General features: G+C 45.9%; 1 long non-coding RNA gene across 4 annotated transcripts; it reads right to left on the reverse strand.

Annotated features, from left to right (window-relative positions):
• Positions 1–29,600: 29,600 nt before the first annotated feature.
• On the reverse strand, positions 29,601–47,954 carry LOC140695727 (uncharacterized). 4 transcript variants are annotated; one of them, XR_012071576.1, is made up of 6 exons: positions 47,902–47,954; positions 46,904–46,977; positions 46,568–46,686; positions 46,385–46,460; positions 43,636–43,840; positions 29,601–29,815 (listed from the first exon to the last, which is right to left on the reverse strand). It is a non-coding gene; the product is annotated as an uncharacterized lncRNA (long non-coding RNA). The 4 variants fall into 4 exon arrangements; XR_012071573.1 differs by lacking the exon at positions 29,601–29,815 and adding an exon at positions 35,964–36,954; XR_012071574.1 differs by lacking the exon at positions 29,601–29,815 and adding an exon at positions 37,129–38,084.
• Between the last annotated feature and the right edge of the window lie 24,135 nt (positions 47,955–72,089).

Genomic DNA, 72,089 nt, shown 5'->3' on the forward strand with positions numbered 1-72,089 from the left:
GGGAGGAGGCCTTGAGGGTGGGGCCCCTGTTCTTATAAGAATAGAAAGCAGAGAGCTTGCTTCTCTCTCCGCGCCTTGTGGAAACACAGCGAGATGGTGGTGGCCTACAAGCCAGGAAGAGAAGCCTCACGCTGAGACACGAACCTGCCAGCACCTTTATCTCAGACATCCAGCCACTGGAACCATGAGAAAAGAATTCCTGTTATTTAAGCCACGCAGTCCAGGGCAGTTTGTTACGGCACCTGGGGCTGAGGAGTACACCATCCCTCTCCTCTACGGCTCATTCTGTCTTCCTTTATTCTGAGCTGGTACCTCCAGTCGTCTGGGTGGCTTTCTGATACTATGGCCCAAGCCCTTGTGTTTGAAGTCGAGTGACTGGCCCCACAGCATCCTGAAGCTACTGCTGCTGTGGTCGTCCGTCTACCGTGAAAACTGGACGTGGAAATTTGCCTGCGGAAATGGCAAAAAAGTGAAGCTGGTCATGTGAATCCTGAGCAGATATCAGTTATCAAAGCTTGATAAAGTAAATAAAACCATCATTTAATACACTAGGACTCACCCAAAAGTAACTGGGAATGGTAGAGTGGCAAGTGTATGGCTCCCTGGCCAGGGTCACTGCCCAATCCGCTCTGCCATGACTGTGGAAACTGGGGCGGGGGTGCAGGGGCAAAGCTGCAGCTGTGTTAGTCAAAGACAATGAGAGCTCAGAGCTGGGGAAGCAGCTGCAAACACAAAAGGAAGTTCCGCCAGCACAGGAATCATAGGAGCGAGACCAAAACTCAGAGCAAAACTTTCCCAGATCCCCAGCTGACGGCTAAACTGTGCACGCAAGAGACCCTCCGTGGATTCAGCAGGAAGATCAGGCAGTAAGGAGGAACCTACTGTTGCAAGACAGCGGGAGGCAGGACCCAAGTCGTGAGTCTGATGGGTTCCTTAGCTAAGCTCACCCTCTAGCTCAGGGGGCAGGCGGCCTGAGGCATCAGAGCACAGTTCAGACCCAGCAGGGCAGCTGAGAACGATGGGCATTCCGGAAGCAAGGAACTCGCAGAGACAGGGAGCCCCATCTCTGCCCAGATCCCAGATGCACAATGAAGTTTCATGGCAGAAAGGAGGCAAAAACTTTGCAAAAGGGCACAGCTGAAATGGTGACATCAGAAAGGCCTAAATCTGTTCCACGCCGTGTTACACAGTCGTTTGGACCCCTAAAGTGCATCTCTTTCGCTGGTCAAAATAGATTGTCATTTTCCCCGTAACTATTAATCACTCCTCAATCGTGTATCTTATACTCAGCTCTATATTACAAAATAGAAAGACTCTAGTTGTTGGTCTGGTGTCTGTAGATGATCCACTCTGCTAGACCAGTGTCTCCAATAGAAATACGATGCTAACGAAGAAACAAGTGAAGTTACTTTTAATAGATTTATTTAACCCAGTATATCCAAAATATGGTCATTTCCGCACGCAAGAACGGACACGACGCACATCTCACACACCTCCTTCTGTTCTGGGTCTTCAGAATTCTGTGCGTATTTCGCATTTACTCCGTGTTTCAGCTCAGGTGAAAATGCAGTTCCTCGGTCACACCAGCCGTATTTCAAGCACTCCGCAGCCACACCCCACTCATGTCCTATGCCCCTGACAACACAGAGCTCTGCTGTGGTTAATATGGAAATAAAGGGAGCCAGTCCTGCCCCAGAAAACGTACCAAATAATGGATCACGACGAAGAAGTCAAAAGGGGTGAAAATGAGCGAGACCAGGGCTGCCCATGCACTGTAGGAACACGTAGGATGTCTCACCTGAGTTTCCAGGGGTCAGTGACCGGCTGCCCAGAGGATGTGGCGTTGAGGCTGGGCTGTTCATGGCAGGCAGAGGTGGGAGGTAAGCGTGTTCCAGATAGAGGAAACAGCACGTTTGACAACCTACAGAGAGCATGTGGGGTTTCAACCAATGGCAGTGGCTTTATACAAGCCTGTGACTGTGTTGATCGAGGCCAGTGGAGCTCCCCATCACAGTGTTCACACTGCAGAGTAGGAGGCCTCTGTCAAATGTTGTCAAAAACCACATCTTGCAGGTGTCTCCACAACCCCTGTGGGAGAGGACAAGTGAGGCTGGTCGTCTGGATCAGTGAGATGCCATCATGCTGGGTTTGGCCACGCAGTTGGCCAAGAACAGTGAAGACGAAGATTTTAGCACATATCTTCTTTAGTACTTCTCAGGAATAGGAGATACACAGGTGTTGAAAACAATTGTTTTATCTGCTTGGAAAATATTGTGTGTAATGTTGTAAATACCAATAAGCAGTAAATATTGATGTGGATCAAATTGCAGTGTGATTTTCCAAGTCACATTTTATTTATCCCTTGATTAGCAGTGATTCCAGCTGGAGTGTCAGGACCTCTGGATCCTGGTCCAAACCAAGGAAGGTCTGGTGCACTGACTGGAAAGCCATTCTAGCTCATTATTTTAACATATTTTTTAAATGTGCAGTGACTAAGAAAAGTGGAAATCACTTTGGAATTTGCAGTGGGATGAACAGTGGAGGGGAAATAATCCACTTAGGTCTAAGGGGCTCTCAACCTTGAAGGTGACTTAAACCCTTTCATATGCTAAACCCCTCAGCTCTTCTTATTTCCTGGAAGATCTTAATACTATTTGACTGCAAAATCCTATTAAAAGCCCGTTCTATTTACTTGTGAATTTCTCCCATTCCCTCCATATGCTTTATTGGTTTAAAGATGTCAAAGAATTATTGTTATTTTTATAATAATCAAGTGAAAAAGCCTAGTAATTCCATAATGCTAAATAAAACCTTAAACTGCCTTGTGTCTTTCTCAGTTACGTGATATTCATTAAATCCACCATTGATAAAAGGTTTTGCTCAAGATTGGCTTTAAAAATCCGTATAAGCATTTTAAGAGTGGTTAGTATCTCTGTACGTTATGTCTTGTCTCAGCTAAAAACCCTTTTGAAACTAAAATCCTTGCCAGGGGCAAGGGCAGAGGAAAAGCCCCAGCTAACAAGCTGGAGGGAAGAGGGAGGCTCCGGCTGTTAGGCTGATGCTGGTGGGGATACAAAGGCATGAAGACGAAAGGGCTGGGGCAGCAGATGCCATGAAGTGAGTAGAAAATGGCGGGTCTGTATCATCCCTTCCCGCTGGGCTCCTTACTCAGTCTCTATTCTATTTTCTGTGAAATTCTATCTTGCGGTAAAACATGGAAACTGATAAATTAGAGGCTCCAAAAAAAAGTATTATTTTGACGTGGACATACTCACAAGTCATCCAGGACCATGTGGCTCTTAGACCAGAAGTAAGACCCACAGCCCAAGCCCTGGGCTGAGCAGTGCCAGGCAGATTGCCCCTGCAGCTCACTGAAGTCTTGGATCAGGCTCACCAGGGGCAACCCTCAAAAAACGTCTGCCATCTGGTTCCAAGTGTCCTGTGCTAAGGAGTAACATTGCACAGCCCTCATCTTTAATGTGTAAGGAGTGGCTTGTCGTTCAGCCTTTAACTGTACGACTGCAAATCGCAGTCCTCAGGAAGTTGTAGTAAGACTCTATCCACCTATTATTTTCTATCTAGTCTGTCTATCTATCTATCTATCTACCTATCTATCTATCTCTCTATCCATCCATCTATCCATCCATCTACCTGTCTGTCTGTGTCTTCGGAACTGCTTTGTAGGATTGAATCATGTCCTCAGAAACATTGCACATCTATGTTGTAAAAATTATGAACCAAATGATTGACTCATAAGCCTTGTGTCAGTCGTGTTCTTTAAGCACCAGGTTTACGAGGAGTTCAGCAATGTATGAAGATTGTTACTACATTGCTCCTTTGCTCTTTGTTTTCTGACTTCAGTAATTCTAGCTCTACCCTGTAATTTCCTGTGTGGCTCATTGTCATGTCATACTCAGTGTAATGCTTGTATTTACAAGAAAACTGTGTTCTTTTTTTTATTTTTTAAACAATTTTTTTATTGAGTTATAGTCATTTTACAATGTTGTGTCAAATTCCAGTGTAGAGCACAATTTTTCAGTTATACATGAACATACATACATTCATTGTCACATTCTCTTTCTCTGTGAGCCACCACAAGATCCTGTACATACTTCCCTGTGCTACACAGTACAATCCTGTTTATCTATTCTACGTTTTGAAATCCCAGTCTGTCCCTTCCCACCCCCATCCCCTTGGAAACCACAAGTTTGTATTCTATGTCTGAGTGTGTTTCTGTTTTGTATTTATTTATTTATTTATTTTAGATTCCACATATGAGTGATCTCATATGGTATTTTTCTTTGTCTTTCTGACTTACTTCACTTAGAATGACATTCTCCAGGAGCATCCATGTTGCTGCAAATGGCATTATGTTCTATGATCTACAACTTAAAGAATTCAACTCTGGAGACATGTGTTCAGGAGGTGCCAAGCGTTGTGAGAACATGGAATGACACTCTGGGAGACAGCAATCCACACGCAGGAGCAGAGAAGGAGATCAAGCACAAGCAATACATGCAGCGGTGAAGGGAGCCCCACGGCCACAGGGCAAAGGGTGCTGGCCAGGGGGCTCTATGAAGCTTAGGCCTTTGGGAGGTGAACTGGCTCATGGGAGGTGCTGACCGGAAGCTCAGGAGAGGCCACGACAAGCAGGAGCCAGAGCATCACTGTGATGGTGAGCATTCCAAAAACAGGGAAGCAGGCGTCTGAGGAGGAGGCGGAGGACAATGTGAGGGTGGGCTTGTTACAAAGGGAGAAGGAGGATAGAAAAAAAAAGTAAGGCATTTTCTGTATCAATTGCTGCATAACAATCCACCTCCAAAAACTTAGTGACTTAAAATGCAACAACCTAAACAAATAGACACTTAACCATGTCTTGTGATTTTATAACTGACTGGGCTCAGCTAGGAGGCCCATCTGCTGCATGTGGCTTCGGCTGGAGCTGCAGCGTCTGGGGGCTTGCACCGGGGGGTAGCATTCACGAGGGCTCACTGACGTGGGGGGCCGTTGTTGCTGCCTGACTGCTGGGAGCTCGCCGTGTTGCTGTGGGGCCTGTGTGTTCCTTCCCATGGGTCCTTTTTTGTGAATGCTTGGGCTTCCTCACAGCATGGCAGCCAAATTCCAAGGAGAGTTCCAAAGGGCAGGTCCCAGTGGGTAAGTGCTCACCAGCCTCCTCTTGCGTCCACCTTGATGCAGTCCCACTGGCCGTATCTAGTCCCCCAGCAATACCCAGGCGTGTGGGAGGAGACTGCACGTGAAAGGGATACTGGAAGGTATGTACTGATGGTTAAAGGTGTGAATTGAAGGATGCAAAGCAAGGATTCTTTAGGATCCCAAACAGGTGAAGAAAATAGGAAGGGGAAAAGTGAACACAATAATCTGTATGCTACACAAGGGACTGTGTGCAGGGGAAAAGGAGTGTTGGTTCCCACTTGGGTGACGGGTGTTGGCCGCCAGCTCTGAAGGTTTCCTGCACAATGAGAAAACTGTTGATATTAGCTTTTGTCTGAAACTCTAGTGGGCCAAAACAATCTCAAGAAACATCCCACTGGCTGAGGACCCACCAGACTCTTCCCCTTGGGTAATTAACTGTAACATGTGATCCAGTTACGAGATCCAGTGAACTCACTTCAAAGGACGTTTCCAGCGCAGCATACCTAGCTGGTTAGGACAAAAATAAACCCTTAGTTCACCTTGAAGATCAGCTTAAGTTCAGGATGATAACCCATCAGATTTTCATCCTATTTTGGCTGTCAGACAATCTGAAACCATCCAACCATTTACACACAATTTTCAGAATTCTAAAATGTGAGGGTCTGGGTATATGAGCATCATGACTTTCTTTCATGGCAGGGGTCTACTGGAAAACATGGGATGGAACGTCACGATGCTGTGGTCCTTCTGCTGGCTTGTCATTACCTGGACTCCTTTGGCAAGTCACATCATCCCCCCAGTTCTTGTCATTCCTGCGCCTACCATCCCACAGAGTGTAGATCAAAATACAGGCTGGACAAAATTGGCCAAGGGAATCAAAATATATTTTGTTTGAACGCTGTCTTACGCTCTTGAGCTAAGTAAGGTAAGGTACTGATGAGTCACAAAAGTGAGACTTGGAATGTCATATTCTGCCATTGCCACTGAGAATTTTAAGGGAAAAAGAATTTTCAATACATATTCAGCTGCCGGTTATTTGAAGCATGAAAAATACCTGTAGGTCTTTAGTTCTGACTCAGTAGCTGACTTTTGAAATGACAACAGTGCCTTTACACTGATTAAATGGTTAACTGTAACTTTAGCAATAAATCCAATACCTTTTACTTGAACTGCTTATTTTCTTATTCTTGAGTTTGAGAGTTCTTTATGTACACTGGATATGAGTTTTTTATCAGACGTAACATCTGCAAATAATCCTCCCAGTTTGTGGTTTTTATTTTCATTCTCTTGATTACTTTTCAAAAAGCAAAGTTTTGTTTTGTTTTCAATTTTATAAAGTACAATTTGTCAATTTGTCCTTTTGGGGATTATGACTTTGTTGTTTAAGAAATCTTTGCCAAATCCATCATCACAAGTTTTTCTCCCATGTTTTCCTCTAGGAGGTTTGATATAAACTTAGATTTAAGTTTACAACCGATTTTGAATTATTTGTTGTGCATGATGGAAGATCTAGAAGGAAGATTTTTCTATTATTATTTTTTATGCACAGCTTTAACAACGTGTTTAAGGGTGCCCTGTCTACACTGAATCACTTTTGCACCTTTGTTGGAGTTCAGTTCTCCACATATGTGTGGATCTATTTCTGGACTCTGTACCATTAATCTACTTATCTTTACACCAACACCACACTGTCTTGATTATTGTAGCTTTATAATGAGTCCTGAAATAAGATAGCCTAGCCCTCCAACTTTGTTCTCTCAAAATTTGTATTTTCTATTCTAGATCCTTTGAATTTCCATGTGAAGTTTAGAATCAGTCGGTTTCTACAAACTAAAAAGGATGCTTGGAGTTTTACTGGAATTAAGTAGAATCTATAGAAATTAGGGATGATCAATTTCTTAATAATTTCTGATCCAAGTATATGGTTTATCTATCTATTTATTTAAAATTTCTACCAAACATGTTTTGTGGGTTTTAGTATAAAGTCTTTCACATCTTTTGTAAGATTTTTTCCCTAAGTGTTTCATATTTTCAGTGTTATTGTAAGTAGTGGGGTTTTAAAATTCAAAATCTGATTGCTCAATGCTAGTATTTAGAAATATAATGGATTTTTATATATCATTTTTTTTTTATCCTGCAACATTATTAAACTCATTTGTTAGTTCTAGATTCTGGTAGAGTCCATTGAACTTTTGATGTAGACAGTTGTGTCAGTCAAGAATAAAGGCAGTTTACATCTTCCTTTCCAACCAGATTGCATTTTTCCCCTTGCACTGTTGCACTGGTTGGCACCTCCAGTGCCACGCTGAGCAGAAGTGGCAGAAGTCCTCCTGCTGTTGCTCCTCAGTGTAGGAAGAAAGCATCCAGTCTCCCCCAGTGAGTAAGATGCTATATGTAGTTTTTTCATAGATACATTTTATCACGTTGAAGAAATTCCTTCTATTTCTAGTCTGCTGAAAGTTTTTAGCAGGAACAGATGTTAGATTGTGCTAAACAAAAGTTCTTTATCTACTGGGACTATCGTATATCCTTTTTTTCTTAGTCGGTTAGCAAGACGGATATTAAACAACAGTTGCATCCTGAAATGAACCTACTTAGTCGTGATGTATTATTCTTTTTTATGTATTGATGTATCAGATTTGCTAAAATTTTGCATGGAATGTTTACACCTATGGCCATGAGTGATGCTTAGTTTTCTCTTCTTCTAATATCTTTGTCTGGCTTTGGCATTAGGATAATGCTGGCCTCATGGAATGATTTGAGAAACAGTCCATCCTTAAAATATTGAATAGATGCTTCCCCAGAAAGGTATATAGAGAGTAAATGAGCACATAAAGTGATGCTAAGCATCATTCGTTATCAGGGAAATACAAAGAAAGTGAAAGCCAATGCAGTACCACTACACTTACACTAGAGTGGTGGAAATTTTGAAAGCTGGGCCTCGCCAAGTGTTGGCTGGGATGTGGAACATCTGGAATTCTCATTCACTGCTGTTAGGAATGTAAAATGTCACAACCATTTTGGGAATAAATGTGGCAGTTTCTTCAAAGCTGTAACATAACTACCGTATGACCCAGCCATTATTCACCCAAGAGAGCTGAAAGTCTATATTCCTACAAAGCTTCATACACAAGTCCTGATACTAGCTCCTTTTGAATTAACTCGTCAACAGGTGAAAGGGTGAACAAACAGGTGCATCCATATAATGAGAAGCTACTGAGCAATAAAAAAGAATGACCTCTTGACACAAACCACAACTTGCAATAATCTCAAAATAGTATGCTGAGTGAAAGAAACAAACCAAAGAAATGCACATGTCACATATGATTCCATTTATATAAAATTGTTACAAGCACAAACTAATCTAAAGTGACAGAAGGACAGAAAACAGATGATTGGTTGCCTAGATACAAGGGGCGAGGTGGGGCTGGGAGGGTCAGAGGGGACGGATTGCCAAAGGGCATGAGGAAATTTAACAGTGATGGATATGTTCGTTATCTTGATTATGGCCATGATTTTACAAGTGTATCCATATGTCAAAACTTTATCAAGTTGTACACTTTAAATAGATGCAGTATAATGAATATCAGTAATATCCTATAAAGCTGTTAAACATAAATAAATACTGTGCATAAAGAAACTTAATTTTTGTATAATTCTTATTATTTTTTGCTGGCCAAACATAATGTGTATTTATCATAGACTTGGGGAAACTGAAGAAAGTGAAGAGATGAAAAGTGAAAATAATCAATTATTAAAACACTCCAAAATAACCACCTTTTCAAAAATTCTGTATACTTTCTTTTCTATGGTGTATATACATTTTTCCTGCAAATTTTGTATTGTAAGATGAATACTATTATGTAACCTGCTGTTTTAGTAAAATAAGCTAAGTACCTGACCACGTCATTGAGCCTTTTTAATGAGTTCCTAATGTGCTGCTGGTTATTAAACCATTGTCTTGGTAAGTCTATAAATTGTTTCTAATTTTTGCTTTTTAAAAGTACTATAGCAAATATATTTTTATATACAGTTTGGAATATCCCTAATTACTTCCTAGCACAAACTTTTAAAACCTTATTTTACATTTAGAAAAAAATTGCTTAGTCAAAATATGTCTCAGGTTTTAAGTCTTTTTGCCTATGTTCCAAAATTCAGGATAGTTTTTTAAAACAAAATAGCGCTTTCTTTATTAAAAATTAATGCATGCCCATCATTTATACATTCAGTGACACCCACACATATTCAGGAAAAAATACAGAAATTTACTTTTTAAAGAAATAAATAATTGATTTAGGCTCAGTTGGATCATCTTATTATCTAGTGAATATCAGAGATGTTAGAAAAAGCAACTGTTTTTTAAGAGCCGCTTAACATAGACCCAAATCCTAAGAATCAATTTTAATACTGAGTTGTTCTTATTGCTTTTTTAGAATAATGCTGTGAAACACTCAAAAGGCTTTTCCACGACTGTCATTAAAATTGTCTACTGACCATTGGCCAGGGACAGTGACTCCATTTTCTTTAGTCAGCAGCGATTTTCTTAGGAACAAGAGGAAGTGATAATTGATCGTCCTGGGAGCACAGACAGACAGCAGTGGGGCACACAGATCAATTAACAACAAGGCCACGGGCCGGGGTGCTCATTGGCTCAGGGGCTGTTTCTTCTAAACTGGACCCACAGAGCTGACTTTACCTGGCCAGACACTCAGATTTCCTCAAGCAGAGCCCCTGCCTCCAGAGACGTCACCTGGTCCCTCACTTCTCCCGAGTCCTCGCTAATTTAGTGCCTTTTTTTGACCTATCGAGAGGCAGAAGGAGGGAGGAGATGCTGGAGGCAGGAAGAGCGAATAAGCCTGGTCTGACATACCACCTTTCCCACCTGCTGCCGTTGCCCTGGTCTTCCAGAAGATGCCATGAACACCGTGGAGGAGCCTGCAAGGATCACTCCTCCAGTGGCCTCCTGGAGGCAGCTGCACTGTGGGTCCTCCTAGTGCCTCCGCCTCCTTGACTGCCCCCCCCGTCCCAGTAAGATGCCCACCGGGGCTCCCAACAACCCGAGAGCCTTCACCGCCCTCCTCTACTGTCCTTGGACACACTGGCCAGAGCCTGGGCTGTACGCAGTGTTTAGTACGCAGTGTCTAGTGTGCTTGGGTGCATCTGAATCATCAGAGCAGTGGCCAGAAATGATTTTCGTGACTATTTGTGCATGCAACACAATCCAGTTTGCACCTGATCCCTGCAACTGACTATTTACGATAGAAGGCAGGAGGCACTGAGGAGGGGAAGGTGCCAAGGTCCTTTATGGGATAAAGTAAAAGTAAGTGTCCAAAGCTAGCCCAAGGTGACAGGAGCTGTCTGCTTTGCTTCTGCCGCCTTGGAGCGGGGAGTGAAGTTTAGTATCGGTCTCGGGAGGGTCTGAGGTGGGATCCTGCAGGGACTCCAGGTGGGTGCTCCTTGAGAGAGTCCACGCACCAGACAGGGAGACTGTCCCTGGTCCCATGCAGGGAATGCAGCACCATCTCTTAGGGCCGTCTCAGTGGCCAGACAGTCTCTTGCTTTGCAGTCAATACAGGAAGGGGAAAGCAGAACTTCTCCGTTCTCCTGGCGAGGCTCAGGGTGTCTGCAGAGGGCAGCCTCAAGACACAGACGTTAGGCTCATGGTGTGTGTAGATCTCCCCCAGAAATGCCCACTTCACCAGTGTCGGCACAGGGATGTGTGTTTACACTTCCCTGTCTCTGCAGCCCCACGTGGACACAGACATAGGACTCCGCGGGCAGTGAGGCAGAAGGAGACAAGCCCGCTTTGCCCTTCCGTCAAGCTGTGTGCTTGCCCTTTCTGCTGAGCGCTCAGAAAGGGCCGTGGTTTGTTTATGTGTTTTCTTTGGATCATTCTGCTCCAGTCGAGCTCATTTAACAACTTGATCTGGATTTTTTATTGAAGTAGACTGGCAACTTACGCAACTGTAATAGCCTTGAATCAGGTTTGTTTTTTTAATTTGCAGTTGAAAGGATGCACAGAAATTCCTCGCAGCTCTATAGAAGCTTCCATTGAATGAGCTTCACAATTACAGCCCGAGATGATTTGAGACGAGACCCAAAACAGCAGGAAGAGAAAGACCTGTGTCTTAAACGACAAAAAGAAAAGAGGTATTGGGTAAATTAGCCACAGAACACCGTTCAGCCCCTCACCTACAAAGTGGAACCAAAAGCTCAAATGCGTCTAAATGGAATGAAGTAGGCCAAATGCCGCCCCTGGGTATGCGCCCTCCGCTACCACTAGCTTCCTAGGAACGCTGCTGGTTTTGCTTAGGCAAATGCACGTTGAATTGCTCGGGTCTGAGCTGGAGCACATGGGCAGACAGGACGGCTTCTCCATCACCATCTTTCACCCAGCGCCGTTGCTGCAATGACCCCAAAATGGAAGCTGGTGCCGTCTTTGTCATCAGCTCGGAAGTTCGTTATTGTCAGCCCCACCTCAGCCTCTTGGCTTCAACTTCTGTAGCTCCTCACAGCTGGTCCCACCCCCAGGTTTCAAATACTCCCCCTTCACCTCTCCCTACTTCTGGACTCAGTCCTGCATGTGGGAGAAAACGCCTCAGGAGCCCTTATCTGAGTATCAGTTGAGACCCTGCAGGGTCAGCTTGCAAGTGAAATTTATCATGAGTGACAGTAGTGAAACTGAGCAGGATCCTCTGGGGTCCTCTCTGGAACAATAATCTTCCCATGTTCTCTGCTTCTTGTTTGTAGGAAATAGGCTTCCTCCAGCCTCCTTGACCTTCCCTTCCTTTGAACAGTTGCTAATCAGGGAAGGTAGTGGGCGCAGAGACAAGAGAGGAGCGGTCAAGACATGATAGTCCAGCCTGCACACCAGAAATTGACACAACAGTATAAGCTGACTATACTTCAGTAAAAAAGCAACATGCAAAAACTAATTAATTAATTAGTTAATAAAGAGAAATGATAGTCCAGCCTTGGGGCAGGGTCCTAGTTTCCCCTCAAGGAACCCCCCAATCTCCTGCCTCTTGTTTATGACTGAGCAGAATCTTTGGAGATGTGTGTTTTGTTTTGTTTTGTTTTGTTGAGGGGAACATTGGATGCACCAGATTACTGGCGTTCTGACTGAAAGCAACTTTCCTTTTCGTTGCCAACGCTGTTGCCCCCAGGGTCATACCCCTGCCCCTCCCCCAAATAGAAACCAGTTACTCTTATCTAAGTCTCGGGAGGCAGCTGCAAAGAGAAGAAACAAGAACTGGTTAGAACCAGCTGAGCCCAAGATGGCAGAGGACTTGCCTTCCAGTGGCCCTTGAGCTGCGTTACAGGCTCACTGTGATGTATCAGCGTGACACACCCACCAGCACCGGGACAGTGGTAAGTGCCATGACCACAACGGGGAAAGCCCGTACGAGGACAGGAGACAAGGTGATTGGCTCCCTCACACCCGAAAGGAAGACAGGACTGGGGAAGCCTCTCACACAAGTCCACGTGGCCCGAGCCACAGCTGGAGCTGCCTACACTGGCCAGCTTGGCTGGCAGCTCCCCACTGAAACACTTTTCTTTCCTTTTCCTCTTCTGAGCAATAAAGCAGCCATTCCCTTTGTCCTCTGCCTCTGCTGCAAATTCTTTCTCAGCCGGCGGCAAGGTCCCACACTGTCATGGCTTCCTAATTTAGGGGTCGCTCCAGCCTCTGACAGTAGAGAGCACCTTTATCTTTCTTCAGGTTTTGCCTACTTTCTCCGCCCAGCACTCTGGTCCTAGGGCTCTGGGGGTTTAAATTTAACAGCAGGCCTTCCTGAGCCCTGGAGGAAGGTCCTGGGTAGGGACTCGGCCAGAGCCTCACCACCAGCACATCAGGTGTTTCTGCCGTCCTGGCCTGATTTCCAGGCTGGAATTCCATCCAGTACACAGTTCTTCGATGGGGGCCCTGTTCCTGGACTGGACATCTGGGACAAGTGATAACCTCGCCATCACTTCTGTGGAGTCTGTGCCTTCTACTCCCCTGACACCCCCTGCAAGGTCCAGGCCACGGGCCCCCACCCCTGCCATCCCAGGCCTCTCTCTCCGCTGGTCTTGCTAAAGACCTAGAGGCTTCTGATGCCAAGAGGAGCCCGGGGTGACAGAGTTGGACAGTAAGAATTAACCCTAGGACACTGGGTCTTGTATAAACGCATCCTTGGGGACAGCGAGCCATGCTTTGCATCTCCTCCCACATGTGGCTGGTTGTTAAGTCCCGTTAGTTCTTCCCGCAGGCTGCCTCCCATCAGTTTCCTATTTCTATCCTGGCTTGACTGCCCTGATCTTAATCAGACAGGCAAAGTGTTGTGACTTTAATTATTGCAATGGCCTTAAATAGATCCCTGGCTTCCTCTCCTATCCTATAAACTGCCACCAGAATTCTTTCTTTTGGGGAGGGGGTAATTAGATTAATTAATTAATTAATTAATTTATAATGGAGGTACTGGGGATCGAACCCAGGACCTTGTGCCTGCTAAGCTTGTGCTCTGCCACTGAGCTCTACCCTCCCCCTCTCAGGGGTTGTCTTTCTAAAATGTAAATATGCCACATCTGCAGTGAAGTCTTTCCAGAGAATCCCCTTCCAATTCTTCAGAATAAAGTACATACACCTTGGTAGTGGAGACCTGAACCCAAGTTAGGATGGGCCAGGAACTGATCAAAGTGAGATTTTTAATGTTTTTTTCTAATTTTTGTTTTAACGACAACAAATATTTATTGGGTGCTTACTCTGTGCCAGACTGGATGCTGAATGCTTTAAACACTGTATGCTTTTTAGTATTAATTAAACTTTGTGTTGTGGAATAATCTTGGACTCAGTGGAAAGCTGTGAGGGTGTGTGTGGAGTTTGGGTGCACCCCTCCTCACCCAGCAGTCCCACTGAAAGGGTCTGACATCACCATGGCACGTGAGTAAAAACTGAAAAAAAAAAAAAGCTAAAATAAAAATACAATCAGCATAGGCACATTCCTATCAATGCAATCTTGGCCTCACTGGGACATCGGTAGTTTTCCATCCCATGTTGCCTCCCTGTTCTGGGATCCCAGCCAGGTTCCCCATCGTGTTGACCTGCCACGTGTTGACCTCAGTGCCTTGGCACCTCCTGTGGTTCCTGACCTGAGAGTCTTGAGGTCACTGGTCAAGTCTCCTGGCAAATGTCCAATGTGGGCTTATCTGATGTCCTCTTAGATCTGGGCAAGGGCACCACAGGGCGAAATGCCATCTCATCACTTCATCCCAGGGTGCAGGATGGCCCGTGGCAGCACAGGCCCTGTTACCCTTGACACTTGGTCAGGTAGTGTCACCCAGGCTTCTCACTGCAGGTTACTTCTTCCCCTCACCAGACCATGCTCTTTGGACCTGATATACCTTCAGTTCAAGGCCTTGCCCTGCAGACCTATTATTGCCGTAAAGGTGCCAAGTGGACAACGTGTATTAACTCCCTGCCTTCTGTGGGGAAGCGCCTCTTCCACCCCTGCCTGGGCTCCATGAGGCCCTACACTGGCCTGACCTGTGACCCCCTGACTCCTGCGCATGGCGGGCAGACATGGCTGAGTGTGCAGTCTGCTCCCCTAGGTCCGTCTCACCTTCTCCTGAAACAGGACTGCACAAACCCTCGGGCCTCCACAGGCCCTAAGCTAACGGGGTCACGACCCGCTGAGGAGGTAGGTCCAGCCGCACAGCACCTGCTGCTGTGAGAATGGCTGCTCCCCCTGCAGCCCCTGGGGGAGACACGCTGGCATGGGGGTCTTTCCCCACCTTGCTCCTTCACTCGCCTTCTCTTAGCTCTGACTGGAGTAGGAAAGAAGAGGTGCGGGTTAAGTGTCTCCCAGAGCCCAGACACCCTTTGGACTCACCTTCCTGCTTGCAGTAATTTCCTTGGGGAAATCAGAGGCTCTGAGCTGGAAGACACCTGTTCAAGGGTGCTACTTCACAGCGCTGCTTACAATGTGTAAAAGGCAGGTGCGCTTCCCTGCTCTTCACACCATCCATTCAGCAAGTTACTGCATCCTGGGGACTGTGCCCTCACAGAGCCCTTGTCTGCCACGTCCTCCCCCGATCCGTGGCTGCCTCACCACTCGCCCTGCAGCTCTTCCCCTGGTCCCTGTGGGATCCCTGCTTCCAGCTTCCCCCCTGCCCACCTTCCTAAGCGGCATCTAGTAACACATCTGCCCTGCTGCACACCTTCAAGTTTCTCCGTTGTCTAAACTCCTTCGAGGCTGACCCCTGAGGTGTGGCTTACATGGTCCTTCCTGATCTAGTGGCAGGGTGAGACCAGCCGCAAATCTGCTTTTCTAAATATCTCTCTTGACAGGGAGCAACTATTGCAGGAAGACATGAGTAATGGTATGTTTCATGTTGATGATTGATTTTATGTTCTTCTGTGCATTTTCCTGTATCTATTTCTTGTATGGCTTTCTCATATTTTACAATGAGCTTTGTAGTATTTGCTTTTATAACAATGCAAAGAAAACATTTTTTAGAAGAGTTAATGAGATCTATTTAGGGAGGAAATAAGGCATTTTCTTCACTTATTTGCATCTTAATGGATAGAACAAACACCTTTGCCTTTTTGTCCCACCTCAGCAGGTACTGCGTTGGAGCACAGGGTCAAAGTGGTAATTACAGAAATCTTGAAGTTGCTGTTTTGCATGCAAACAATAATGCTCCCGGAGAGGGTGGCTCAGGTTTTAACTTCTCAAATGGAATCCATGGTCAATGCGCCCAAAATATCTTCCTGTCAACCCACTCATGGTAGGAAAAGTGGTGCGTGCATCACACCCTTTCCTCTCTTACAGCCCCTCTGGCTTTTATTTTGTTCTGTTTTGTTTCCCCTCTGCTTTTAGAGGGATTCCAGGAAGTCCTGTGACACTTGTGGGCCTCCTTTGCCCGTTCAAGTTCATCCCTTCAACCTTCAGCTTCATCTGCTGGTGGAAGAGCCCTTCATCCAGGCAGGTGAAGATGTCCTGGCTCCCGTCAGCGCATTCTGATGGCCTGCCTGTGACCCAGGCCAGTGGTAACTGGGGGCCCAACGAGGCTTGCACAGAGGCAGATGGGAACCCTGGTGATGAATGTTTCCAGGCAGGGTCTACCTCCCACAGTGAATCAGCCCATCCTGTTTCTCTACTGTATAAGAGGGCAGAAAGCTAGGAGAGAGATGTTGGCTGGAAAAAAAAAAAAAACGCACAATGTAAGAACAGAGAGTTTTGGCTTTACTTGGGGGTCTTACTGATGACCGTGGCCTCTCAGATGGCTTGGAGAAGCTGTTCTGAAGTGGAAGAGGAGGAGCTGGTGTGTATGTGAATTTTTTTGGAAATCCACATAGTCGAGCTGAAGAAGATTACTGCTCATCAAAAAGAACAGACGTCTAGTTAATGATTTCGGTGTTTTCTCTGCATGGGAGATGCAGGAGTCTGGGGTCATGAGAGTCTTCCTTAGACATGCATCTTAACATGTGTAGGGGCCTGTGCATCCAACACAGACTGCTTCATCTTGCATTCCTTCCAGGGTGCCCAGAAGTTCAGAGACCGCAGTGTCGATGACGATCCTTGGAGCACTGGAAGACGGGGTGACATTCTTTGTGCAGAGAGAGAGGGCGGATAGGAAGTGACGAGGAGGGCAGCGAGGCAGGTTTCTGGGTCTGGTAGGCTCACTGACGGCACCGTCTGCGTGTTGACTGCCTCAGGGCGCTGCAGCCTCCACTGGGGTGGGTGGCGTGGGAGCCACCAGCCACACGGGGCTCCTCATTTAAATCAATTCAATTAAAATTGATTAGTACTGTATTACTTTTCTATTTCTGCTGTAAAAAATTATTCCACACTTAGTGATTTAAAACAACACAAGTATGTGATCCTACAGTTTTAGAGGTCAGAGGCCCAACCTGGTCTCACTGGGCTAAAATTGTCAGCAAGGCTGTGTTCATTTCTGAAAACTCTTGCCTTTTCCAGCTGCTGGTGGCCACCCACATTCCCACGTCCCTGGGCTCAGGGTCCTTCTATCTTCCAGGCCAGCAATGGCCATTGGAGCTCCTCTCGCGTCTCATCACCGATGTCCTCCCCTACCTCCCTCTGCCACTTTGAAGGATGCTTGTGATGACACTGGGCCCGAGAGGAATCCAGAACAATCTCCCTCCTGAAGGTCAGTTCACTAATTCCTCTGTCACCTCAGTCCCCCCTCATCAGGTAAGATCATGTATTCTGTTTCCAGCTACAAGGACATGCATGTCGCTGGGGAGGTCACCACCCTGCTGACCTCAAGTTCTCTGTCCCACGAACCACACGCCAAGTGCCAAAGCCGCGTGTGGCTAGTGGCTGCCACACTGAAAGGGGCAGGTACAGGGCTTTACCGCTACTGTGGGAAACTCCAGCAGGCAGCGCTGAACCCTTAAAATAACTCTGACACGAGCTCCAGAAAATCAAGTTGCCAAAGAAAACCACTGAGGAATCAGCACACGGGGCAAGCTTGCCCCACGTTGGACAGGAGGACCGAGCAGGGAGGTAGCAGGTGCCCACACGGAATCTTCCAAAGCGCTTACCAATAACTAAGCCAGGCACCGACAGGAAAAAGCGGACCTGAGGTTCACTTTTCACTGTAGCAGATTCATGGGAAAGTTATTTTGAAGAGCACTAGAGGGGAAAGTATGGATCTCTGAATGCAGTGGTCCCTGCCTGGAATTCTTATCGACCAAGTGAGCTTGGGCTTCTGGAAGAAGAGAAAAGGGAAGGGCCCCTTGGGTTACAGGAGGCAGGCCTTTCTCCATCCAAGCGTGTCTCGCAGGAGGCAGGGGTGCCTTGAGAGCCAGTCCTCCCCGCAGGAGCAGTGCAACTGCTCCTGCCCCCAGGTCTGCCCGGGGTCGGGGGACTGGGCAGGAAGAAGGGGAGTAACAGCGCCTGTGGGGGTTCCTGAGCTGTGGGGCTCAGGGCCTTCTCTGACAATCTGATGGAAGTCCTGCTTCCCAGAAAATTCAGATGCCCGCACACTACCCCCAGTTTTGCACATAATTTCAGGAACTCCTTCTGCCGTATTGAAAGGGCAGCTAGGAAGGCCCACAGAGCGTGGGAAGCTATTGTCTCTGCAGATGAGGAGCTGACCCCAGGCAGTGTGCTGTGCTGGTCAGCCCCCCACCCCCTGCCTTCCATCACTTACAGGCTGTTGGACACAGCCAAGGGGGAGGCTTGGTGCATTGGGAGCTGGTGGCTGTCTGCTCCGTGGTGAAGTCACAGGACAGCTGTGACCCCAGAGCCTGCACTCAGGGTTACACATGCATTGTCTGACTGTGAGCGAAAGGCACGAGCAGGGGTGACTGTCATTTCAAGTGGGCCCCACGCTGAGAAAAACCAAGGCCTGCCTCAATCTGAGCATGGGCTAGCGCTGAGGCCAGCCTACTGCTGGCCATGGCGTTCTGACTCTGAATAACTCCAAGTCTCTGAGCAAAGGAGGTCTCAGCTCCCAGCCTCCTTCCTCTTCCTGCAGGCCCTTGCCCAGTCCCCCTGCACAGAATTCCAGCTTTCTTCAAAGCCCGACTCACATCCCTCTGCCCAGGAGGGGTCCTCTGCTTGCACCAAGGACACAACTCTCCCGTGTTCCTTCTGCACTTAACTCCAGTGTTGGGTTGCAGACTACTCCATCATGAAATGACCACGGTAAAGCCTGGCCCAGGGCAGACCTATAGGAGGGACTGGGAGCGCCCCGAGTTCCAACACACCAGCATTCACTGCAATAAAACAGCACAAATTTGAAAAAGCCAAACTTGTCTCCTGTCTCCATCTTTGAGATTCCTTCCTTGATTGTGAGCTTGAGCTGCTTGTCATCATAATATTTTGGTTAAATTTAAGTCTGCGCTGCAGACACTTGCTCATCATAGTGGTTGAAAGAAGAACATGCTTTCCCTCCTGCATCTCTGGTCCAGTAGAAGAGCCCGTATGAGCTCAGAAAGCCTTTAGGTCAAATTAGCATATGGCAAGTCCCGCTGACATTGACCTGCCCTTCCCAACACCAGGCATATGGGCAAGATATTCCGACTCCATCAGGCAGGAAAAGAAATCAGCTTACAAAGCTCCCTGGGCCTGCCAGTCACAAAGGTAGAGGCGCTTTGACTTTAAAATGCACCGTCCCACCCGGAGACTCTCAGGCTGTTCCCACAGCCGTTCAGGTGGGGATTTGGCTGCCTAAGAGGGAAAGCAGAGAGCAGGCATGAGCCCCTCAGCACAGCTCTGCAGAGGGATCATTGGATGTTAGGAAGAAACCTCGAGGGAGCAGCAAAGGAGCAACGGAGCAGCCACTTGCGAGGCTCACGTGGGGCAGCGCACACAGCCCCGCAGACTGACCACACTTCACTTCTGAAAAGGAAAGGGAAGCACAGAAGAGGCTCTGCAGCAAAGAGGACCATCGCACAATGGCAGTGGGCAGAGAGACTGCACAGAACAACACTTCCCAGGACGCATCTCCCTGGTGTGAGCCCCACCTGCAGGCGAGACTGCAAAAACTTCTCTGGCCTCTGATCCTTCAAGGAAAAGTGAGCAAATTCTCCATCTCAAAGGCATTAGGGAGAGGGTGACTTCAAACAGATGAGCAATTTGCTCTTCCTCCCTCCCCAGTGGAAGAGCTGATTGAATAGTTGGCGGACAGGTAGTTCAATGAATTACTAATGAAAAATAATGTAGAGATTTGGCTTTATTTCTGTCACCTACAGTTCTTATATTCAAATACATTTCACCAACTCTAGGGAGGTTTCATTTCATTCATCAGTGGGGAGGAGACAGGCAAGAAGTTCACAGACAGATCTGCACAAATCCATCATTTCTATTTTGGAAAAGTAACTCTCAGGTTATGCAGTGCAACATCTCAGTACATTTCACCGTGGGGGCTGCCCAGTTCCTCCCAGCCCATCCCTCCTCTTCTCAGCGGGCCAAAGCAAGTATCATCCACCTGGCTGCCTAAGCATGGGTCAGGAACAGCTGGAGCTGGGGTGCCAGCCACTCCCTGCCCTACATACACACAGCCCGGGTTTTACCCAGTCTCACCATGTGTGTGCCGAGTCTGGGAAATGACCCTTTCTCTCTACTGGAAAGCAAATACAGTCTGCCTTGCACACAGCAGAAGTGGGTCCTGGAAAGGACTCAGGATCCCATCTCCCAGAGGAGAGAGAGCAGTCACTGCTGGAGGAGGAGGGTGGAACCCCAGCATCGGCCCTGGAGAACAGGTGAGAACAGGGAGGGCCTGTGGGGCAGACGCCAGCAACAGCAGGAGGGTGGTCCCCAGGGCCTCTCAGACAAGGTCTGCATGGCCCTGCACTGCCAGCTACACCTTTTTGGGCCAGGAGTCCCTGTTTGGAGCCCACGAGGCATCTGCTGTGACAACTGGGGCAGGAGTTGGCTGCAAAGGCCTGGAGAGCTCACCCACCTGCTGAGGACACGCTGCTCTGTGGGTCCTGAGTCTCCGTTCTAGGACCCACTTCTGTTGGTGCAAGACAGGCTGTATTCACTTTCCAGTGGAGAGAAAGTGTCATCTCCCAGACACGGCACACACGTGGTGAGACTGGGTAAAGCCTGGGCTGTGGGTATGAAGGGCAGGGAGTGGCTGGCACCCCAGCTCCAGCTGAATGTTCCTGACTCATGCTGAGGCTGCCAGGTGGATGATACTTGCTTTGGCCCTTTGAGAAGAGGAGGGATGGGCTGGGAGGACCTGCTCTGTGGGGCCCAAGTGGTGGAGGGCTGGTGAAGGCAGGGCGAGGGCAAGGCCGAGGCAGAGAAGACGTCTGCAGGGGACCACCTCAGCTTCTCTCCTGCTCCCTGTTCACCAGGGTGACAAAGACTCCTTGACCAGACTTTAAACAGGCTCCTCTGAGCCTCTTTTCAGTGAGGCCTCATCCTTGGGCCCCGATCTTGTCCTGCTGAAACCAGTTTAACAAGAATCCTGCTAAGTCAGTTGAGCAAGAGCCCCCACCCTTGATATACAATCAGGTCCCTCCTCCTCCACCCCTGGTGTCTAAGTCATGGCCTGCCTTGGCAACAATCCTGCTACAGTTGAGCAAAATCCCTACCCTTGGCATCCCTTCTAAATACTTTTCCATCCACTGACCCCTCGCCCTGGTCCTTGGCTATAAATCTCCAGCTTTGCTTGTTTGGAGTTGGGTTCAGTCCCACTGAAGCCCGTCTTGCAATAGGAATGAGTGAAGTCTGTCTTCACCGCCTTTGGCTAGCATCAGATCTCTTCCTCTTCCCAGGAGCCCCCTCACCCTCCCTGCCTTCAGCACCTCCCTCGGCGTGGACAGCGGCAGCCGGGGGGCAGGAGGCATCTCTTCCAGCCACAGCCCCCTCCTCTGGGCGCTGACTTCTGTTCCCAAATCTGCTTCTTCCCTTGGGAACCAAGCTCCGTGTTCCTGGTGCCGCATTCCTACCTGTGTCTGTAAACCCTTAAGCAGGCTCTGTCTCTGCCCTTTCTGGACTATTCTACAAAACTGAACCTCAAATTTTAACTGTTCATGGTCTCTTATTGAATAAAACTTTATTTTTCTTATTTTTAAACTGCTGTTTACAATTTTGTTGTTCTAGTTCTCAGAGAAAAAAAGTCTCAAATAACAACATTAAGTAACTCAACTTATATCTGGTCTCCAACAGTTGGAGTTTTTTAATGTGGATCAGTACTACTGTATTAAAAAAAAAAAAGATAGAGTCCAAAGAAATATGGATAAAAAATATATTCAATATCTTGTATTAACCTTTAATAAAAAAGAATATAAAAACAAATATCTGTATATATATGCATGACTGGGACACTGTGCTGTACACCAGAAATTGACACACTGTAATTGACTTCAATTAAAACGATTTTTAAAAATATAAAAAACTGTGTCATAAGCTGAAGAAAGAAACCTGATTCCTGATCCTTGCAAGCATGCCAACTCAGCCTGTTATTATATTTTAAAATAATACTCTATTTTAAAGTTGTCTACAATCTTAATTACTGAAACACTAGCATATTCATGGTGAAAACAATGTTTCCCCTTCAGCAAATATGAATATAAACCCTCTCACTTTAGAGGCAGGATGTCAGTGAGTGCAGGCAACCATTAAAATATATTTAAAAGGTGCAAATGAGAAAAGGAGGCTAAAAGCTGCACATCCTATGAGTATTACCAACTTAGCTGGCCAATCTCAGGATGGTGCATATCATTAGGAATAATTAGCATGCTCTATTACAGCTAGAAATTTAAAACTTGCCATATAATAAGAAAAGGGATTAAGAAATTCAGACAAAACACAAGGAGAAAGAAAAAAAAAAGAAATGAAAATAGTAAGACACCAGGTCCTAATGTATTATCAGGAGTATTTCATTTAAAAGAGAAATCCATGAGCTTTCAAGCAGCAAATTGCTTCATGCATATAAAGAAGGATATTAACATAGAACATTAAAACTCTGCTCAGCACCACATGGAAAGCACTTATTCATGAGAAAAGGTAGACGAGAGCATGATCATGGTAACTGATCCATCTTACTTTTATGAATATTGAAGGAAATACTGGCAAATGATTATGCACATAGAGTTAAGAGCAGTGACTTATGAGATGCCCACACAAAGTCCATGAGTTTATATAAAAATCTTGTATAGTGCATCAGACTAACACAGTACCATCTACACTCTGAAATTGTGCTGGGCTGGTGTGAAGCTCAGTTTGCAGTTATGGAACCCTCACTGCCCCTCTCACAGCTGGGACTGTGCCAGCCTCTTGAAGATTTTCCAGTCGGAGGCCCTTGCCAGCTGAGGTTCACATATAAGCATGTCCTAAGCACCAGTGATTTGCCAGCTTGTACAGTGACTCCAAAGGACTTGAAGACACAGTTTACAGAGCTGATAGTCTGATAGCTACCAGCACAGAAAGATAGCAAAAGTGAAGTGACCACGGGGTTTGCATAAGGTCCGCTGGGAGCAGGATGAGTTCTGCAAGACAATTCTGCCTACGGGACAGGTCAATGCAAATGTCTGTTGGGGCTTCCGAGGGAAATGGTGCAGTGTTTTGGCTGCAGGAGGGAAGGGATTGTGTGCAGTGTGTATATATATTCACACACTATTTTTTAACATTTTTAATTGAAGTGCAGTTGATTTACAATAGTAGTTTCAGGTGTGCACAGACTATTCATCTCTCTTCTTGGGGTGGGGTTACTGTGTGGAGGCAGAGGAGTGAGGGTCCCCTAACGAGGCTGAGCTGACTCCAGATGCAGAGGGCAGCAGAGTGAGCTGACAGTGAATCGCCTAGTGGAATTTCAAAAAAGAGTCATGGAGCCCCATTGTTAGAAACAGATCAAACGGAGGAACAGAGTAGGTACCCAGGCCACAACTGGGGAAGGGAGTCTAACTGTAAAGCTATAAAACAGAGGGAGGGGACCAAAAGCAAAAATGATCTGGAAAGGAAGCCAGCGGTCTCCAGAGCAGCAGCTCGTGTCTGGGTGAGAATTTGGGCGTCAAAAACAAAAAGCATTAGGATTGGTCTTTAGGTCAGTTCTGTGAAACGTTCCAGAAGAGCATAAGGAAGCTGGGGTACAGCCAGGAACTGAGGTCCTCCTGGCAGGGAGCAAGAGAGCCCCCAGACAACTGCAAGGGGGTTTAGTTGGTAGAAGTGCCAGGCTGTGACCACGTGGGCGAGCCCAGCAGCATGAGGCGTGGCTCCAGAAGTCCTTACAGCGAAGCAGGTCAAGTCTCTCCAGCTGAACACTGCCACTGCAGCCACTGGCCTGGAGTTATCATGTCTGAAGCCAAAAGCAGAGGTAGGAGCTCCTACTCCTCCTGGGGAAGGAGACACAGCAAATAGGAGCTGAGAGGAGAACAGTGTCATCAGAAAACTAATCCCGGAGCCAGCACTTTGCTAAACCCAGGTCAGGATACGGGCTGTTGGTTAGAGGGGCGGGGTAGAGTTCCAGGCCGGGGGTTGGACCTGGGGCCCTGCCATCTCCAGGTGTTGATTTTCTGCAAGTTACTTAACTTCTGAGCTTCCACTGATTGGGGTAATACTAATTCTGCTCATAGTGTTACTGTGAAGATTAAATGCCTTTTTATATGCATGATCCCCTCCCATATTAGGTTCTCAGTAAATTCAGCTCTAAAAGAAAATCCAGCATAGGAACAGAATAGGTTGCCAGCAGGAAAGAGAATGGCTGATGGTTCCGGATAAAAAGCCCAACCTCCAGGATTGGTGGCAGCTTCTCCCCCAGCCAGACCTTTCTTCTGCAGGACTGAATGCAGAATTTGTGGGGCTCGGTGCAAAATGAAAAGGCAGAATCCTGTTTTCAAAATTACTGAGAATTTCAAGCCAGCAGAGAGGCAACTCCAAACAGACAAGTGAAGACAGTGAAAGGAAGTGACCCAAACACAGCAGTGAAGACTCGGGATTATGAGGTTGACTTTGTAATCCAACTGTATGGTGTTTATAAGAGAAGCAACTGAATCTACAGACACAGAAAGTGCGAAAGTAAAAAGACAGAGAAGTGTGAACAGGCTGATGCTACCCCAAAGAGACTTGGGGACTCTTATCAATGGCAGTCAAGACGGACTTTAAGTCAAAAAGCATTTTAGACAAGAAGAGTCACTACAAAAAGATACCAAAAAAATCAGTTCAACAAAAGCATTTAACAATGGAAAACTTCTGTGAAGCTTTCAAATGCCTAGGTATTTGAAGTAAACGTTTATAGATATACAGGAAGAAACTGAAAATCTGCTCTCATGGTGTGATCATTCAACAGACCTTTTGCAATTATTATTGGATCAAAAAGGGAAAATTGTTAAATAAGATTTGAGCAACACAGCTGTGGTGCTTAATTGCTCATCACCTTCACTGCCTGGGCTGAGGGACCCCGAGAGCTGGCAAAACATTATTTCTGGGTGTGTCTGTGAGGGTGTCGATGGAAGAGGTTAGCATTTGATTCATCAGACAGAGTAAAGAAAGTCCATCCTTACTAACAGGGTGAGAGCTGGAATAGAGCAAATTCTCTCTGCTCTTCACCTGGGATGTCCATCTTCTCCCATCTTCTCCTGCCCTTGGACATCCCAGCTCCTGGTTCTTGGACCTTTGGATTCAGGGACTTATATCATCAGCTCCCCTGGTCTTCAGGCCTTTGGGAGTCAGATTGGACTACGCCACTGGCTTTCCTGGGGCTCCAACTTGCAGATGACAGACCATGGGACTTCTCAGTCTCCATATAACAGCATGAGCCAAATCCGAAATAAATCTCCTCTTATATAAATCAATGTGCTTCCCACTGTCCTGCTCCTCTGGAAAACCCTGACTAATGTGACAATTAACCAGCATGTCTGAATAGACTCTGTAGAATTCTGCACCCAAGAATTAAAGAATCACATTGATCTCAAATACACACAAGATTCTTACAAAACTTGGCCATGCTGGAGGACATAAAGCAAGTGTCAACAGAGTTCAAATCATTTGTATTGTACAGATCGTATTGTGTGACCAGGATGCAATTAAGCTAGAGGCCAGTAAGACAAAGAGAAAAAATCAAAGGCCTCTACCTACCTGAAAGATAAAGACCCACTTGTACACTACTCACGGGTCAGAGGTGAATTATAAGGACTGTTTAGAAATACTCACAAATGTATGATAATGAAAATACTACATTAAAACTGGTGAGAAGCAAATAAGGTAACACTTACAGGGAAGATTTTAATCCTACCCTCTTTTATTAAAAAGAAGGAACTCTGAATACTAATGAGTTAAATATGCAACTTAAAAAGGTAGAAAGTAAATCACTGAATAGACACAAATAAAGTGAATGTGAGGAAAAAAGAAAGAAGGAAGCAGAAATCGATTAAATAACCATCAACAGAGAAGATACAGCCAAAAACTGGTTTCCGAAAAGGTTAAAAAATAGACAAACTTCTAGTAGTTGATCCAGAAAATAGGAGGGAAGGCAAACAAAGGACTATTAAAAACTGACGTGGACACAAATACAGACACAACACAGCTTAAATAAAGCACAGGTTGACACCAACAAACTTGAAAACTTAAACAAAACGGAGAAATTCTAGAAAAATATGACTTGGCAAAACTAAATCTAGAAAATGTCTGAATAGCGTTAGAAATACCAAACAAACTGAAGCAGTAGTTACGTCTTCCCACAGAGAGAATTCTAGGCTAACGCATTGTCGGCAAGATCTACCGAACTTTTTCTCTTAAGCAAATTCTCCCAGAGCAGAGGAAGGAAAAATACTCCCAACCATTCAAGGAGATCAGTGTACCTTGGTATTCAAGCCAAAACAGGAACAGAACGTGAAGAGGAAGCAAACACAAAAAGAAAAACATCACAGGCCAAACTCACACGAGAACCGTGCTCCAATGGCCTTTAAATACAGTATGAGCAAGCTGAACCCAGCAGTATATTTAAAAGCGATGATCCGTATGTGTACAAGCCACTTACTACAGGAACTGAAGGAGGATTTGACATTAAAAAGGCAACTGATGTTGTTCGCAGTGTTAACAGGTTAAAGGGGAAGCCTAATGATTTTCCTAACCTATTGAGAAAATCATTCCATTTTCTTACAAGAGCAGTACATAGCAATTCACCTTTTTTACCCATGTTTTTAAGGTCCTGTTAGATTTAATACATAAGCAAGTATTTTGAGAACTGGGTAAGGACTATGCAAACTCCAAACCCCTTTGTGTTTATACGTTGTTGACTTACAATATTTGAAGAAAAGCAGTGCCTGGTGTGAGCAGATAATTAAATCGGATTGATTCTCGGTCTTTGAGACACAGGTGCTCTGGGATGGGTGCCAAGGAGCCCAGCCCTGAGCTGGCCATGCTGGCCTGTGTCCTGCCACCCACCCAGTCATTGCACCCCTAGACCCCTGCAACCGACCTGTGACCTGCACCCCCTGCCCTGCGTGTACTTGCACACCGACACCATCGGTGCCCCTGCCCTGCCCGCTTCTGCCAGCATGCCCTTCAGTTCCTGCCAGCAGCCGGAATGAACAGCTTCCTACGACACTCTGCCTCACTCTCACCTGTGACGAGGATGCTGACTCTGCAATTAAAGCCTCTCCGCGCCGCCGTCCTGTCCCAGGACAAATGGGAGAAACCCCACCTCCCCGCCCAGGGCGCCACTCAGGAGAGACCCCCGCTCTCCGGAAACACTGGGAGCTTCCTCCGCCGGACCTCTCACAGCGAGACACTGCTGGAACACCGAGGGTGTGGCTTATCGGACAAAGCAACACCCCGGCCAGGACTGGCAGTGGTCCCCGAGGCACACGCTGTCCCAACAGAAGGCCAGAAACTGTTTTTCAAGCAGGTAATGGCAGTTGACCCAAAACTCCAGGTATCTAAACTGTGACGTTCACGTGGCGGATCCCGCGTATCTCTCTGCCCCCATCTCTGCCAACAACGTGGGGTCGGCCTGCTCACCCCGTCCTGGAGGCCAGATGGCTCTCAGCAGGGACCACTGCCCACTTTTCCTCCACGCCCTGCTGGGAGGAGAACTGCTGGGAAAAGACAGACAGTAAAACAGCAAATAAGCAAAATATGTAAAATATCTGATGGTATTAAGTTCTGTGGAGGAAAATGATGAACAAGGTAGCAGGGTAGAGGGGGCTGGGACAGGAGTGGCAATTTTAGCCCAGGTGAGGGCACAAGGAAGGCCTGACTGAGCGAAGCTGGGAGGGGAAGAACAGGCCGTGGCCGTTGGGGAAGAAAGAATATTCTCCGGGTGTTTGCAAGGATTCCCGGACGGACTAGCTCCATCAGTCTGTGACGGCCGGGGGCAGCGCGCTGGCCCCCCAGCATCTCTTCGCATCCCCTGCCCGCAGCTCTGGGCCACCTGTGAGCCTGTATTTTTTCTTACAGCCCAACAAGTTTCAAGTTTTCACTCCAACTTGATGTAAGATGTGGATTTTATATAATAACAAACCAACGTTGTTCCATTTTTCTTCTTCCCTAGAAAAGTGTAAATCCTCAATGAAAGTATTTTAAATTCAAATGCGTTTAAAAGAAGGGACTTTCTCTAAAAGCCTTGCGTTCTTCCAAGCAGCGTCCTAGGAATAGTCATGATGATCAGGTAACTTACCTGTGCCTTCTTTAAATAATGGGAAGTTTTTCTTTGCAAGGTTCCTCTGCATTCACCAGTTGCTCCAGACACAAAGAAGCTATAGATAAAATAGAGAAAGAGAAAATCTGAAAGACGCATGTGGACTGGAAAATGGCACGAAGACTCTGCAGAGCAAAGACGCAGTGCAGGGCCAGGGCCAGGGCTGCTGGACTGGAGTCTGGAAGCAGCGTGCGGAGACTGACATCCAGCTCCTGCAGAATAAAGGAAACTAAAGCTGCTGCTGCGGATGGGCACTCCTTCTAGTCAGCGTGGGCCCCAAAATGCGGGCGAGCAGAGACGTGGCCTTGAGACTGAGTTGCGCCGTCTGGCCTCTGGCTGAAGGGCTGGTCTGCACGACCCCTGTTATCACCAGGGAAGGGCCTTCCAAGTGCGACTGCACATCTGATTCTACTCTAGGGGCCAAGGGTGCTAAGTGGAAGCAACCCTCAAATCTGTGGTGAAAGGAGAATTGAATACAGACTGAGAGAGGGAAGGAGTCAGGGAGAGGAAGCGGGTGGGGGTGAGACAGAGAGACACAGAGACAGACAGACAGACAGATAGAGAGAGAGGGAGGAGGAGGAGGAGGAAGGGAAATACAGGAGGTGGGGAGGGGAGGTTGAGGAGGAGACAGATAAGAAGGGTTGGGGAGAGGATGGAGAGAACTCATAACTAGCCTAAACCTTCCACTCTAAACATTGCTAACCAAAATATCAGAACACGTGAAAAAATACACTGCTAAGAAATGCAGCTCACAAAATCAACAATTGGAAAATGAATCCACTCCAAATAAAATGAATATGCCAAATATTCTAATACTTTTAAGTATCCACAGATCGCTCAAAGACTAATTTTAAAAAATGTATCTTTTTTCCTTATCTGTTCATCTGTCAGTGGACATTTAGGTTGTTTCCACGTCTTGGCTGTTGTAAAAAGTGCTGCTGTGAACACTGGGGTGCGTGTGTCTTTTGGAATTAGAGTTCCCTCTGGGTACACGCCCAGGAGTGGGATTGCTGGATCATATGGTGAGTCTAGTTTTAGTTTTTCAAGGACTCTCCATACTGTTTTCCATAATGGCTGCACCAAACTACACAGGGAACGATATTCAACACCCTGTAATAACCAAAAGTCTAACTTTTAAAAGAACAAGAAATTATGACTAAAGTAACTGACAGAGGTAAAATGGAAAAGAGAGACAGGTAAAAATAATTAGAAATATTCAAAATTAAAACATGTAGACACTGAAATAACTCAGAATAGGTTAGCATATCTCACAACTGAACACAGTAAAAGAGAGAACCAGGTAGTTAGAAGACAGTCCTCAGACACTTACACGGAAGGAAGCAGGAGGAGGCAGGAGACAAGGAAACGAACGTGCGTGCGATTCTGCGCTGTGCTCTGTGTGTGTGTTTATAGTTAAGAGACCTGGAGGACAGGGTGGGAAGCTTCCAGGTACAGGTTGTAAGTGCTTCAGAAGAGCGTGTAGAGGAAATCGCAGAGAAGTGGTCCTGCTTCAGTCTTCCTGAGTTCAAGAAGGCACGGGTCTTCAGATTGAGTGTATACTCTATATAATAATAATAATATATGTCATATTACATAGTATATTATATAGTTTATATAACCTTGAAACTGAGCATATGAGTATATGTATTGCATATAATACATAATATAATACTATATATAATAATATATAATATATCATTAACAATCATATAATTTATATATTTATCATTTACACAGTATAATTATGTAATATGCAATTTACAATAATAGTATATAATATATAACGATTTATTATAATTTATTATATTATATAATTTATAATATATAATAATATGCATTATTTATGTGATATATGTATATTCTAGCCATATTTTAAAGAGATAATGCAATACACTAAAAATAAAGAAAAAATCTCTGAAAGTGCCAAAGAAAAGACTGACAATCTATCTCAGAATAACAACTAAATTCCCAGCAGGCTTTGTTCTCATCAAAGAAGACACCAAAATACGAAAGTCTAATAACTAAAAAGCCTGAGGAAAATAATCCTCCTCCTAGTATTTTCAAGCTAGCTACTAGGGGATGAACTTTAGAAAAAGAAACAAAAAACTGAGAGGGAGATTGTGGGATACAACAGAAACATTAATGAAACATGTCATAAATGGAATTAGCTATTTAATATAAAATATTAACAGCAAACTTTGTGGTTAACAAGTTGATTTTAAACTCCAAACCATGCTAACAACGTGGAGGTGTTCAACAGTAGTTAACGCCCCAGCGAGAAGGCATAAGTGATGGCTAACTAGTCACTGTTAAACAGACGTAGTATAAAAGCAAGGATAGCAATTAAAAGAACAGGGAGGTGCAGCTACAATACTATAAGACCCAAAAATCTTTATCCATAAACACAATGTTTTCTTTGCCAGGGGAGGCAGAAGAAGATAGTTCAGCAAGATTGCTGTAAAACATAGAAACATACAAAAATCAGTTGTACTTCTGTTTTCACCAATAATAACCAATTACAAAATGAAATAGAAAAATCACACTCATAATAAGTAAAGGCTAAAAATGTCTAAGAAATAATCCATCAATAGTGTGCCAGGCTTCTCAAGGGTCCCAGAGAGGCCCCCTCCCAGAAATCACTTGCAGAAGCTGAGACCCTCCAAGTGTTTCTGGGGCCCCTCGGCTGGGGGTGTCATCCGTGTTAGGAGCCAAGATCGGTCAGTGAGACAAAGCCGGCTATGCGACCTCACTGGCCTTGTCCTGTCCTCATGCTGAGCCCCAGGCTCTCGCTGGCCACTCCAACAGGGCTCTTCTGCTCCCACCTGGCACCTTCTCTGATGTTCTGGAGGCTTCCAAGGTCAAAGCTGCACGGCGTTTTCCATATTTTAGGGTTGCCCTCAGCTAGCTGGCTAGTGTCATCCTAATAGGCATTAGGAGAAGGAATCTTTGTGTAAAACTGCCCTTTCCTTTTGTGCGACAAAGGAGCATTTTACATTTTCCAGCAGAATACACGACATTAGCATTTGGCTATCCAAAAGACAACTTAAGGGTGAATTTATCCTTCGTAATAAAGGAGTCGGAGTCGTCTTCTTACAAAAGGACAGCAGGGCTCCCTTAAGTACTGTCTTTGCAAATGTTTATTCTGAGATCATTAAATAGATGGAGAAATTCAAAGCTGAAGTATCTCATATCGCTGTTGACCAAGGTTATCAGCAATTAGGATGAAACCAGAAGATACACAGTGAGGAGGAGCCTGGCTCTGTCTGGGTTTTTATTGTTGTTTTCTAGGCAGGTGTCTAAAACCCCGGACGCCCTGTTCAAAAACAAGATGCCTGGCAAGGCAGTCAGAAACTTTCATTTTCACTTTCACCAATGGCTGTGTGCCCTGAAGGGCTCACACAAGGTGAGCCGGTCGGGGCTGCAGCGCGGGATTGTCAGAATGACGGACCCTGACGGCTCCTTCACATTGCCATTGGGTCAAGTCTGTCCGATTACCTCTCCCTTCTCCTGGGAGAAGTTCCCACTTAGGGCAGTCCCCAGTCCCTCTGGTCAGTGGCCTCCTCACATGCCTTCAGTGGAGGATGAGGTGTCCTCACCCCAAATCCTGCCAGCTGTCTGCAGAGCCGGGCCATCAGAAACCAGGGCTGGCTGGTCCTCCGCACCATGATCCTGTGGGTCACGGAGCCCAGTGCGTAGGGCAGGGCAACAGAGTCTGGTTTTAGCACCTTGGTGCTTGTCTCTTGAGACTTCTCATTAGGTGGATTGTTCCAGAAGTTGGACACGCCAGGTACTATAACATTTGCTGGTGATACAAACGGATAAGACACAGACGTTGGCCTTATGCTTCGAATGTACCATAGGAGAACAGAAATGAATGCCTAGGTTGCCATCCTGTGTCATGACAGGGGCATGTTCAAGGACATGGGAGGCTTCCCCAGGGCGGGTCCAGTCTGCCTGAGGAAGCTGCAGGGCTCTCCAGAGGATGAGTAGATGAGAAAAGAAAGGGCGATTTAGGGGAGTCAACACGTGCATTCACTCATGTATCAATTGTCCACTCAAAAGCACTCATTGAGGGCCTCCCATGCACCATGCACTGTGCCAGGGGAGGGGAAAGGGGGGAGAGATGCAGACAGAGGTGCTCCTCACGGGCATCTCAGCCTCAGCATTGCTGCTGAGCTACTGGCTCTTCCAGAATGATGGACATGTTCCAGTTTGAAGGGGATCCTGCTGGCCAGTCTGGGATAATTCGCCAGTGTACGTACTAAGGGTTCCAGACTGTAGCCCTCGGGCTGCATCTTCTAGGCAGAGAGAACAACCATGCAAACCCTGACTCTAGAATGAGTTTGACGTGTCTGAGAAAAACACAGGGGACAATGTTCACATCTGATGGGAAAAGAAAATGTTAACATCCTGAATATGAAGACTTCATCCAGGTGTATAGGAGGGAAGCAAAATTATCCAAAGGAAAATAGGACTGTAAATGAGCAGTTCACAGAGGATAAAATGCAAAGGGAAGATAAAATATAAAAAGATGTTCATTCAAAAAAATAAAATAAAATAAAGTTCACTCAAAATAATAAAATAAAATAATAAAATGAATAATAAAATAAAATAATAAAATAAAATAATAAAATAATAAAATGACTTTTTTAAAGCACCAAGTTGGAAGGTTTGGTTATATTTTAAGTGCTTATTTTGACTTCAGAAAAGTTTTAAGAATATTATATACACTTTTAAACACCTGGGTAGTGTCACATTTGCAGAGAGAGAGGGAGGAAGGTGGGGAGAAGGCCCCCCTCCTGTGAGGCACCACCGGGCCCACACAGACGTCTCTCAGGTTCTGGAACTGGCGTCTGGGCTGATTTGTCTCACTTCCAGCTCGACCTTGACCCTTGACGCTCTAGCCGTTACTCACGCCTGCATTTTCCGGATTAGTACGATGCCTCACACTCGGCACGGCTGACAGTATGAATGAGTGAGTAACACGTTTAGAAAGTCGAGAGTACCTGTTGTGGCTACCGGTGTGGCACTCTAGTTTAAGACACCTTACAGCAATTTCTAAATTTCTACCAAACTGAGTGAATTTGTACGTTGTGATCCTATCATTTTCTGAGGCCCACCTATCGTTCTAAGTAAAGTGGGAACCCATAAGTGTCGTCCATAGAACTTTGCAGCAAAACTTGATTATTCCTGCAGGAGAGGTGCTTAAATTTAAAATCAGAGTTTCGAGTGAACACCTCATGTTGTGTAAAAGCTGCCTTGTGTTCTTGATTCCATAAGCAAATGAGCAGCATATACATAAACACCTAAAAATGAGAATTTCGTATTTGTCACTTGTCACAGCAGTGTCGTCTGGTAACCCTCATCTGGGCAGTAGCAAAGTCAGCCTCTTTGTTGTGGCTTCAGCTGCGTTGTTACATCTCAGGCAAGCTCTGTGGCTCTAGCTGCAAACCCTTCAGCCCCTTCACTCGAGAGTGAGTGTGGTGTGAGTAGCTCCTTCTGTCAGACCAATCCAAAGCCTTTTTTTTCCGTTTTTAATATTTTTTTTAAATTGAAGTATAGTAGCTTCACAATACTGTGTTAGTTTCTGGTGTACAGAAAAGTGATTCAGTTCTACATTTATATATATATTCTTTTTCATATTCATTTCCATTATAGGTCATTAAAAGATATTGAATATAGCTCCGCGTGCTATATAGTAGGATTTTGCTGTTTATCTATTGTATATACAGTCATGCGTATCTGCAAATCCCGAACTTCCAACCTGTCCCTCCCCACATTGCCGTGAGCCACGTGTCAGGGCTGGCAAAGGAGCCACAGTCAACGGAGTCTGTTTCCCAAAGTCCATTGTCTGATCAAAATAAACCTCTCCATCTCTACCAAAAGGTGTGATGCTAAGTGGGGTAACTTTCAGGAGCTCTGGACAAATGGCAGGAGCGACCAGCCCCCCGACAGCAGGGCTGCCGCTGCGTCTGGTCAGTCCTCTGACTCAGGTACTGAATTCTCCTTCTCGAGTCACGTCCTGAGAGCTGGGCACGTCCTTCGCATTTTAAATGAGGAGACGGAGCCTAAGAAAGTCACGTGTCTCATAAGCAGTAACCAGAGCCAGCATCCCACGGTGGGACCTCTGATTAAAAGGTATTCTCTCTCTACAAGACGTTGAGCCCAGGAGGATGCAAGGCACCTTTTAACGAACGCTGAGTTTGCTGAATCGTCTTGGCTCTTGGTCTGCCGTAATCACTTTCTGTTGAAATAGCAGTAACTAATTAGGGCTTATGGATTCCCCCCGTGTGCCTGACTTACAGTGAGGCGGGACGCCTGGCTGAGTGGGTCATCTACGAGGAAGGAAGAGGGGAAGGACGGCAGGGTCAGTGAGCAGAAGGGAACGAGGTCAGTCTACCAGGAGCGGACTGCTGACGCCAGCTCCGTCCGGGCAGAGAAAACAAGCGGGAGGAAACGTGCGTTTAAGCACAGGATTGAGTGTAGCCAGGAAGACAGGGGGGTAACCAAACAGACACGAGGGTCTGAAGCAGAGCTGACCCCTGCTTTTCCACCCCCCGAGGCCCTATTAACAGGGCTTCTGGCCACGAGCAGCTCCTGTTCTCAGCCCGTTCACGCCGCGCCCCCCTCACAGCAAGCTTGTGAAGTCGGGGTCATCACACAGTGCTGGGAACCGTGTCACAGGCGTGGGTCCTGACTCACGAGGGAACCCCACGGCTCCCTAGGGGCCAGGAGACTAAAGCCTTCAGCCCCGCAGGGAGCAGAAGTTCCTGTCCTTCCGAGTCACCTGCTGGCTCACACAGTCTGCCCGGAGGGGTTCCTGGATTCTGCAGTGTGACCAGCCCTGCCACAGGCTCCTGACCTTCCACTGGCAATGATGTTGGGTTCACCCTTTGCACAAGAAACCCTCCCTAGAGAGAACCCTCGCACATCTGTCCTTGCATGTTTCGGGCACTGCCCTGCTGACCACAGCCATCAGGCACCCCGCAGGGGGTCAGGACGAGGTCCTGCACCTATGATGTCTCATATCTGCGTCCCCCACCCCGACCGGCGGCAGCTCCTTGGGCCCCATTCACGGCACCTGAGAGCAGCCCTCACCCTCTGCTGATGGTCAGCTCTCCTCCCAACACCTGATTTAGGGACCATGTCCGTGGGACCTTCAGTGAGGAGTACCTTCCACTCCTCCTTCAGGCTCCTTGTTCAATGACCTGTCTCAGCGCCCACGGTGTGCCCCGTCCTCATGATGACTTGTGGGCAGGCAGAGGGTCCACCCAAGGCTGCTCCGGCTTCGTTCCCCACCCACCGCAGGTGACACCTGTCCTCTCTTATCGCTGTGTTCAAGACAGAAGAGACCATCTTGTCTGGGGGCCCCCGTGAGCTCCGGCTCTGGAAAGCCCCGGCCCAGCCTCTGCTCAGTAGCCTCACACATTCTGAATCTGAGGACCTTCCTGCACAAAGAGCTTACGGGTCGGAATCTGGCTGTTACTTTCTTACATCGTGGCCAGTGAATTACCGTCCTGTCTTCTCTGCGCCTTGTTTTATGAATTTATTTATTTTTGTTTGGAATGATTTTATAGTGAATTAATTATAATCTGCTGTAATCTTTTTATAAAATAGGAGAAATAAGTGATAACCTGAAGAATATACAGAAAATGCCTTTTATTCATCCTTGGAAGGGTTCATTAGATGTTTAGTTTCTGGCTGTTAAGAAAGGTTTCCTCATCCAATGAAGACATTAACATAATCTCATTACGTTGATTGCTCCCAGGGAGACACTGACGGCAGAAGAAAACCTCTGCAGCAGATGCCGGCTAACAGGAGTCGCTGTCGAGGGAAGAAACATAAACGCCTCCATCGCTGTTCCGGGGGCGGGAGCAGCTCCGACAGGCTGGTAGCTGCTCCCCCCAGAGCCAAGTGCTGGGAGAGTGCGTGGTGGCTACGTGCCAATCCCTTTTGGCCCTCTGATCTCTCGCTCTCTATAGATTACCTTCACGGCGTCTTTGCAAAATCAGTCCCTGCATGACTGAGAGCATGGTTTCTGTTGCCTGGGAAGGGCTGCCTCTTACTTTGCACCTGATTTTAAACGGCTAGCCTGGGATCTTCTTGTCCAACTGTGAGCCAAAGTAATGGGCGGCAGGGGAGTGGGAGATAGAGCTGGAAGTGCGGGGGTGTCCTTGGGCAAAGGAGGCCAAGGTCCCAGGTGGTCTCCCCAGCCGGACCCCCTAAAGAGCATCGTGATGCTGGGACATAAAAGCTGTCAAGCAGCTGCATCACGTCTCCTGTCTGGTGTGATGGGGACCCTGGGAGGAATTAATGAGACAGTGTTTGTGTGACAGCAGTTCCCTCCATGGCCCAGGACTGTGCGAGTTAGGACAGAAGCGCTGGACGCTGCTGCCGGCTGTTTACTGGGCATCCCTCGTGCTCTGCGCAGTGTGTGCTGTCGCCCTAACAGACGCGCCATGTGCTGACCTCCCAGAACATCAAGGAGAGCTCTGCCCGTATCTTCCATCTTAATGAGACACTGTTTGCACAAGATCAATGAGTTCTGCTGCACAGACACAATACCAGGATACATCAAATAACCTTCCTCTGGTGGGTGGGTCCGTAAACAGCTAACGTCTGTGTTCTGAGAAGCGCTGACGGGCTGTAGTCTTCTTGCCTGTTCTGTGCTTGTCCCCGGCTCTGCACCAAAGTGAGCGGCTGCAAGAAAGGAGAGAGACAGACAGAGCTCTGGCCCCGCTGTTCTGCTCAACACACCCGGGCCATCGTGGTCAAATGCATTCACAGCTTCTAAAAGAGCCCCATCCCCTCTCCTATCCTTTCGCCAGAACACTCCTCCATTATATAGAAAATCAGGAGCCGCCACTGGGTAAAGACTTTATCGGTAATTGGTTTATTGATTTATTGATTACTGGGCTCTCCAGACGTTTGGGGAGCAGGGAGGAAAGTGAATGTCTGATGAAGTTACCAGGAAACCCCTTCAGTGTGAAATGAAAAGATGGCTAAGTGGTCCGGGAACCCGGGAAGACAGAGTCGGGATTAGGAGAATCCATAAACACGCTGAGTCACGCCCCAGTGCGAGGTGCCTGTTGGGCGGAGGCCCCGTGTCACGCAGACTCCGTTCTCTGTGCTCCCTAAGTCACGAGCGCTGACATCTTTGGGGGAAGGAGGATCAGAAACTCCGGGCAGGGGCTTATAAACTCCACGCCCTAATTTTTTCAACTGGAGCACATGCTCATATCCCCACCCACAGAAACTAATTTACAAGTCAGCAGGTCTTGCTGATGGAAGCCAGACGGAACTCCGGGCAGCGCAGGTCCGCTGATGCAGTGCCCACTCCCTGCGGTCTCACGCCGCAGCGGGTGGAGACGGCGCCTAGCTGCCGAGGGCTTTCTCAAGGTCAGTGCCACGCTGGGTGCTGTGTCTCACGCTCACCCCCTGGAGACACAGACGCAGGGCGCATGCTCACCAGCCCTGTAATGAAGGTCTTGAACTGGACCCTGTGATGCTAAAAACCAAATAAACTCTCCCACGTTGCCATTAGACTGATGGGGAGGCAGGTGCTCAGGCAAGGTTGTTTGCTCCCCCTGAGAACAAGAACCACAGTTCCTTTGTCTGTTGTGAGCGTTTGTTCTCCGTCTCATTTTCTGCATTGACTTGTGCATCTTACATTCTGGAATCAACTCCTTGTTCTTGTAATTAGACATCAAGACACCATCTTTCTCCAAGGTTGTATTTCCACTGAACTGCTCAGCTCAGGTCTCCGTATAAACGCCGTGTTCTGTGTATTAAGTTTATTTTCTCCCTGAGGGAGACTTTTATGGTTCTCTCTGATTAGAAGGAAATACACACTCATTATGAAAACATTTTGAAGAATACAGACAAAGTATAAAGAAAATAACACACACACAATGCACTCATGGTTGCATTCCCACACATGTTCTTACACACAACACACACTCCCATGCACACAAGCACTCACATATCCACTTAGACACACGTATATGCTCACACCTGTGCACAATCACACCCATTACAGTGATACCCAGTGACGCACGGACACATCCACACACACACACATGCACACACACACAGGCACACTCAGGGGATCATGCCATGATTTTGTTTGGATGTTCTCTTTTCACCCATTATTATATAACAAAATTTTCCCATGTCAAAAAACATACAGGCATCTTTATTTTTAATAGTAGCATAGCATCTTATTTTATGGCTAAACCAAAGCTGATTTATTAGTATGTACTACTTTTTTTTAAACATTTTTTATTGATTTATAATCATTTTACAATGTTGTGTCAAATTCCAGTGTTCAGCACAATTTTTCAGTCACACATGAACATATATACATTCATTGTCACATGTTTTTCTCTGTGAGCTACCATAAGATCTTGTGTATATTCCCCTGTGCTATACAGTAAAATCTTGTTTATCTACTCTACAATTTTGAAATCCCATCTATCCCTTCCCACCCTCCGCCCCCTTGGCAACCACAAGTTTGTGTTCTATGTCTATGAGTCTATTTCTGTTTTGTATTTATGCTTTTTTTGTTGTTGTTGTTGTTTTTGGTTTTGGTTTTTAGGTTCCAGATATGAGCGATCTCATATGTGGAGAAAGGGGAACCCTCCTACACTGCTGGTGGGAATGCAGTTGGGTGCAGCCACTATGGAAAACAGTGTGGAGATTCCTCAAAAGACTAGGAATAGACTTACCATGTGACCCAGGAATCCCACTCCTGGGCTTATATCCAGAAGGAACCCTAGTTCAAAATGACACCTGCACCCCAATGTTCATAGCAGCACTATTTACAATAGCCAAGACATGGAAACAGCCTAAATGTCCATCAACAGATGACTGGATAAAGAAGAGGTGGTATATTTATACAATGGGATACTATTCAGCCATAAAAAGCGACAACATAACGCAATTTGCAGCAACATGGATGCTCCTGGAGAATGTCATTCTAAGTGAAGTAAGCCAGAAAGAGAAAGAAGTATGTACTACTTTTTGAAGAGAGATTTTTCTTTAATATTGACTTTTATAAGCAAAGTTTTAATATCATCCCTGTAATGTGAACTTGGTTTTATTTTCATCAAGAACAATTTCATTAGGAAAAAGAAGACCAATGGGAAATTACAGTTTAAAACTTAAAAAACACAAACACATACAAAAACATGTACATATTTGTAGCCAAATATATATACATATATAATACCAAATATGTGTGTGTGTGTGTATATATATATATTTGGCTATAAATACATGTATATAGCCAAAATGGTATCCAGCCACACCCCCGTGAGCGCTGTGTGAGAATGCCTCTTTCCTCACGCGCTCTTAGTAGTGGGGCTCACCTACCTGGTGCCAAGCTGAGATGGAGAAAATGGGTTTCACTGGTTTGTACATTGTATTTACTTAAACATTATTGAGATGGAACACTTTTCTCTTTGCCTTTGGCCATTTGTATTTCAACTTTTCCAGAAGGACCATTTATGAACGTTGCTACTTTTTTTGTCTCTTTTTGTGGCTAAACATGTCTTCACAAGTCCTAAAAATCTTTTCGACAAGAAGGATATTAACACTGTTCCTCTGAAATAGTGGTGTGTCACAAACACATCCCCTGGTTTTTCATTCATTTTCCAGTTTGTTTATGGCGAGACTTCTGCTCTCAGCCTAGATAAAGTCACAGGGACTGGGTTTACTCTCTAGCCCAAGGGGACAAAAAACTGACACAATGTATCAAATAATGGTTTTAAAACACTGGACATGAGGCGACAAAGGGCAGAGACATCTAAGAGACAGAAAGGTGAGCCGTATGATGTCTCAGCTTACCGTCCAGAGAAGGCGCTGAGGCGGCAGCACAGGGAGGGGACCAGGCAGAATCCACGAGGAAGAGAGAGATGTGAGTTCAAGTGAACCAGGTGGTTGGAGTTCCTGAGACAGAGGGTCAGCTCAGTCCAGGGAACAGTGCTCAGCCTGTGTGTGTGAGGAAACTGCCAGAAAGAGGGGTGAAGGATCCAGTAGGGCTGGGGAGAACAGCACCCGGTCTCTAGCTGACGGGGCATAGTGCCTCTTCCCAGCCAGAGAGGAAAATCTCATCGTCCGTGGAACATCCACAGAGCGCTAAGAAGAGCCATGGCTAAGTACTGGGGGGAAGCTAACACTAGACTAAACACTGTTCTGATCTCACCCAAGTCAGCTTTGAAGTGATTTCTGAAAGGACCACTCTGTCCCTGGCTACCTTTACTTCCTCCAAGAATACAGATCAAAATACATATAGGAATACAAAAACATCCAACATCCCAGGTAAAATTCTCATTTGGTAATCAATCAAAACCCACCATGCCTACAGAGAAGTAGGAAAATACAAATCTCCATGAGGAGAAAAGTCAGTTGGTCAAAAATGGCACAGGTAGAGTCAAAAGAGGTGTCTGGCTGTATACCGTGTGTTCAAGAGCCTACAGGAATGATTAAGCATGTTACGTTGAGACACAGAAGTCATTGAAACCACCCAAGTCAAACTTCTAGAGGTGTAAATGACTATTAATTAAATAAAAAATATAACAGGTGGTGTTAATAAAAGATTAGACATTGCAGAAGAAAAAATAGAGAAAAGAGAGAAAAATGATTAAAAAATGAAATTCAGGGGGAAAGGAGAATTTTAGAAGAAATGGATGGTGGGACAACTTCAAATAATCAAACAGACATCTGACTAGGGTCTCCAGAGAAGGGGAGAGATGGGGGTGGGGGGAAAGAAAAGCCATTGGAAGTGCTACTGGCCAAAACTTCTCCAAATTTGATGAAAACTACAAACCCACAGTTCCAAGAAGTAAATCTTAAAAGCAGCCAGAGAAAAAAAGGCACTTTAGTTACTGAAGAACAAAGAAGAGGATGACAGTAGATTTCCTATCAGAAACAATGTAAGCTAGATAACAGGGGAGAAACAGCTTTAAAGCACTAGGGGAAATTGTCAACTTAGAAGTCTTTACTCCCTGAAAGTACGTTTCAAAAATTATGAAGACATAGGACTTTCTCAAGATATACAAAAACTGAAAGAATTCATCACAAGAAAATTTGCACTACAAGAAATGTTAAAGACGTCCTTCAAGCAAAGGAAAGATGATACTGGATGGTAGCCCAGAACCACGCGAATGAAAGAGGGTGTCAGGTCATTACCTGGGAAAGTATCAAGAATTCTTTCCTTTTTGTTGGTTACATCTCTAAAAAGATAAGTAATTATGTAAAAGAAAAATAACTGCAGTGTCTCCTGGGGGTTATACCATATGTAGAAGAAAAACATATGCACCAGCACAGATTCCAGGAGAGGAAACACGGAGGCGCACAGACCCTCGCAAGGCAGGCAGCGTGGGATTATCCGAAGGTAGACTGTATGTGGGTTAATTTCCTTCTTCTTTTCTTTCTTGATTTTGATCAGTCAAGTATTTTGTTATGTTTTTCCTCTAATTTTTGTTAGTTACATATTATTTTATTATTCCTTGAGTAGTTACCCAAAAGGTAAAATATGCATGCCTGACTTATATACAATTTAATTTAAATTATTATTTTCACTAATTTCCTGATAATGATAAGAGTTCAGAGCTCCATTCATTTTTCTGACATTTAGTGTTACTGTTGTCACATGTTTCAATCATAAATATATTTTAAGTCCCATCAGATACTATAGTTTAACACCATCAAAATTCATTCATATTTACGCACATAATTTACTCTTTCCAGTCTTCTGCATTTGTTTCTGTTCCTTTAGGTTTCTGTCTGTGATGAATATCCTTCTCTGTGAACAACTTCCTTAGAACTTCTCTTAATGAAGATCTGCTGGTAATTACTTCTCTTCATTTTGTTCCTCTGAACATACGTTGATTTTGCCTCATTTGTGAAGGGTGTGATCTCTTGGTAGCCAATTCTAGGCTGGCAATTTTTTTTTCAGCCCTTTGAAAATATAGATGCAATTCCATTGTCTTCTGGCTTCAACTGTTCTTGTCAAAAGTCAGTGTCTAGTTTTACTGTTGCTCCTTTGAAGGTATTATGTCTTGTGTTTTTCCCCTCTGGCTGCTTGTTCCATCCTGCCTTTGCTTTTTTTTTTTTTTTTTTTTACTAGAATGTATCTAGTTGTTTGCTTGTTTTGTTTATCTTGCTTTGCTTTTTATTTTGTTGTTTTTGTAGAGATTTTTTAATCTGTGGATTGGTGTGTTATCAGTTTTAGAACAAATAATGCTTCTGTCCCACTCATAAATGCCTCTCTGGGATAGAAATTATATATTTGACAAACATTTTTATTTTTATGCTTTTCTTATGATATTTTCTGTATTTTATAACTTTTTTTCTCTCTCAACTGTTTAAAAATACCTTTTGTTGTTGTTGACCAGCAACAACAGTTGAATATGGAAGTGCAAATGGAGTTTGGGCATCTTGATTCAAACACGCATTCTTCTGTTGGTACAGTTAAAGGCAGCTCTTTCCTTCATTTCTCCCTCCCTCCCTCCCTGCCTTCTGACCTCTGTTGCCAGGGGAGGGCACTGGGGTATTGCATATTCTCAGCTTCTCTTGTGTTTATGTAGGTACTTGCTTCACCCCTTGCTCCCTTCTCTTTTACCACTAAACCATCCTACTTCTCCTTCAGAAATGATTTTCCTTATTTCCTCACCAAGAGGGGCTTTCTCCTCTACACACAGCCTCTTCCCTCTCCATTTTTCTACATGCTGTTACCCGACAGTTTGTTCAGGATGGGCTCCAGAGTTCACGTCTGAATCTTGCTGTTTATTTGACATTTATAGTATTCCTGTCTCCTAATTATATTATAAGTGTGTGTTACGAGTGACATTGTTTGCTTTTCTTGTGGAACTGAGTTTTTTTTTTTAATATGTAGAGAGGTTTGAATTTTAATCACCAACATTCTCTGGGTTCTCTTTAATCAGATCCTCAAGTGGCTATTGGGAGAGAGATCAAATAGAAATATCCAAAATTGTTTATGTGCAAGTATTCCTTTTATAATATATTGCAATTTTTATTGTTCTGACTAGTAACGATTCTGATATTAAGAGAACATCCATTTTGCTCCCTCTAAACTCTGGTCAAGGGCATGCCAGTGGTCCACAGCACCTCTTTCTTGTGTGACATTTACTCAGATGCAATGTTCTATATATAATCTCTGACTCACACTCTGATATGCAGTCCAATATCGATGTGCTAAACAGCTTGTTTAAATGCTAATTCTTGGGCTGTATCTCCAGAGATTATGATTCAGGGAGTCTGTTGAAGGTGCTGAGAGTGTCTGAATTTCTAATAGGCATCCCACACAATTCTGACTCAGGCAGGCCTGGTACCACCCTTCCAAAAACACTGACATACCTCAAGGATCCATCATCAGAGAAGGAAGATCCCAGCTGTAGAAGATTTGTGCCAGGAACACCAGGATAATCTCAAGGCACCAAATAAGCAGGAAGGCTGAGAGCATCAAATAGAGCATAGTGTTCAGCAGCAGAACTCTGCAAACCCCAAGTTTTTGAAGACGGTGAGTAGGTGCTTCAAATGTATTTTTACAATATATCATCTCCTTTTCAAAGATCAGAACACATGATTTAGAGACACTCAACCAGAACCCAGGTTGAATGATCATAACAAAGGAGTCTATAAACGTGAGAGAAACAGTAGGAGTCAAAGTACTAGACTGGAGACTGGGGAACAGAATCAGCATTAAGTCTAGTCAAATTCTCCTGATGATGAAGATTGTTCCTGAAGTCAAGGATGTCCCTGAGCTCCCAGCCAGAAGAGAGTCCCTCTGCAGCTACAGACCAAGAGAGGGACCCAAGGAGGACAAGCTGATTTTCTCTTCATTTTAACCCAATTTCTTTGCAAAAGGCAGACCCCTTTCATAACCTCCTGAGCTGCTTATTAAGTTCCAAAACAGTAACAGCCAAAAATGTTCACATGGAGGTAGGGAGAACCTTGTGAAAGAAAATGCACCAGTGATCTTGGAAGGAAAACCCCTTCATGGGAAATAAATACTTTTCCTTGGAGAAGAAATAATTGCATGCCTTTCTTACTTATGACACAGAAGTAAAATCTGTGTTGGCCAAGTAGGTATTTTACCTTCCCAAACTCCCTTCTCTTGAACATGAGCCAATGAATTTTCAAGGCAGTGAGTCTGAAACTTACTGCACATGCACCACATTTCCACAAGTGAATACGTTAATTTAACTCATCCATTGGAGACTGCAAAACATTATATGAAACGAGGGTTTTCCTACTAAGCATGGAATGGAATAGCTAAGTAATTTTGGGGATGGTTAATAAGACCAATAGTCCTTAAAAAGTAAAGCTACTATCTGGAAAAAAATCACAAAAATCTTCATTAGTGGTTGATGGAAATCTCTCAAGCTTTTTCCATTAATGTTGCATGAAAAGTATGCTTGCCAAATCAACCAGGGTTTTTTAAAGAGGGATCAAGGAATTAAACCCACCTTATTTGGACAAGCCATGAAACAGCTCATAGAACTGTTTATCATTCATTTTTACCAAGAAATTAAAATGTATAGGCCTGTTAGATTATGGGAACAGTTTTCATTGTAGAACTGAAGTTTCTTAGTTCCAGAGACAATTTTGATTTAGTCAAATTAGCTTTTATTACATTATAATCTCACCTTTGGTCTCTCCTTTTTCCCTGCCAAGAAATCATTAATTTTTTCCCCCAGAATTTTATTAGCCTTCTTTACAAAGGAAATTTTCTCTTAAAAAATTTATATATAAAACAGGGTCAAAAGCCTAGATCACTGGGAAAATCTAAACTTTACTTGATTGCACCGCAGCTATTGTTATAACTTGATGAGAGAATAAAAAAGCAGAGTTAGTTATTTATAGTGTATCTCAATATGCTCTGAATATTTTAACAAGCTACTCCTCTCAGTGGCATTATAAGATTGTGTTTCTTTTTTGATCCTCCAAGTGCATAATAATGGTGGTGTGTTCCAGACAGAACCAGAAACCTGACCTCACATCCTGGGGACCTGCATTTATGGTCCTTGCTCTTCAAGTCTTTAAATTAACCTACTCACATTATGGGTTCTTGGAGGATATAGCGGTTCGAAACATCGTCACTGTTCAAGACAAACTGGGCCCAACATAGTCCCAATTTTAGCTATAAAAAGCTGACAGCAAGCACTGTTTGTATGTGGTTAGCCAGTAATTTTCGTAATGCAGCTTTTTGTTACTATTTGGAGTGCTATAATTAATACCATTCTGGTATATCAGTTTGAACTCATATTTCACGCCAAGCAAAAAGTTGGCAGCCATGTTAGAGGTATAAAAATAAGACAAGGGATAGACTAATTTTAGAACATGGAGAAGTTTTGAATTAAATTCCGGAATGATTATGTAAAATACAGGGCAGCAGGCAAGATCACCGCGCATCATAACGTGCTCAGGGAGGCATGTCTCCCATAGCTGAACTCACAGGGAGGCCAAAACCCACATGGAAATACAAAGACAGAAGGACAGCTCATAGGCTGGACTCATCCACCAGGGGTACAATGTCACGGACTCTCGGGATAAGGATGGTGAGGGTGTCAGAAAAGCCACTGTTACCCAAAGACGTAGCGTGTGTGGTGAGAGGGAGCGTGTGCATTAAGTAATGAGTAGGTTTCCGTGTCGTTTGCCTCTTTTTAGATGAGGGAAGTTGGAACGGGGAGAGGTTAAATGAATTATCAAGATCATACAGGTGGGGACGTAATAGATTAGGATGGAAAAATCTAAAGCAACAGGGGCCACATGGTGGACACTCAGAGTATTGATGGAATGATTCAATAGGAGATGAATCCTGAAAGGTCTAGAAAGACGTTGATATCCCCTGGAATGAGCAAAGGGTCAGCCTCTCCTGGGTTAGTCTGAGACTAAGGCAGATTCAAAGGACAGCCCAGGGTCCAGTTTAGTCCAGATGCTCGTTAGAGGGGAACCAAAGGAAGGCAAAACACAAAACTGGTATCTGCCTCTTTGGATTTCTCCCCAAATCATTCCTATTCCTGCAAATGTGAGAAAAACTAAATCTTTGTGAGGAGAGAGAGACAGAGGGGAAGAGAGTCGGGGGGAGAATCGTTCATCTGACCCTTAGCATCTGGCCAGCTGCACGCACACAGGATTTCCAGTGTGATGGGCTGTCATTCTTGGCTGACCTCTGTGTCCTAAATGTGGCATAAGTAAAATGAGAGATCAGGGCACTTTCATTTATTACAATGAGTACTCTTAAGAAGAAGGCATGTCTTTGTATCCACAGCAAAACAGGCCTTACCTAAAGAACAGCAAAGCGTCGTGTTTCCCTCGGCCAGATGGATCTGAGGCAGCATCTGTGGGTAATTCTGTTAGCAGAGATCCCCCGTCCATCTGGACCAAGCTTAATTATCACCAGACCTACTTACACAATGATATGAAGACAAGGAAGAGAGGAGGGAGAATGGGAATAGTTCATACCGTTTTTAATTTATTTTTTTTCAGTAACGATAGGTTAGACGGGCAAATAAAACTAGATTAAACCCAGCTGGGAGAAGCAGATAAGAATCTTGAAACTAAATGCCAAACCTTAGTATCCCAAAAATACCTTGTTTTCTTTCAAAGAACAACATGTTACCTTTGAAGCAGGTGATACACTTGGTTGAAATGTTAGCATCTTCCATGCACACCCAGATTTCATAAGGCCCTTTCCTGAAAGGCATAATAAAAGATATTTATTTTTAAAATGTGCAGAAGTTTTATCCTGTTGGTTTTTTCCTAAACTAAGAGTAAGTTCCAAAACTTCTAAGACATGCGTATCATTGGAATAAATTTTCCTGACACACACAGACACGCACACTGTGTTTATTTCATCTAATCAGTCTTGGTGGCACTGACATCTGGGCTTTGGTAATCTTCTGTCATGGGGGCTGTCCTGTGCATTTTAGGACCCCCTTCTCTGCACAGTATTCCAGTAGCATCCTCCACTTGTGACAACCTAAAACGTCTCTAGACATTGCCAAATGCCTCTGGGAGGCAAAATCATCCTGGTTAGGTGCCCTTCCTCTAAATCGATGTCTCATAATAAAAGACTGTTTAGATTGAAGCTCTCACTCTGGTCCTGGGGAGGCTGAAGGGCAGAGGAGGCCCCGCCATGTCCCACGTCACTGGGTAGTGGCAGAGACGGGTCTCCAGCCTGTTACTTAAGACTTCTGGCCTGTAGCTCCATCCACTGCATTATTACTAGAGAGATTCAGGGCCCAGTTTCTCCCTGTTTCCTTTCCTTTCCAGCCTCAAAAAGAAATCTCCAAAAGTCACTATTATGAGAAAAAAAAATTGAAGATGAAATAATCAGATTTGCGGCGATGTGATCAGCGCTGCCATCAGTTTCAAAGCGCCCACTCCAGTGACTCAGGCACCAGCACGAGGGCCTCGCGTTTCTCTGTGAAGTTCCCATTTATCGTGCTAACTTGCCAGCACGTCCTGTTATCCATGGACGGCAGCAAAAACTGAGGCTCAGAAAGGGGAACAAGTCTCCTGAGATGGCACAGGTCCCAACAGGCGGAGTAGAATTGGGGCTGCTCTCCGATTTCAAATCCCTGCCTTTTCCTGAGCAGCACGAGAGTCGGTCGTTACCTGGTCCAACCCTTCAGACGCGGTGGCGGCGGTGAACCCGGGGCAGGGCGGCCGCGAGCCCTCACCCCCGCCCCCAGCCGGGAGCTCGCGTGGCTCCTGCTCTCTGCGCGTGAGTCTCAGGGTCCCCCTTCTGGCTCAGAATTCGCTTGTATCTGAAAAGGCTGACTTGATTTAGGACAAGCCCTGTGCTCAGTGGCCTACCCTCCGCAGAGGGTGTTTAAGTACCGCTGAATATGGGGCTGGTGGACGGGTCCGCCTGGGGACCCGGACGCAGCGCCATCGCCCCCCACGGTTCTGCAGCGAGAGAGCAGGGGCGGGGGTGGGAGAGCCGTGGCCCCGGGTCCCCCGGCCGGCCTTGGAAGCTGGGACTCGGGGTCCCCGGGAAGGGCCCGGGAGAGGGGCGTCCCCGTGCGCCCCTCGGTCCTGTCTGCCAGCGGCTTTGCAGAAGGGGAGGAGCGTGGCTTCTGCTTCCTAGCTCCCTCCAGGCGGCCCAGCGCCAGGCCCCCTGGTGCAAAGTAACCCCCCACCCACCAGAGCATATGCTGCACATGCCTGTGAAGGCTGCTGGGCCGGGTTTTGACGGAGCTGCAGCTCAGAGAGCGCAGGGCAGGGCGGCAGGGCTCCCACGGGCCGTTTCCGAAGAGCCCGGACGACCACGCTTCGCTCTGCCTCCACTGCCTTGGAGGGTGGGGAGGCCGGCTGATGCCCGGGATGTCAGGCAGGGGTGCGCGCGCCCCTCGCCTCTGCAGAGCCTTCCGAGGTGTGCTTCGGGGTTCCCTCCCCCTCCCCCAGCAAACCCCTAGATGCTGTGCTGCAGCACACGCGCCCTGCCTCTTGCCTTTCTCCGTGGGGCCAAGGCACAGGGGCCAATGGAGAAGAAGCCCAGAGCCAAGCTGAGCGGCAGCCCTGCGGGTCTTCCGGAAGGACGGCGCCCACCCACACGCACGGCCTCTGCTGCCACGGGGGCCGGGGGAGGGGCTGGTGACAAACCCCCTCCCACGCGGAAGATCTGCCCAGGACCCCGTCCCTGCCCAGCACTGGGTGCCCGGTGAGCTCTGGGTCCCCAGACAGTGGGAACCAGATGGCAGGGCCTGCTCACTGGGAACTAATCTCCGTGGATGCTGCTAAGAGTCCAATCACAGCCTTCAATTCCTTTGATTAAAAGCAAAAAGTATCCTCTCGTTTAAGTGTCAGCATGAACTAGAAGTAAGAGAGACGTCAGGTCTATGACCAAACCTTTTTTTATTCGGAAAAATCTGGACATAAGCCTAAATCCAAGGGTCAAGTGAGAAATCTGGGTGATTTCTACGCAGCCACTGAAGTATCAGAGTGAATGCCTGTCTCTCGTTCAAGGGTTTGCTTGTGTACAATGACAAAGGCAGAGGTGACAGAGGCGACGGGAGGGGAACAGGACGGGGGTTTAAAAATACAGTGTGACCAAATTGTAATGTAGGTCGGAAATATACCTGGGTTTAATTTAGGAAGAGCTCCGTTTATACCCCCTGTTTCCAAAGTAGCTCTATTTTTAGATGCTTCACCATGAGGCTAGGCATCTTGGATCTCTGAGCGTCATTATACAAATGTTCTTACAAAACCGAGGGAGTCACGGTGACCGTGCCTGGTGAGGAAGGAAATTACCCTCGAAGTGCTGCTCCAGGCTCAATCGCCACTTAATGGAGCTCGCTGAGATGGCAAAAATAGAGAAACTCAAATAGCTGCGAGAATGGGCTGGGAGACCTCTGATGCGAGACAAGGTCACAGAGAAAATGTGTGCGACGTGCCTGGCCTCCGTCGGGGTGGATTAGGGCTCTGCGTCACCCAGGTCCCCACGCCCGACACGTCCTGCTCGGAGCTCCAAAGCGTTTCTGTCACGCTCCTTTGTTCCACCTTAAACTCGTGCCATCTGGAGCCCCCACCTCCTCAGAGCTGCTCAGCAGCCTTTCATCTACCAAGCACTGAGTTTCTAGAACGTTCCTCCCATCAGCTGCTGTGTGAGTCACTTCTTCTTTCGTCACCTTCCGTCCATCCCCAGTGGCCTCACTCTCAAACAGCCCCGATGTCTACTTCTCGGGATCACAGGCAGGAGCTCCTCACTCATACACATATTTTTGTTCTTACCCTCCTTTCTCTCCTTCCTTCCCGTTCGCCTCTTTGCTGAGCTGAGTGCATCCTTCCAGGACTGGGGCGTTCGTCGTCACACACACAACAGTCCTTGTGACGGGGAGTGCAGGCATTGGGGAAGAATTAGAGGCACGGGGGAGGAAGGGAGAGGAGGGAGGAAGTAGGAGAAGGAAGCAGAAGAGAAGGGGCGCTCAGGTCAGCGGGGCTGCTCTGCCAGCAGAGCCGCAGTCCCACTTAGAGCCACACTCGCCTCGGGCTCCGGGGATGAGGTGCTGGTGCAGGCTGACCCAGAACGTGCCTCTTATGCTAAACGCTCTGACTTGAAAGTAATCCCAAGGGCTGATGGGTGAAGGATTACTGGAAAGGCAGACACCATTCAGGGTGGAAACAGGCAGAGGGTGTGTGTCCGACAGGAACTTCTCCTGTCCTCACGCAAAGGCCCGGGTAATGGTCCGGACGTCAGGCCTGTGTCCGCCTGTCCTTCTCCTCATTAGGTGCTCTCTGTCACCCATAGCCCTGGATCCCCTCCGCATGGCCCTCACCGATCCTCACTCTCTTGCCCAGAGCTCAGTCTTGGAGGAACCGGGACGGAGTGGCTCCTGCCCTGGTTCAGCGCCAGCACCTGCGGCCTGGCTGGTGCAAGGCCCTCCCCGTGCTGCTGGCTGCTGCTCTGGTCGCTGGGCATCCAGGATGGCCCCTCCCTCCCCCTTCTCAGCCTCCTTCCCTTTCTTCCTTCCTTCCCTTCTTTAAAGTTTTTGAGAGCAGTGTTAGGTTCACAGCTTAGGTTCACAGCAAGAGTGCAGACCTACAGTCCACAGCAGGAAGCATCCAAAGTAAGACTCCAGAGAAACAGGCAGAGGCCACAGGGGCATTTCTGACCTATTCCTTTTTTTGTTTTTTTCAATTGAAATATAGTCCATTCACAATATTATGTTAATTTCCGGTGTACAGCATAGTAGCTCATTTACGCAGGTATATTCCTTTGCGTGTTTTTTATCTTTTATGGGGGGGTGGTAATTAACTTCATTTATTTATTTTTTTAGAGGAGGTACTGGGGATTAAACCCAGGACCCCGTGCATGCTAAGCAGGTGCTCTACCCCTTGAGCTATGTCCTCCCCTCTCATAGTCTTTTTTATTGTAGGCTATAGCAAGGTACTGAGTATAGTTGCCTGTGCTACAGCGGGACCTTCCTGTTTATCTATTGTAAATATAGTAGCTAGTATCTGCAAATCCTGAATGGATCTATTCTGGAAAGTCATGCATTGACTGACTGTTTTCTTGAAAGTGTGTAAGCACATCTGACTGTCCTTTATGATTGGATCACTGCATTCTGTTGATTCTTATTTTGTGGTTGGTTTTATTCCTTTGATAACTATGTAAGTTTAAAAAGCTAAAGTTCTAAACTGTTCTTAGAAACAAAGAACAGTACATATATGTACATTTTAAAATGATTTTATCTCTCAATGAGTTGCTCTTCCTAGAATAGACTTTGTTGAAAAAAAAAAAAAAGTCATGCAGTATCGCTTCTGCCCCTTCTTTGGTGATAAGTGAGTCCCTGAAGCCAGCTTGGACTCAAGGTGTGGGCCAGCTGTCGTGAGAGGTGAGGAGGGTGGCAACGTCATGGCAACGGGAGACTCTCTTGAGGCCACCCTCAGAAAATGCAACCTACTGCCCGTGTTGAAACATGAGCATCTGATGGACAAGATCTGGCCTTTACACCAAGGTTATTTCAAAATAGAGTGAGCCCACAGGATAGAGCACACTGACGTATGTTTATTTATGTATAATATTTTTGAAACCTACTGTAGTAGACGCATCAACTGTCCACTTGCCTCACCATCCTTCTTGGTCCCCTGCCAGCGTCCAGCCTCCCCGGGCCCCATAGCCATGTCTGGGCAATAGGGCGTGAGAGCAGCACCTGGCAGCTCCAGGCGGAGGCCTTCAAGAGCCTGAGACTGCAGTCCTCTCTCCTGCGCACCTGCCACCATGACTGTTGGCTCCACATGAGCAGCCACATGCAGGCGGAATCCAGCTCAGCTGACACCCCTCCCAACCTGCCATCCTTCATCTCACTGTTCGGCGTAGGATGTGCCCTGTGGGCAAGACGTTAAGTTTCATTGTATTAAACCAGTGTCACCTGAGTATTTATCTGCTACCACAGCAGAGCAGGGTGTTATCATAATACTATAAATCCTTGTGCAAAGGTGGAGTGCTGCGGAAATAAAAAATGAAAATTCATGACATTGGCTCAACAGTAGAGCAGTGCGTGGCCAGGGATCTGATTCCAGAAGCTGAAACAAGGGAGATCCATGATCCATTTTACAAAACAGAAAAGGGGTAAAATGTACATTTAGTTATCATTTGGGTTCAAAAAAAGTATTACAGGAAAGATAAATAAGTCATAGAAACTTAGCTAATTTGCAAACACGGGTGAGAGAAAATTCTGAGAGTCCAGAATTTGGGGCCCTTGCAGCCTGGGATGATCTGATTATTTCTAGACTCTGAAGAGTAAAAGGTGGGACTTCAAAAGACTGAGGGGTGAAAACACAATACAACCTCAAAACAGCCTCCATTTGGGAAGGGAGTACACGGGGGTAACAAAGCAAAGAAACAGGGAGCATTCGAGCTCTGTGCCTTGACAAGGGCGCCCTCCTTGACCAGGCTGGGCCTGGTCCTTGGTCTGCTGCGCCCGGTTTTAGCAAGACTCCTGCTAAGCCAGGTTATCAAGAGTCCCCCCAGCCTTGATATCCAATCAAGTTGCTCCTCCCCAACCCTGGTTTCTAACCAGTTCGTCTTGGTGATTTTCCATCCACAGACTCAGCCCATGGACTTGAGATCCCCAGCTGCCCTCGCTGTATTACGAGCTGAGGCCAACCTCTCTCCCCCATTGCAGCAGTCTCAAATAAAGTCTTCTTTGCCTGTTTAACTCTGTCCAGGGCAATTCTTCCAGCCCAGTCTAGAAAGGAAGTGTGAATATGTTTGCAGAAAACAGACCAGCGGTTCACTAAGTCTTCACAGCAATTTTGTTGCCATGTGAACCGTGATCCTGGCCTAGAAAAGCATGTGGATGTTTGAAACTTGGGGTACAGATATTTTGAAGGCTGGCAAAGCTCTGTACCTCCCCAAATAGGTACAGTCCCCAAAGCCCACATCTGATTTTGTGGGATTTGAGTGAATTTGTTACCGCAGCACATATTAACTTTACTTGAGAACATATATATTTGTTTATATATGCATATTTATACCTGTATGTGTAATTTGAAAAGAATTTGTGGTGATTAAATCTATTGAAATTATGTCTGGAATGTCATCCTGCTGCCAGGTGTGTGTGTGTGTGTGTGTGTTGGGATGTAGGAGAGAAGTGGCTGGTGGATTTAGATTATTCTTGAAGCAATTTTCCCCTTGAACCTCACACTCTGCACTCAGTATTACTCATGTACTATGATCACCAAATAATAAGTGGAAGTGAAGTAACTAAAAAGAATAGTTTAACGACATCAGACATTCAGTACATATGTCTCTTGGTCCCTGGAACACACCTACAAGTTCATCCTGCCTCCACCCTCAAAGTGTATTGCATGCAGCCCTCCGGGGGGGCGCCTTCTCTCCTGCAAGCCCAGAGAGGAGATGCTCTCCTCCTGTGTCTTTGCTTCTCATAACTCCAATTCATTCAACAAACAGGACTTAGCATCCTCCACCTGCCAGGCCCAGGGACCTGGTGGTGAATCAGACCCACCGTGATCACTGTGCCTGCAGAGCTGTAGGCTAGCAGTACAGGCGGGCATGGATCAGATGCTTACATGAAGGTCCCAGTAACTGGGTGACGAGCGTTTGTATCAGGAGGTGAATGAAATGTCAGCAGGGGCCAGCACCTGCAGCATGACAACGTAGGGTCGCCATGTGTCCCACTTTGAGAGGGAAAGTCCTGACCACGGCCATCGCTCTGTCTTCCCATTTGATTTAGTGTTTGTCTCAACTTTTACAGGTTTTAGCAAAGTATCTTTATTGCTGGTTGCACCAAAATAAAGTAAAAAGTGTTCTGTGCTGCTTTTCTTTATGGTTGCAGCTGTGAGCGTGATGTAGCCAAAGTGCACGTGAGATTTGCGCGACCTTCCTCTCAAGGGCAGCCTGCAGGGCAGTTGATGACAATGCTTAGATACAAGCAACCAGAGGTAGCTGAGTCCTTCTCTCGTCATGATGGGAACTTTTGTGAACCTGCTGCTCCTGCCGTCCACTGATTCACTCGCCAATTTACTCGTCACATGCTTGCCCAAGCTTGCAGGATGCATCCTGTCACCAGCCTACCGCCAGCAGGTTAGTGGTGAATGTGGGAAATCACAGACTAGGGCTGTGAAGGAAGGAAGAGGCAGAACACATGACCCAGAGCATCTGAACGCTCTTGCTGCTGCAGCTCCCCATCTTTTATAAAACTCCACAATTAGCTGCTAATTTTATTTGACTTTTTTCATTAAACACATTCAGCAGCAAAGAGCTAAAAAATAAAGGTACATGTTTGGTGAAAATTTCTTATTTTTCAAGAACGTGGGTAGTAAATGTGAACCATGCACTGCATGTCTGCCAATATCTATCATCCACGTGCCCATGAAGGACACAGGGACATCACAGCCCACACAAAAGTCAAAGGCAAGATCCTCCTGGAGAGTATCAGGGATTTTGATGAGATGATGCCTGAAGGGGACAACTTAACACAAGCAGCTGCAGAAACTGAAGTTACTTTTCACTCTGAGTAGCTTGACTTTAAATCAAATGGCTGTTTTTCAAACTAATATTTCCCAATCTCAGTTCCAGGTTTTCTTGTGCATGGGCAAAATGTGAAGAAGTATCTATTTACTGGCTGGCTCCGTAACAGAAAACCTTTACAGTTAAATGATGCAGTTTTTTTTTTTTTACCAGTTTCACCAGATGCTTCAAATAGAAAACAAGGTAACTATAATAATTGTTAAATATTTTATGCAATCCATGGAGTCACTGAAAAGCTTTTGGAAGTTTATTTTGATGAAGGTGAAACATTATTATTAATGTTCTGGTATATTCAGTTACAAGTTTAACACTGAACATGGAATTCTTTTTGTGTAATGATGTGAATACAAATTTTGGTGGAGCAAAATATGGCAAAAGCAAAATTCTTACTGAAATAAAAATCCATGAATCAGAATTTCACTTTCAAATTGATTATAATGCATCCATAATTCATAACTGCGTTCAAACTGGCTGAGATAGTTTACTGGTCAAAACAGGAGCTTAATTATTAGATGTAAAAAATTTTAATATATGCACAGAGCAACTAAACCATCTATCTTCTGGTTAAGGATGACAGTAAATGTGAAAAAGTGCTAGATAGCCAGGGAAATAGAAATAAACAACCCTTGACCGCTGTATCATGTTACATAAAATAGTTCATTCAAAGTGGCTTATAGACTTGAACATAATGCTAACACCACAGAGCTTCTAGGCAAAATGTAAGCTTTCATCTCCATAATAACTATGGACACAAAAGCACTAACCAAAAAAGACAAAAATGATAAATTGGACTTCATTAGTACTATTAATTTATGAACTTCAGAAGACACAGTTAAGAAAAAGGTAGACATAGCCAGGGAAGATATTCAAAATACGTGTGTGTCTGACAGCAGATGTGTATCCAGTGTTTTTTTTTTTAACTTCAACCAATCAATGATAAAAACAAACACCCTGATCTTAAAAGTAGGCAAAATATTTGAATGGACAACTCACCAAAGAAAATACATGTCTGTGAACGCATGAAAAAGAACTCCATGTCATTAGTCACCAAAGACAGGCATGTTAAAATCACCATGAGGTACCGCTCTATACCCGCGGGAACGGTGATGATTAAATGACTGACAATCGGGTCTTATGAACTGGGAGCAACTAGAGCTCTCATGCATGCAAAGTACAGTCACTTTGAGAAATAGATAGGAGGTTCCTTGTAAGGTTAAGCGTACGTTTATCATGCAGCCCAGCAACTCCACTCCACGGCATGTATCTACGAGAAACGCAAGGCTGTGACAAGAAAATGCTTTGTAAAATAATATCCATAGGAGTTTATTCATTATAGCCCCAAATTGGAAGCCATCCAATGTCTACCAACCAGAGATTAGGCAAAATATCATGCTAAGCAAAAGAAGTCAGATATAAAAGAATGCACACGTGCGACTTATGGCTCCGTTTATAAGGCGTTCAGGAGCAGGCAGCCTAAGTCATGGCGCTAGAACTCGGAGCGGCGGTCTCTCTGGGGAGGGAGATGGGGATGCACTGGGCAGCAGCTCGAGGGAACTTTCCGGGATACGGGAACTGGTCTGTGTCGGATGGGGATGTTGGTTGCATAGGTGCCTGTACCATTGCCAGCTCTTACTAAATGCAGGCTCATAATGTGTGCGTTTCACTTTGTTATACAAGAAAGCAAAAACAACAAGGTTGCAAAGGCAGATCAATTTAATATATGGAGTGTGTAATCGGCTTTATGTTTGTGACATGTGGAAGCTTAATCCCCACTGTTAGGTGCTAGGAGGTGGGGCCTTTGGAAGCCAGTAGGCCATGAGGGTGGAGCCCTCATCATGGGACTGATGCTCTGATAAGGAGACCCCAGAGAGCTCCCCCTACTTTCACCACCTGAGGACACAGTGAGAAGACAGCCACCTATGAACCAGGAAGGAGACTCTCACCAGACACCGAGCCTGTCAGCTCCTTGATCTCGGGGCACCCAGTCTGCAGAACTGTGAGAAATGAATGCTTGCTTTTAAGCACCCCCGTCTGTGTTATTCTGTTGTAACAGGCCAAGCTGACTTAAGACAGGGTATATCCGTTTTCTATTGTTGCTGCAATAAATTATTGCAAATTTGGTGACTTAACATAACACAAATCTTACAGATCAGGGATCTAATGGGTCTCTCTTGGATAAAAGTCAAGTTGTTGTGAGAACTGCGTTCCTTCCTGCAGGCTCTGGGGGAGAATCCATTTTCTTCTAGGTCTCAGACGCTGCCTGCACTTCCTGGCTTCCAGCCCCTTCCTCGTCTGTCTTCAAAGCTTTCTCAATGGCACTGCTAACTCTGACCTTCTGCCTCAGCCATCTCATCTAAGGACCTTTGTGATGCACTGGGGCCTACGGGAGAGTCCAGGGAATCTCCCTGTGGCAAGGTCAGCTGATTAGCAACCTCAATTCCACCTGCAGCCTTAATCCCCCTTTGCCACGTAGCACACATTTTTACAGACTCCAGGGATTATGATGTGGACATCATTGGGAGCCACTCTTCTGCCCACCACGTGGGACCGGAGATCAAATAAGGGACGCCACTGCAGGAATGCTGACGGGGAGAGGCATGGGCCGTGGAAAGTGGGCGTGGGGAGTGGAAATACTCTGAATCTTTATCTCGGTGGTGTTTATACAGGTACATTAATTACTTTTTAAAATTATCAAGATTAAGCTGCACACATGAAAACTTACATACTTTAAATATGACATGCATCAACAAAAGTTTTCAAAAAAGAGATCTGTTCCTTTGAAGCACTGTGTTTGTAAATCACCAGTGTCCTGCAAAAAGACTGAATGTTTTGAAGTTCTCTGAACAAAATTGAAAATTCCCATATCTGAGAGTATTTAATGGTGTAAGGCAAGAAAATCCCAGTTTTTGAAACTTTTAGCAAATTTAAATTATCTAAAACAAAGGTAGTTAAAAAAAAGACAATGAAATTTCATCATAAAGAGGAATTAAGCAACTAAACCGATTAAAAGATGAGAGTTCATATGGTGCTCAAAATATAATTTTGATGTTTTATGTCTCAGGTTTTGTGAAGGATTTTTGATGGAACTTTTAATTGCATAAATGTATATTTAGCACCAGAATGGGATGAAATGGAAACCTATGATTTTCAACATCAAAATTTGGTGAACTGTTTAAAAGATTCATAAATAAGGGCAATTTAACAAATTTTGTCGTTTAAAATATTTATTAAAGAATAGTACTCTGAATGGAGGAAGAAAGTCAGAAATTTGGAAGGTATTTGACCTGAAACATTTATGTATTTAAAATTAGAATTGAGAATTCTCCCCCTTGTTGAGGAACTTGCTCTGAGCTTACCAGGTATACCAGCACCCCAGAGAGAACAGTTTCTCAGCTAAAAATGCGATGGCTTCAGAGAAGAGCCAGCTAAAGACGTCAGTAACCTCGCACTTGCTAACCATAAAATGCAGCTCTGTAACAGTGCAGCTAATTTTTTAAAATATTACAAAATAATAAGGCCATGTTTTAAAAAATTGTACACAAAAATGTCAGTGACCTAATATTAAAGACAAATGTACTAGATAACTGACAGAAGTTGTGAATATGTGCCAAAATAATTATCCTGCCAATGTTATTATAATGTTCTGGTCATCAATATGAAGGTTAATTTTCCCCTTGGTGAGCATGCTATCTTAATATTTAGACAAATTTTAATAGTTGTTTAATAGACTTGTTTTAGAGGCTCATCCATGTAATAAAATCAGCTGTCATTCAGCTAATAGACATTTTAAAATCATGTAGGTTAATTATTTTTTGTTCTCTCTTGTCCTTCCCAAACTGTCCCAGTTTGGACGGCGCATTTGATCAAACTACTTAACAGCCACCCGAAGGAGGGGGTTGTTCATTCCTAGGAACAAAGATCAACCAGTGAAAGATGCCAAGTAAGAGATGACATGATCAAACTAGCTCTTTGCAAATATCACGAAGCTCCGTTTGGATAACAGATGAGAACCAACCATTGTTGCAGGCTGGGTTTCCCAGAAGTGGCTCTGGATGGAGATCAGCACATAAGTGGATTATTAGTGACCGTTCCTACAGCCATGACCTGTGGGAAGAAATAGGCTGAAGGAGAAACTAGGATGTGATGCAGTCTCTGTAGAAGACCCCACCCACCTGTGGGGAACCCTGCAGCTGGGAATGGCCTTCCGAACTTGGGACGTCCTGTAGCCCTTGAATATAGGTCACCACAAGAATGGGTGTGTTCTTGGGCAAGGCAGTTCTCTCTGATGAGGCAGCCTGGGGGCTGTCTCCCAGCAACATACTCAGCACCTGAGATGGGAGGTCCCTCATTCCAGAAGGGGCTCCGGGTACCTGAGCACGCATCACAGCATCCACCAGGCTCATTTAGGTCTGCAGTCTGTACATGCACAGGCTGTGTGCCTGGTGCTAGAAATTGTTTTTCTCATTCACACACGGGCATCTCTGGACAACCAGTGGCAGCCTTATTTCCATTCGAGGAGAAGATAACAGAAGCAATTGATTGCACAGTCTTCCCAGTGTGGCCATACTGTGTAGCTCCTTGACCTGGGGGAGTGCTCAGCCAGAAGCCCTCTAGGCGGGACTCACAGAACCCGGGGTCTGTGCATTTCCTGATGGCCTCGGAGAGAGCCCCTGGCAGCACAGTCAAGAGCCTGCTCCCCTCCAGGAGACAGGAAAGTCTTCCGTCAGCCTGCGTCTCTTATCTCTGCTTCCTCGGCTCTGGAGTCTTTACAGAGATGGAGGGGGTAGGTAGAATGTGGGAGTGCATGCAGACACACAGAACATGCTCTTCCATGGTGGACATTCTCCCAGAGCCAAGGCAGGACTGCAAATTGATGTTGGCCATAATTACTGATCAACAATAACTGGTTCTTCATCATTCATGTGTCTCTTGCAAAACAAAGGTGTTTGGCTGCTTATAATTCAGAACAATCACTTCCTAATCACATTTGAAGCCGACAATTTACCAAAATGCCATTTAACAAAACGCTGTGCACAGAAAGAGAGAGGGGAAGAAATGATAAATTACCCTCACAAAGGAAAACAACAAAATTCCCAAAATAGCCTTTGCTGCAAAATCTCCTTTCTGCTTTATGTGCTTCGTCTGCTGATTCATTCTCCTTTCAAGGCCTGTTCTTTCTGTACGTTTTGATATGAAGGAAAAGAGAAAGCCCAATTTCCCAAAGCAAAGATGGTAATTTGGTAAATACTGTTTTCCAAAACTCAGCCCTGTAAATTCCATTTATCGATCACGAGCAATCAAAAACCTTCACATTTTTAAAGAGTTCTGCTCCCAGTCCTAAAACCCTGTCTAGTTTTTACCTATAGATCACTTTTTAGGCCCAAGTCACCAATCATCCTGAAGGATGATTGTGGGTCAGAATGTAAGGAAGGTTTTATATCAAAGAGAGCATCTGGTAAACTGCAAACTGTCTGAGTATTAGGCACAGGCATCCCTCAGCATCCTCAGAGTCTCGGTTCCAGGACCAGCACGGGCGCCCACGGATGCTCACATCCCTTATGTAAAACGGTGTGGTATTTGCATGTAACCTACACACACCTTCCTGCCTACATTAAGTCATCTCTAGATTACTTATAATGCCTAATGCAGTGGAAATGCTATGTAAATAGTTGCCAGCACGCAGCAAACTGAAGTTTTGACTTCTGGAACTTCCTGGAATTGTTTCATATATTTTCAGTCCAACGTTGATTGACTCATGGATGCAGAATCTGGGGAAGCAGAACCCACGGATACAGAGGGCTGGCTGTGCTGGTGTTACCCTCTTTCTTGACGGCAATACTGACGGCAGGACTGCCACCTGACAAGGTGGAAGGACAGAGTGGTGGCGAGAAAGTCTTCAAGCCTGATGCAGCACACTGCACACCCAAGGCGTTCCACAGATGCTCAGGATGTCCACTCACGTGCACTGAAAGGACCTGAATGGAGAGTCTCAGCTCTCAAGGTTCCCACACAAGACACCCTGGCCTGGCCAGCAGAGAGGGAGGGACCCAGGCATGTCTGCCCATGAATCCAGGAGGCTGTCCAACTCCCAGGAGATAGACTGTCAGGGTTGAGACCCCTGATTCAAAGGCAAGGGAGTCCCTCTAATTCCTGTGCATGAAACATGGCTGCCCCTGCGATCCTGCCAGCCCGGGGACAGGGGCACTGGGCTGCAGCCCCTGGGATGTGGCTTCTGGAACAGGCAAATGAGTGACTCAGTCTGGAGTTGCAGGAGCCCCTCTAGTCACTGCCTGCATGAACTTGGGCACCTCACCAGACTCTCCTGAGCCTCGGGTGTGGAGCTTCCCCATCTGCCTCCTGGTGCCACTGGGAGGACTTAATGACACAACTGACCAAAGACACCCTGCCAACTCTTAGCAATCAGGGGGTCTCAATAACTCTTAACACCTGTCCCTTCCTTTTCCTTGGTCATAAAACCTGTTGGTGTGTCTTCTTTTCTCCACCGTAGACATCGCCTTCATTTACTTCTGTCTGTAAACATGCTCTCAATATACCCAGGGTGGTGTCACCCTCTCACAATCCGGGCACACTTTCTGCAGGTCCACCTCCTCATGCCAGCTTGCGTTGGTCAAGAGGAAGGCTCTTAGTCCAGTGGGAGCACTGTTCCTTCCAAACCTGCTCCAACTCCACCACTAGTCAGCCCCTGCTGATGCACTGCTCCCAAAGAGAAACTGAAGGATTGTGAAAGCTTACTCCCAGGTTCACTTAACATCCAATACAGAGAAATACAATACCTTCTAACTACGAGGCCCTTTGGAGTCTGCTACGATATATGTGGTGTCCAAATCCCATTCAGCTAACCAAGTGAACCAGAGAGTGGCGCTCTCACAGGGGCCGTCATACAGCCCGCTGCCGTTCCTTAGAAAAGACTCGGAAAGTCTTCTTCACGATGGGAATGGAATGCGGGCTGGGCATGGACCGAGATTCACGCTCGCCCAGAACCTCATGTCAATGTTCAGAATCTCTGGGAGGAGCCCTGAAGTGTCCAAAAGGTGTGGTAATAAGAGGAGATGTAGACTCCCCATGCCCTCTGGGCCTGCGCAGCCCTCTGTGCCCTGGAGGCCCTCAGGGGCTGCCACCTGGGAAGCCCAGGCAGCAGGAGCTCTTTCCTGCACCTGCTGCAGCTCAGCTGCTGGAAGCTCTCAGGACGGAGCCAGGGGATCCACATCAGCCTGTGGAGGAGGACAGAGAGGAGATCTTGCCCCAAGTCACCAGTTACTGCCTTGGATGCCGCATGCAGTCAGGGATGCCCGCGGGCGTCCTGGGGCAGGTGAGACCTGACTGATGGTGCTCCAGGGGTGTGAGGGCTGGAGTCCTCCATGAGGCCACTGGGCCTAGAAATGAGCTCTGGTTTGTTTCCAATGAGGACTGCAGGGGGAATGTCTTGTCATCCTCCAGGCTAAAGGGAAATACACATTTGTCCTATTGGTACCACTCTGCAGTGCTACCAATCCCCTTACACCTGGACTCAGAGATATGCAAGCTCGGCTAGACCCCTAGTCACATCATAACCCCAGATGCCATGAACACCTGCAGTGGGAAGAAAACGTGGCATGAGTCACATGCCCAGGGACCTGTCCACGCCTCTGGTGCTGATGAGCGTAGGAAAGGTTGTCTGGTCTCCCCACACTTCAAAGGACAGCCTTGGTGGAAGGTCTCAGCCCATGGATCACCCCATGTGAGGGGCAGGTGATGAGGTTAAGTGGGGTCAGACGGAATCTGAGCCCTCATGGCACCACACTCACAAAAGGCCTGTCCTTGCTTTTTTTTTTTTTTTTTTGCTGTGTCCACAAGAACAGACAGACCTTACAATTATAAACTTTGAGAAAACCCTGTCCTCTGTCCACTCACAAGGTGCCAAGCCAAATATTCCTCCTGCAGCAGCACTCTTAGTGAGACGGGCAGTTGTGGGAAGAAAAGGACAACTCCAGAAGTCTGTGTGTGATTCCTGGGGGAAGGAAGTTTCTCTGAATGTGAGCAGTAATTCAGCACCACACCCATGGAGAGAGTGTCTGTCCAGAGTGTGCATCCAAGACTGTGCGTGAATGCCGGTGCCATTTAACTTTCGAGCTTGTCATAGGTTATCACCGTTTATCATTCAAGGTTGCAGAACGTATGCAGAGAAAGCCTGCATGCTTCTTTAACACACTGAGTAAATAGAAAGGGTGACACTAGGCAGGGCCTCTGTGGACTCAGTGGACCAGTGTGATGAAGTCAGGGAACCACGGATGAAGTGTGTTTTCGCTTCTCATTCAGTTCAGGGTTAGCCAGTGATGGGAAATTGTCTTATAGATCACAGCCATAAAGCTTTCTATAGGTGCCAGAGTCTACACTCTTCCTCTTCAAAATGTCTTCAGACAAGCTAACAGCACCTCTTCCTTTAGGGAACAAGTCACCTTATAAAGAATGCACATTTCAAGGACCACCAGACACATGGCCACGGGAGCCACTGCTGTGAGTCACGTGGGCTCCTGGGTCATATGGACTCATTCCCTTCCTTGGGTCTGAAAGATGGAGCAGAGATGGGACCTTTGAGAAAAGATGCTGCTGTTCTAGCCCCTAGACTAGAGAAGGATTTGGAGAGTAGGAATATTTTTAATCAACAAAATTCCTTTATTTCATCTCAATTATTCTTCATAGAATTAATAACTTAAAACATCGAGAGAAAATTTAACCTTTACACTTATAGGAAAAAATAACTTCACCAGCGCAGAGATTCCTTGAAAGAGCAGTCGTTTTCCCACCTAACATATTATTAGCAAACACTTCAGCACCCTAATTATTTTCACAGTAACTTGTGGCGCGTAAGTGAAAATGTCACTGCTAATGTCTTTCTGCAGGAATCTGATGCTGAAGACAGTTTAATTGGCTATAGCATTCCTGAAATAAGATGTAAATTATATAAGTAGTTATAATCCTCAAAGTCTATGCAAACACACTTCAAGCAAATTGCGCACAATTAGGAGGTCCAGCTCCCCAGTGAGGCCCCACTGCAGCCTCAGACATCCCTGCTCATTGCCCACGTGAGAGCCAGGAAGTAAAACAGCTTGGAACCACTGTGTCTCCAAACACAAATGGCCCACGTGCCGTCCTCTGTCCTAACAGGGCAAGCGGGCCTGCGTGCAGTGGGAAGATGGAATTGATTGTCCCCAGACCCCAAGTCCCAGTTTTTCTTGGAGTTTCAAACCTCCTTTTTGTCTGCAATGAAGCTGACTATGAAACTCACCTGGAAAAAATGGCTGAGATGGAGGGAAGGCTGGACCTGTGTGTGGAGCCTGGGTAGGTGGCCGGTGGCTTTTCCAGTGGTGGCGATGAGCAGCCACTGGGAGACTGCAGGCTCCTGGTCAGTGGTCTGCCCCATATCTGCAGACTCCCCATAGGCCTGAATCGCACCCAGAGCTCCCGCCCCTCCCAAGGAAGAGCCTTGGAGAACAGATAGCCTCTCACACCCCTGCATTTTCTCATCTGTCATTCCTCTTTCTCGCCCACCTCCCATCCAACCTGTTCCCAGGTGAGTGGTGGACCTTGCTCAGGAACAAAGAGAAAGCTCAGGAAACGAAGTCCTATGTCAAATTAGTGTGCCTTATACAGGGCACAGAGAGACAAAGGGACATCTAGACGATGTGAGCTAGGCTGTTGTCCCAGGGAAGCTAGTGGGTCAAAGAGCACACAGAGCGTATGGCTACACACTCCCATCCAGCCGGCAGGCAAAGGGTAGGATGGGAAAGTGTTAGCACAGCAAGCCAAGTCCTCTTCCCTTCCCCAGGATGGAGCTAACCCACTTAGCCTGTACAGTCAGCCCCTCCACCCCCCGGAACTTGAGGTGTGCCCTCAGCCTCCTCCCCTACCTACGACAGCATTGTTACCAGGTAAAACCTGCCACATCACCCACCTGCCTCATACTGCTTTCATATGGCTTCTGTAGAATTTAACTGACAAACATGGGAGACAGTTGTTTCCACTGGTAAACAGCATCGTTCACCCACCTGCTGCAGACAAAATTCCAAAGCTCATCCTGGTGGTCGCATGCTCTCACACCCACCTACCTTCCATGTATCCTTTCACTTAGCATCCCCGACATTGTAACCACCCCCGGAGTTACCACCAGCTGCACCCTTGCTCCTTCAGCTCATCCCACACAGCACCCGAGGGGTCTTCCAGAGCAAGCATTGGGCAGTGTGTCCTCCTGCCCTCCACGGCCCTCCCACCCCATTCAGAATCGAATTCATATCCACACACCTTCCATCTGTCTCCATGCCCCTGAGGAAGTGCCTGTCAGTTCTGTTCACACCCACTGAACTTTAAGGTCCTTCCAACCTCAGGGCCTTTGCATGCTCTGTCCCTTCTGCTTGGCAGGCTCCCCATCTCAGTGCTGCCTGTGCCTACAGCTTCCTCAGCACTGGTCTCCTCTGAGATGCCTCCCCAACCAGCTAAATTAGCATCCCCACATCACTATTACTCCACAAGGTTCTCTCTGCAGAGGCAGGAGTGCTGGGAATGAGGATATATGTGCATGTGTGCATGTGCTTGTGTGTACATGTGTGTGTCCATGATAATCCTCTGCCTCACCTCACTGTACTACACTCACACGTGTGCAGAGCCCTCGGCACACTGCCAGCCCCATGGCCAGCACTCCCTCGGCAAACGCAAATCCTTCCTTCTCATCTTAGAAAATTACAACATGAGCAGGGAAGGGACACTGCAGAGAAGAGCATCACTTCAAATGCGAGTGTTAAATCTTCACTCAGCTGCATTCTGGCACAAAGACTAGGACATCCCATGTCACCAACACGACAGATCTTTCTGGACTGAAGGGAGCAGGATCTGTTATGAGATGGTGGAGCCTGCCTGGACTTGAAAAATGGGTAAAATTTGGATGAATGCAGGAAACGTGGGGAAGCTTCTAAGCGGGTGAGAATAGTCAGTTCAGTGAAAATAATGTGACCTGAGGCTCCCTCTGCACCGAGCACCATGCCTGACACACCCCTCACCATCCTGTCCTCAACCAACCCTTCCTTCAGCAGGAGGGGTGTTATCCTCAGATGGAAAATGAGGCTCACACAGATTAAAAACCGTCCCATTTTACCCAGATGTCGTTTTAAAGGCCCATCTGTCAGGCACCAAAAGCAGTGTCTGGGGACAGCTGGTAAGGATGCTGAGATGTTCTGAAGGTGTCTTAGAATTAAGGGTAGGAAATAAACTGGTTTAAAAAATCCAAGGGCCCCTGTGGTGTCTGAATCCCAGATCAAGGGATTTAGACTTTAACTAAGATGGAGAAACAGGGGTCTGGGACCGCTGATCAGGGACTTAAATCGTCAAATTGTTTCGGAGAAATAAAGTAATCACCAGCAGTCAGGGTGAGTTAATAATACAGAAATATTAGTTAGAAGACAGTTGTAAATCCAGGTTCAAGAAGATGTATTTTTCTAACTTTAGAACACCCAGTGGTGCATATTAAATATCAAAATCATACTATTAAAATGTTGACTAAATTTTATTAGTTCAGAAGTATTAATTCATATAATATTACTCTTTAGGTAAATGAAAATTTGATTCTATTTTATTTCTATTAAAGAAATTGCAAATCATTCTTATAAGAAAGCTAGAAAAGTCATTTTATAAATATAATCAGTCAAAACACCTGTGGCAGCTCATGGTGAAAGAGAATATGAGAATGAAGATATGTGTGTTCATGTATGATTGAAGCATTGTGCTGTGCACCAGAAATTGACACAGCATTGTAAACGGACTATAACTCAATAAAAAAAAAAGAAAGGTGAAAAAAAAACCCACCGGTGAAAACACACCAGAGTCCTAGGTGAAACAGGTTTATTACTACTTAGACCCTCTATTGTGGTTTTGAAATTGTATTTTCCACTGAAAGAAACCAAGACTTCTTGGAGAAACAACAGATTCTAGACCTAAGGCCAAAAATGCACAAGGTAAGTCTGGAATATCCTGTGATTTTAGAAAAGCAAAAAGCCCCTTTGAATCAAAGGCTGACAGGGTCACGTCAAAGGGATACAGAAGCCATCCTGAGTCTTGCATTGGCCAAAATCAGAACAATTTGATCTTCACTGAGGGTCATGTTTGAAATGCACCCAACACTTCATAAATCTTTTCTATAAAAAAACCTGACTTGAGCATCTTCAGAACATGGAAGGAAATTGAATTCATTGTCTTAAAACCTGGTAAGCAAAATGGCGAAAGTGAGTATGTATCTCCCCTGTGAGAGCGATACCATGTAGAAACATCCACTGAAGGAAATATTCCAGCCAGTACACGGGCAAGAAATAACAGAAGCAGAATGGCGCCATTCTGCAGGCTCAGTGGGTTCACAGACTGGAGCAAGGGCTGCACCTCAGCTGACGTCACAGAAAAAGAGCCCAGACCTCGCGTGTCTCCTGTTGACCCAACTCATCACCCGCCACCTCCGCTCTTGCCAGAGGGATGGCACTGGTTCCCTGTGGTTGTGCAACAAACTGTCCCAAACTTAGTGACTCGACCAACAGTTTGTTTCCTTGCAGTCCCTGAGGTCAGAAGTCCTACAGGTCCAAAACCAAAGTGGCAGCAGAGCTGTGTTCCTTTCTGGAGCCTCTAGAGGGAAATCTGTTTACCTTTTCCAACTTTGGAAGCTCCCCCATCCCTTGGCTTGTGGCCACATCACTCCAACCTCTGCTTTAGTCATCACATCTCCTCCCCTGGCTGACTCTCCTGCTTCCCTCTTCTGTGTACCCTTGTGATCATAGCTGGGTTCACCTGAATAATTCGGGGTCATCTCTCAATCTCAAAATCCTTGATGGAAGCAAATCTGCAAAGTCTCTTCTGTCATGTAAGGTAATATATTCACAGATTCCAAGGATTTTGATGTGGACATCTTTGTAGACATCTTTGGGAGGTGGAGAGGACATTAGCCTGCCTGCTACAAGGATGGAATCTGAGTCTCAGCAAATCTCCAGATTCAGCTGCCAGTTTGGAGGGAACACAACAGACAGAGGAGAACGTTGACTTGCAACATGAGAATGCAATTCTCAAATCCCAAGCTGTGTATTTGGCAAGGGTGGCGTGGAAAATTGAGACTAAAATAAATGTAAAATACAAATAAAAGTTCTCAGGATCTAGTTATGTATATGGGTGGTAAACTGTCGAGAAATGCAAGAACCTGATTACCATAAAAGTCAGAGAGTTAATGACTTCTGAAGGCAGGAAGAGTTTGTAACTAGGACAGAGGAGCTCCGGGTGAGAATGTCAAGTTCTATTAATTTGGTGGCACTTACTGGGTATTTGCCTCGTAATTATTTGTTAAGATGATTTAAAGGAAAAAAAAGATATAAGTTCAGTGCCCAAAACTGAGAGAAATGTTCCAAGTATATTGTACCTTGTTTATTGCAGTTTAAGATCACGTTTTATTTCTTAGCAGTCATATCACACTGGTAACTCATAAAATTTGCTGTTGACCAGAAGTCACTATTTGTCAAAATACTTACCTTCTGTGGTCTAAGGAGATGACTCTACATTTTTATATTCAAAAGAGCTACTGTTTTCCTCACTCTGAGAACGCTACCTGAGGGAACATGGCATTCAATGTGTATAGATAGCTTCCAAAGAAAAGAGAATGTTTTCTTATCATTTTTTCTGCAACAGAATCTACCTTTCTTCTTGAAACTATTATTAATCAGAAATATATCGCTTAAAAAAAGATGAAAAGAACAGCTATCAAAAATTCACTTTTTTTCCCAGAGGCTGTGTCTATGATGGTCCACTTTTGGAGGGAAAAAAAAGGGACGAAAACCACCAACACCTAAGGCCGAGACTAACAGACAAAAAAACTCGATTAAAATTATCATGCCACACATAAGCAGAAGAATCAGAATGCACCAAGGAGGTAAGCTTTGTTTCTGGCTTTTATCAGTAATGTAGACTGAAGTCCAGAGCCTTCACTTCAAGACAGCTGAGCACACAAATCTACACCTGCTTCTACAAAAATCCTATGGAACTAAAGAAGGAATAAAAAACAAAAATAAATGCATCCTGGTGATGGAAAGTAGAATGACTTCACGGGAAGTCCAGAGCATTGAGGAATTTCTGGAAGTTGTGAGCCAACGGCAATGAAATTGACAAAGAATATAAGCAAAAAGCAGGACTATTAAAAACACTGGAGTTTTCCCAGCAGCATTCCAGGATAACCACATGATCTGAGGCATCAAAGAGCAGGGAAAAGGAGTGGCCTTGGGGCCACCCTGGAGTGATTGATTCAAGACCTGGAAGCAGCGGTGCCCCTTCTGGCTCTTGAACTCCAGGGCCCTAGTTTGCCCCAGGTTAACACTTGAAGACACACTTCCGGTCTGCAGGGGACATTCAACTTGGGAGACCCAAGAGTGAAATGTAGGCATGGATGAGACAGGGGACGTTGTCTCAGAACATTCCAGCAGTGGACAGGGACTCCTGCGGGCCAGGAGGCAAGCTTCCCTGGCACCCAGAAGGAAATCCTGACCACGCAGTCATGACGGCCTACTATCGCAGCACAGGGTCTCGCCATCTTCCCCCACTTCACGGAGACACCAGCATGGGTAACCCCCAGAAGTGCTGGACACGGGCTCTCATCCATAGCACCTGCAGGAAATCAGGTGGAGAGCTATCCCAGCTCTGCCCTTCTGACTGCAGAGCTAGGAAAGCAACCGAATCCCACTCAGTCTGCAGATCCATAAAGCGAGTTCTTCGTGCCTGCCCAGCAAGATCATCAAGAAGAAAGCAGACAGCACAGTGGCTTGGCTAGCACGTGATGTGCCCCCAAGGCAGAGCTGTCAATCAACTGTACTTGCTGTGCTTCTAGTTCACATCCCATTCACAGCCTTGGGCAGGGGTGCTGGGCTCTACCACGTGGACCCCCTTCCTGCTGCAGCAGATTTGACCTGCCAGCTGCCAATCATACTGTCTCTTGAGGATTTGAACTAAGACACACAGAGACTGAGAGATTTCAAATTTATCTGCAAAGAACTGCAACAAACATTCCTGATGGTGAAATCCAGGATTTGATAAATTCAGTAAAATTAAAATACCCTCCCTTTTCTTGAGCTAGTTTAAGTGGGTTTCTGTTCCTTACAGCCGACCAGCCCCAGGTTTAGCTGACACTCAAAGAAGTCAGTTTTCTCCCTGTCCCCACTTAACCTGAAAGCCTGGGGGTGGAGGTGACAGTCATCTTCGCAGGACCGGATCTGGGCACGGGACCAACCTCTCCTGACCTATAAACCAGACCTGTTGATGTATTCCATACTTAGCTCCTATGTTTAGATAATGAGAAATTTTATTCAACAGGCTATTAATTATTTTGCTCAGCATGAGTGTTGAGCAATTGTATCATCTGACAAGAACAAATGAATATGAGAAATTTTAGGACTGACCTTGGAGCAGTTAATTGTGTCTTTAAATATTCAACAGTACATAGTGAAAATTCATCTATTTCTTTCACATGTACATTTTTATCAAAGTATAATTGGTTTACAATGTTGTGTTAGTTTATGGTGTAGAGCATAGTGGTTCAGTTATGCATATATATATATATTCTCTTTTTACTATTATTTTTCATTATCAGCTATTACAAGGTATTGAATATAGTTTCCTGTGCTCTACAGTAGGGTCTTATTGATCATCTATTTTATATATAGTAGTCAGTATCTGCAAATGCGCAACTCCCGTTTATCCCTCTGCCTTCCCTGGAAAACAAAAGTTTGTTTTTTGTGTCTGTAAATCTGTATTTCTTAATCTCCAATTTTAATTTTTTAATTTTTTTTTAATCTCCAAAGGATTTTTTTCACGCTCAGCATCTTGGAAAACTACATTAAATGAACAATGAATAGCAACAATGCCAGTAAAAACAAATGACAAAAATAAAAGCTAATATGACTGGGAGCTTACTAAGTGACATTTTATAAATTAGGCACAGAGATTAACTAATTTGCCCCATTCACACAATCGGTGGTTGTGGAGTGAAAATGTGAAGGCACAGGATGCAGGTATAGTAGGCACCAGGATGCCTCACCCAGGTCCCCCTTATCAGACGATACCAACCAACCAGCTGCCATGAGTTTTGCTGCTGCTGGGATGTCCCCCAAACCCACGGCCCACAGTCGATGGCTAACTGATACGGGGCATAAGATACTCCCCTGCATTAAAAGGATAGCAACCTGGTGATGTGATTTAGGTTCCAAAGCGTCCCTGGCAAACCTGGATATTTCCCTGAAACCACACCCTACTCAATTTCTCCTCTCCTGTTCTAAGTCAGTTTCTCTTTTACAGGTTATTTTTTCTCCTGAGGAGCACCGCCTCTATGACTGTGGGCACCCGAGTCTCTGTCTCAGACTCTGCTTCTTGGGAACCCCAGACAGCTGGTGCCATGTCCTCAGGGGTACAACTGCTGTGTCTGGAAAACAAGGGGAAGAAGAAGCAAGCGCGCCGTGACCACTCCCAGCGACCTGCTTGGTGGGTCTGTACTTCTCGTCGCAGCAGCTTTTGGCTCTGTGGCAAGTCTCAACTGGGAGTCTAGAGTTCCTTTCACCAAGAGGAGATGCTGTTAACAGGAGACAGGAAGCTACCCTGCAATGTGAGCAAGGGCTGTTGCCTGGCCACTGAGCTTCTCATGCTGTAGAGTCGGCAGGCACAGAAATGTGTTGCCTTGACCCTGGGGTAGTTTACCCTGCCCACCATGAAGGCATTATAACACTAGTGCTCTTAGGTAATCCACAAGGCGTTTCTGGGTGCACAGTTTAAACAGTAATAGCTAAATGCAGCAGCTGTAGCCGGAGAAGAGTTTGATCCCCAGGGTCTCAGAACCATCAAGGATGAAGGGTGGGTCGACACACTAGACAGTCCACCTGGATCAGCCAAAATCCTAGCTAAGAGAGAGTAATTCAGAGCTGGTACGAGAAGAGGGAAGAATTTTCAGCCAGGGCCGTCTGGGACAGCGGTGGGTGCAACTTCTCCACCAACCTAACTCTTGTAAGTTTCCCTGAGCCTTGTGGTCACAGACTCAAGAGTGGAGTGAAGTTAATGTGGGAGACAGTGGATTTGAGCACTGCATGGGGTGGACTGTCACAGGCAAAATGGCGCCCCACGCAGATCCCCTTAACCAGGCTGGCACTCCCATCCCCCAGCTGTTGAATGTTGGCTGCTTCCCCCTTCGCTGAAGATGTGTTCTCTGCTGACAGGAGCTGCTGTATCTGGGAAGTTACACAGACCCCTCCTGGAT

Source organism: Vicugna pacos, chromosome 3, assembly GCF_048564905.1.
Source record: "Vicugna pacos chromosome 3, VicPac4, whole genome shotgun sequence".
Taxonomy (NCBI): Eukaryota; Metazoa; Chordata; class Mammalia; order Artiodactyla; family Camelidae; genus Vicugna; species Vicugna pacos.